Raw genomic sequence first — 72089 nt, 5'->3', positions numbered from 1 at the left:
GAGGGAAATGGATGTCAAATTGGGATGGACCTTATGTTGTAAAGAAGGTCTTTTCTAGAGGAGCATTGATTTTGAGTGTGATAGATGGTAAAAACTTGCCTAATCCTGTAAACTTAGATTCAGTCAAGAGGTATTTCACCTAAAGAAGGAGAAGGGACCAAGGTGAAAACCCGCAAAGGGCGCTTTGAGTCCTAAAAAAAAAGGAGAGGCCAAGGTGAAAACTTGCAAAGGGCCCCTTGAGACCAAAGGGAATTTGAGTTGAAAACCCGAAAAGGGAGGCTCAAATTTGGATCAAATGGGGCATGAAGTGATCTTGCTATACCTAAATCAACAGAAAAGGGTATGCGACATCTGGGGCATCAACAAAGTACTGCAGATCTCCTAAACACATGTTAAATTCAAAATAATTTTTAGAAAATTTGTACAAAGAGGTTTAAGCTGCGATATCTGGGGCACCTGGTCTTCATATTACTTATATTGAATTTGATATTCTTAGAATACTTTATTCTTTTCAAGATACATATTCCCAATCAATTCCTTTTTTTATTTTTTACCATCTTTGATATTTAATTCATTCGAGCTATGCTCCAAATCAATTCTATTCTTATCTAGTGTTATTATCTTTTGCAAGCATGTTGCATTGGAATAATGATTAATGGATTAATAATACTTTCACAAAGGAAGTTCTGCATATTATTTTAGAAGTTGCTAAATAATACAAGTACCTAAAACAGGACAATTTTTTAGAACGCATCAGGTTTAAAGGTTGGAAATATTTTGTTGTCAAAATATTGATTGAACAAAATGACAAGATATTGTGTCGGTGATAAAACTTCAATAAACAGACAAGCAATGACTGCCAAGCAATAATACGAAGTTATTCTTGGAGAAGAAAATTCTACATTTGTGCATAAACATCTGGTCACGACACCCTAAGAGTGATGTTAATGACTAAAGTGATGGAAGAGAATTCACATCCTATACTCTTGAATTGCAGTAGGAGAGGATGGAAAAACTGTCAGATTTTATACCCCGGGTCTCAATAGCACAAGACCCAAAAGTACGGTTGAACCTTGATGTTACAATAGGGGAAACTGATTGAGTGTTTCTTTGGGTCTTTTGTCGAAGGTACCAACCGAACAAGAACACATCAATGATGGAGCCTCAATAAACAACGAGCAATAACAACTCAAACATTAAGGGATCATTTTCATGACATTTTGCATTCATTCATACACATATAGTTAGGAGATTTTTATTCATTCTGATCATAACATCCTAATCACTAGGCATAAATAGGCCCATGAAATGGATTCTACAGGTCATGTTCCCCAGAGAACATATCGGTGAAACCACAAATCCTATACCGCTGAAGTTGCAATGGGATGGATTAAAGTCATTATGCCAAATCTTATCTCCCTGAAGTTGCAGTCAAACAGATTAAAGCCAATAATCCTATCTCCCTAAAGTTGCAATGGAGCGGATTGAAGTGAAGTTTTATCTCCCTGAAGTTGTAGTGGAGCAAACTGAAGACATCGAATCTTATTTCCTTGGTGTTACAGTGGAACAGATTAAAGCTGCAAATTATGGCGGATCTTATCTTCCAAAAGTAGCAGTGGAGCAGATTGAAGCCACCAGCCTTATCTCCCTGAAGTTGCAGCAGAGCAGACTGAAGACAGCGAATCTTATTTCCCTAGCATTGTAGTGGAAAAGATTAAAGCTACAAATTATGACGAATCTTATCTTCCTGAAGTTGCAGTGGAGCAGACTGAAGCCACCAGTCTTATCTCCCTGAAGTTGTAGCGGATGGAATAGATTAAAGCTACAAATTATGGCGACTCTTATCTTCCTGAAGTTGCAGTGGAGTAGATTGAAGCCACTAGCCTTATCTCCCTGAAGTTACAGCGAAGCAGACTGAAGAAAGCGAATCTTATTTCCCTGGCATTGCAGTGGAACAGATTAAAGCCACAAGTTATGGCGAATTTTATCTTCCTGAAGTTGCAGTGGAGCAGATCGAAGCCACCAGCCTTATCTCCCTGAAGTTGCAGTGGAGTAGATTGAAAGTAGTAAATCTTATATCCCTGAAATTACAGTGGGTTAGAAAGAGGTTAATTGAAGAAGACAAGTACTGAAAAGTCAAGACTCGGCAAGACCGGGCAAAATTTATCTTTCTTAAAAGTCTTTGCTTCATTCCTGTTGCACGACAATTAGCAAAGAGGGGCAGCTGTAAAACCCAAATTTATGTCCGGGCCCATGCAGATTAAATAAAAAAAACAAAATAAAAACCAAATAAAAAAAACAAACATTAACAGTCCAGTTACAATACCCCAATTACCAGGCCCAACTACAACAAACCTAAACCTAAATAACCAAAAAACCCTAGTAGCCCAATATGGCCCCAAAACTAAACATTTTCAACAACAAAAAAGGAGGGAAAACTTTAGCCGCCGTCCTAATCGCCGCCTCCCCCTTGCGCCGCTCAGACACCACCGGCTAACTACCTTGTACCCAAAAAAACAAGCTAGAAGAATCTAATAACAGAGTAAAAAATAAGAGAAAAATAGAAAAATAAGTGGCATTTTCGAGCTATAAAAAGGTCCCCGATTTTATGTTTTTTTACTTACGAATGAATAAAAAACAGAGAAAATCAGTTCAAATACAGGCCATTTTCGAAGGCAGTTCTTTACTTTTACTCCATTAGATTCATTTTTATTTATTTTTTGTTTTTTTAAAGACATAAAGAAAATAAAATAAAGGCGAAAGCATACCTTTTTGCTTCGCCATGGTAGCGAGGTTCGTCATTTCCGATGAAAAACGACGTTTTTTAGGCCAAGGATATCGAAAGGCCTTAAAATGGCCTTCTTTCGATTTTCTCCCATCATGAACAATGGTGCTTGTCATGATAACCGATTTGTCACACGGTGGCCGACAAATTGAGTGGCCGGATTCTGGAAAATATTTAGGGAGGGGAAAGAGTTTAAAAGAAAGTTTTTTTTTTTGTTTTTTTATAAATGAAGGAATAATAAGGATTTTTAAAAAAATTGGTATTTATAGCTTACCCGAAACGGCGCCATTTTGGGCCAAAGGGTAAGCACAAAAATGTCGTCGTTTCAGACATACGACCCGCGCGCGACCTGACCCGGGGGAGATCCACGTGTTTCTGGTAAATGGGCTATTTGTGCGGATAACCCTTCCGCGCTTTGCGTCTGTTTTGATTTAGTCCTTTGGTGCACTCTTTTATTTATTTTAAATTTAACCATGGAATTTGTTTAACTTCTCAAGTTTGTCATTGGCACGCGAATCTCTTGGGGAAATGACACGTGTCCAAGGAATGTGTTTATTCTCATTCGGCCCTCCCATCTTTTTTGCGCATTACAATTTGGTCCCCGATGTATTTTCAAGCGCGATTTTAACTCAAATTTTAGTTTCAACTTCAATTTAGTCCCTGATTTAATTTAATTTATTTATTTATCCATTCAATTCCACTTAATTTACCTTATTTATTTAAACATCAATTTCCATATCCTTGTTATATTTATATATTACATTTATATATATATTATTATGTATTATATTTATGTATTGCATTCATGCATTATCATGTATTATTATTTTATGTTTTTATCAAATTATATCCCACATATTTTTTATTTTAATATTTGGTCCTCCATTTTAAACATTTTATAACTTATTTTCCTTAATATTATTTTATGTATTTATTCATGTTTTTCTTCGTGTTCGAGTTGATATTTTTTATGTCATTGTTATTATTAGTATTCCTTTTGATTGTTGCTCATCTTATTATTTATTTTGATTGCAAATATCGGTATTAGGGTGATGTGTATCTCGTGATTATTGTCATCATCTGTACCATAATTTATTTATTCCCATTTTCATATTATTGTCGTTCATTACTTCAATAATTTATTCATAAATCATTGTTTTAAGGAAAATACATCGTGCTTAATTAAAACACTTGTTATCATCCAAAATTTCTCAAAATGAGGCAATGTTTCAATTTTTAGAGATTCGAGAAAGTCGTAACCTAACTTACGGGGTTTCTATTTTCTCGTTAAATCCAAACGACCAAACATCCTTCAAGGTTTAAAATACCGAAGATTTAAATCAAAATTCAAGGCAAGATTATTCTCGAGGGTTCAAATGTCGCATCCTAACTTACGAGATGTGTCATTTTGTTATCGCAGGACGAGTGGGCCTTTGATGCTCGTTTCAATTTAATTCAAGCGTTTTTACAATTAACACCAATAAAAAGGGATCGTATTTTAAAATCTTTTTCAAAATTTCAACTTTCAACCTTAAGACGTTAAGTAATCAACTAGGTGTCAATTTTGGGCGTATCGAGGGTGCTAATCCTTCCTTGAGCGTAACCGACTCCAGCACCCATTTTTTGGATTTTGTAGACCAAAAATTATCATTTTAGTAAATTTAAATTTTTATTAAAATGATTAAATTATGAGGTGATCTGATCACACCTAAGTAAAAAGGATTGGTGGCGACTCCCATTTTCGCTTTTTTTAAAAAAAATAAAAGTCGACTGATTTCAAAAATGGTTTCGAAAAATGTAGGTTTCCAAAAATGGAAATGGAAATAAAAAAAATGGAAACTTGTAATGCTATACAGGATTACTTAATTTTAAATCATTTGAGCCCTAATCGCATATGTCTAATCGGTCCCTCCGCTAACTTGTTGAAATCATAAATGAATTGCATGTTGAATCAAATGAACAGAAATGGATAGAAATGGGAAACGTTTGAAAATAAATGTGGTTTTCTATAAAGGAAAATGACCTGAAAAATAAATTTATGGTTTTTTGAATTATTATTTAATTAATTATCTAGAATGCCACATCCCAAAAATCGAGTTGGTCTAATCGGGTTAGTAAATCAAGGGTTAGTGAATCAGAAATCGAAATTAGGCTAGATTGTTAAAATAAATAGGAATAAATAAAATAAAATATTAAAATATTAAAATTAAAATTATAAGTTTAGAAATTAAAATTAAGTGTCCGAGAATTAATTTGGTTAAAACGAATTTTTAAAACGAGATCGAAAAATAATTTTGAAAATGGCTTCAATTGAAAATCAATGACCAATTTGGAAAAGGGAGGAAACTGTAAGTGGTCAAAGGGGCAAATTCAATTTTTAAAACCTGGTTGGTTATTTAAACCACCTACACCAAATTAATATTTCTCTCCCGAAATTAGTTCATCCATTGTGAATTTCAAGCTCTCCAAATACAAAATTATTTTTCAATTTTAAAAATACTCATGTTTTCATATCCAATTTCTCTAAAGTTCTTCACATATTCAAACTCAAATTAGCTCTATAGATCGTCGATCTCGTCAAATTGAGGTAACATTTTGAATTTTATGACTAAACTAAGTATGTTATTGTTTCAAATTGAGTTTTAATCGATTAAATCAATATTTCAATAGATCACTTGATTTTAAGTTGATTTTTGCTTGAAAATGGTATATTTGTATTACTAAGGTAAAATTCTATTTTAAAGTTATATCTAACTCATTTTGAGCTAATTAAAAGGTATTTGATCTTAATTTAACAAATCTTTAAGAAAATTTAACCAATTAAACTTTTTCCCTTTCTATTGATCACATAAACTTGATTTTTATAAAAAAAATGGAATGCATGTAATTGGAAAAAATTAAGGGTTTGAATATGTAATTAGATGATATTTAGGAGGATTGGAATTGAAATTAAGGTTTAGAAAAGAGATTTGATTGATGAGATTGCTATTTCGGTAAAACTAGTTAAGTTCTCGGTATTGAGGTTGAGAGGCTTTGATCTGTGATTTTAGAGTGATTTAATTTTGTTTGTTGTTGTTTGTAATGCCTTTTTATTGTATTTGATGTATATGTAAAGTGTCAACCCATTTGGGAGCCTCTAAAAGCAAGGACAAAGGCAAACAAAAGCTTACTTGAGCTTTTGTCATTGAAGCAAAGGTTGCAAGGTGAGTGGTCTTGTGTGCTATAAGTAATGCATAATTCAGTGTGTTAAATGGGAGCTTAGGTAGCCTAATCTCCGACATTAAGTACCAAGAGTAAGTGTTCCTACCTATATTTATGTTAACTTGCAAATGTTGCTTCAATGTGGTAAGGTATATATGTGGTGTGTTAAGTGAATATATGTGATGTGAATATGTTAAAATATAACTTGTGATATGTTGGTTTTATGCACACAACTGAGACTATTGTGTATGTGGCTCAATGAGCAATGTGAAAGCACTTGAGAGTGCATGAATTGTGAATGTGGTAAGTGGTATGAACATGATATGTGAAAGTTTGCATAAACCAGAAAATAAGTGTGCGATAAACTATAAAAGTAACATATTTTAATCTCATTATTAATGCATTTTTGGATGATTAATTATGCAAATTAGTGAATTTGATGCTCCTAATCCTTTAAATTCATATTTCTATACTTAGGAGAGCATTTGGGAGTGAAAGGAGCAAAAAACGAGCCAAAATCAGACAAAAAGACTTGTTTTTAGGATCCACACGGGCTGAGCATTTCCACACGAGCTGGCCATATGACCAAGTGTCAACCTGTGTCGATTTCGTAACTTGCTTCCCAAATACGCAGAAAAACTCAATTTTTAGGCTTTTTGAGCATTCTAAAGTCTATAAATACCTATTAGAAGAAGACCTAAAAGGGCAATTAGAGAAGATCGAAGAAAACATTCGAAGATCGCCATTGGAATCAACTCAGAAACGGTTTTCCCTCAAGATCGAAGATCTCCATTTAATTTCTTTCGAAGTTTTATTGAGTTTCTTTATGTCTTGTGGTTATCCTAACTTTGAGATATTTCTATTCAGGATCACGAACTAAATTCCCTAGATACTTAGGGAGGATAAAGCCTATGATGAATCTTATTATTTAATTTTTTTTTACATGATAAATACTTGATTCTTGTTCACAATTATGTATGCTTATTTTGTGTTTTAATATTTTTGGGATATTAATTCATGTTTAATGTGCTTATTTAAGTGGAGCAAAAGTCCCTGTTTAAGAGTAGATCTAACATAATTTAGTGGACTTGCATGCAATCCTAGAAATAGGATAACATAAATCTACCGGATTAGAGTCAAATCTAATAGGGGAATTCATAGATCGAGTTAATGCGACGATAGGGTTTTCAATTAGAAAGAGATTTCAATTAATCAACCTAGAGTTAGTTGTTCTTACTCTCGAAAAAGATATTAACATAATTTAGGAATTTCTACAAATCAAGACATAAGTGAATAAATCGTTTAATTTAGATTCATAATAATAGGTGAAGTCTAGGTGGATTCTTTCCGGTATTGTCTATTTCATTGGTTATCTTCGATTATTTTCTTATTTCATTTTCTCATTGTGTTCTTAGTTAGATTAGTTTAGTAATTTTAGATTAAAACAATTCTCTGTTGTGTTCTTAGTTAGATTAGTTTAGTAATTTTAGATTAAAAAAAATCACTCCAATTTGTCAGGTAAATAATAAAAAATAGTAATTACTAGTACTTTTAGTCCTCGTGGATACGATATTCCCTACTCAACATAGCTATACTATTGTTCAATAGGTACGCTTTCCTTAATCGTATTTTTAGTTAGTTTAGTGACTATCAGTGTGTGTATAAGGGAATATACTGACATTGTGACCTCTTGGAACCATTGGATATCATTGGCATGTCATAGGTTGTGAGTACTCACCATTATTGTGCTTATGTGTGAGGGCATTGAGGCCCCGAGATTGATTTGGAGAGATAAGGGAATGTTTACATTCAACGGGACTGGTTGGTGTGTTTGGAGAGTGTTTAGCTTCATGCTACACTTTTATGGGACTTTTATGGACTTTATGAGTCATGAGGTGTGTTGGGAGATTCGTTTATCCAATGCTTATATGTTCTATACATGTTTCCTAGTCACATTATGCCAATATATTAACATGATATGCTATGATACATGTTTGATGTAATACTATGAGCAAATGATCTAGTATGCTTTCATTTAACCTTGATATTGTGGATACTTTTGTGGCAATATTTGAACACTCACTGAGCTTGAAAAAGCTTACACTCTTATCTATATATATATATATATATATATATATATATCTTGCAAAAAAATAGTTTGAGAGGTGGAGGAAAAAGGTAAAAACTTAAGTATGTTTGATGTGTTTCCAACTCAATAAGGAAGGCAATGTAGGACTAATTTAGAGGGTTTTGACTTTGAATTGTTAATGGTTTATAAATGGATATTATGGATTGTTTAAATGGTTTTTGGAACTTTTAACGTTGGGTTGGATGAATGCTTTTAATGGATAATTTATGAATGCATGTTGTGAATTGAATTAGGAAGGTGTTGTGTACTTTTTATTGACTAACATGTAAAATGCAAGTGGTTTGGCTTGCTGAGCATTGAGGTAAGTTCAAAATGACCATTTGGTATGTTTTGTGCCATTTATGCACTTTAAATGTCCTTATATGCAAATTTGGTATGTTGAGTAAATTGGTTTGAGACTATAGAAAAGTGTGTTAGCATAGATGATTGATTTGGATGCCAAAGCATGTTAATGTATGGTCTTGTGTGTTTGAACATGATTTACATGATTTAAGTATTCTATATGATATGTTAGAATAGGGAAAATGACATGAAATCACAAAATGGTATGTGTATTTGAGTGTCAGAGTGTCATTAGTAAGTGCTGCAATTTTTCCGCAATAAACTGCAATGTGTCGTGGTGACGAGGCCTAGTTATGTTACGATGTGGAACTAACATTAGGACATCATTTATCGCATCATCAAGATAAGGGCACATCTCCAGGAAACGCCGAGACATGACAAACGTGCCGTCTCGACGTGGCTAATAAGTGAACTGGGCATGTTTTGAAACATTTGCAAATAAGTCTTGATTTTTGTACAATAAAATTGGAGGGCTTAAACAACTCGAAATGCTTTGAAAATTTACATGACATGGTTTTATACATTGAATTTCAAAATGTTAACTTTAATTTCTTAAAAAAGTTTTCCTGGATATTTTGTAAAATTTATGTTTTAGTCCTTAAACTTCGTTTTGAAATTAAATGAGTTTTAAATGTCGTTTTGAGCTGAATTTTTCACAAATGGCTTAAAATATAATGCCTAGGACACTAGTTGGACTAAATTTACAATTTACGTGTTTTAGGCTTACACTATGCAAAATGATTATTTTACTCCTGTTTATAATTTATTGTATTATGGTAGGTAAAACATGTTTTAGGCTTGTATGTTTAAAATTACTTAATTAAGCATGTTTTGTTTGGTGTGATGGTTGGTTTGCAGTGTGTTTGGTGGTTGGTAAGGAGAGTCATGTAAGTGGCTTATTGTGCTATGAACGACGTTTTTTGGGAACCCCATTGCTCTACTATAAATATAAGGAACCCCATTGCTCTACTATAAATATAAGGCTTTGGGAAGGCTTAGGTTGGGAAAAGCATCAAGCACAATCACAAATGAGTTTCACCAAGAGAGAGAGAGAGAGATTCTCCATTGTGTGAGAATTGTAAACCATCCTAACTGGATGATGTTGGAAAAACGGGTTTTGAAAACGTAGTGGAAAATAAATTTAAGGAAAAACAAGAGTTTTAATTTTTTTTCCAAAACCAATATCTTGGTTGTGATATCTAAATTAATAAACACTTAATCAAAATTGTACCTTTTCGATTCGTCTAGGATAAGCGCGTTGACCAAGTAGTCTTCTCCGTTATCCTTAAGCTCGCGTCTGCCGAGTATGGGCTCAATTCAAATTAGAAAATTTTTCACATGGGGTAATTTTATAATTTTTCCAAACTTTTAGGTCAAGTTGTAAATTAAAAAAATATCTCTAGAAATTTTCTAAAATAACCTCTTCTGATAATTTTCTCTCTATAACTTTCTCTTGAATTCAAGTGTGTGTAAATAATGACCCAAGGTTCTCTTTATATAGGGAGAGTTTAGAGAGTTCAACTATGATTAAACTTAATCACTTTAATATTAAATTAATAAAACACTATTAAGATAAATATTTAATTTAATTTAATATTAAACTATTAAAATAATATTATTTTTGGAATAATTAATCTGAAATCAAATTCCCTAGTAAAGTCCCAATAGGAGTGTAACTCTTTCACTGCTTAACCACCGACGACCAACCACTACCGGCCACCGGGACGCCGTTGTCGTGGCCACCGGCATCTCCATCTCCGGTGATGCAAGTGCGACACCCTTACGGCACCCCGAGCCAGTTCGACTGCGGTCGGTTCGATTCAGGTAAATGCCGACCCGATTAATCCGGTCTAGCTACTGGTTGCACCATTAGCCCCGTTTCACATGCCGGGCCTGATTCAACCAGTTTTTGGTCTTGGTCTCTGTTTTGGGCTCCTACACCCAATTTACGATATCAGGTCCACTTTTCAAGTTAAATTACCCATTGGACTAATTGTCTAACTTGAAAATTAACTTCCAAAAATATAATATTAATATTAATTGATTTGATTAATTTAATTTTACTTGATCAAAATTATTTTTCAAAAATCATTTAGATTTTAAAAAATTAATTTTTCAAGAAAATTCTTTAATCAAATCTTTTAGTTGAGCAATTTTCACGACCACCTAATTTAATTCTACATCGAATAAATTATTCCCAAAGTCGTAGAATATTCTTCTGATTCAAATGCAATCCGATCGAGTTTTTATTGAGCTAATGGAGGGACCAATCAGACATATACAATTAGGCTCTAGTGATTGCAATTATGTCCAGAAGCATCGTTCCGATAATTCGTAATTACTTAATCATGGAGTTAGTCCACAAGAAGTAGCATGATTGAAAACTCTTTAATGTATACTCTTTACGAAAACAGTTCATCCAACTACTTTGTCCAATAACCTCGTCATGTGTGTGTTACTCTCATATGATATCATTGACTCCTTTGAGTTAAATCCGTTCACTCAATACAATCTTATTTTATCTCATTGTCACAATTGTGTCTTCTTAATGATTAATATGATCACTGTCAACAAATGACTGTTATAAATTGCTCGTTCGAGAACGAGCAACCCGTGACCACGTTCCATATTTATCAATCCACACAATGTCAATGAGAGGATATCATTAACTCTTTAATTTAGTTATGAATTCCACTATTGCTAGTATAGTCATGCCATACACAAGTCATGTACCCAACATACCGGCTATAGGCTCGATCATCTTTAGAGTATAAACCTCCACTTATATTAAAGCACATGAGTTGTATATGCATGGTCAGTGACTAACTCAGGATTTAGGTAGATCACACCATGAACATTGCAAGTGAATTAGTTCACAAACGAATTCAAAATTAATTCATCTTGGGTACAGTCCAATGTGTCATTCTGCCAATGAATACATCTATGTCTCTACTCGTGGAGTCAACTGCTCCGATAGCCAAGACTAACCATCACCTCAATTGGAATTGTAGACGACATAATAATTCGTCTCAGTATTTGAATCAAATGCTCACTTTGATTCTTTACGAAATTACGGGCTCATTTAGATTATCTACTGAAGTAAGTTGTCTTTCTTGCAATGTAAATGTTCTTTACAACGCCACTTATCTTCAGTTTGAACTTTAGACAATCAATGAGCTATAATTGCTTGTCACAAACTCGCTATACATGCAAAATATAAAAGACAGAAAATACAAAATGCACAATAGTGAAATGTGAAATTAACTTTATTTATTTATTTATTTATCGTTCAAATAAATAGAAAACAATTACATGTTTACTACAATATGGGCACATTTCTCAACAGATAAGATATTGAATGTAATCCTACTCATATAGTAGTAGAAGGCAAGTTTGCACTCAACTAGAGTCCCGTGATTTTTCCCATTTGGATTTTTCACGTCAACAAAATTTTGTGTGTTCTTATTGTTTTTAATTTTTACCTATTATTACCTATTTCAATTGGAAAGAAATATTCTCTTACATACTCAATTTTTCCAACGTCAACCACCCCACTACACTCAAAAAATTCCATTGCTAAGTTGTGTTAAAATTGAAGCCATCAAAATCCTAATTCTTGTTTCTCACTGCATGGGATAACTTTAATTTTAATACCTTATATTAGTAGATTACGCAATAAAACTTTATTTGTACAAATAAATAATACGTACTAATCTACTATTTAACTTCAATACATGATTTATTGATAGGGGTAGCTTCATTTTTGCGTATCATCCAGCCACTTTGTTCGGGAGCTGCAGGTGAGTAGGGATTTCAATGACGGCCTTGCTAAGTTAGCAGTAACAACTCATCCAAGTTTAATTATTTTGCAAAAGGCTCCGCCAGTCGTCATGTTTTAGATGCTTGTTTCGTCTCTTTACTATCAAATTAACAAATAAAAATTCATAGATTGGAAATTTAAAAGCTATGGTTAATCTTTTTTAAAATGCATTTTTTTTTCTGTTCTATTATATGATATATAGTGTTAAGCATAATAATATTACTTTTAGAAATTTTGAAATTTAATTCATGTATTTTATTTTAAAAATTTAGTCTCTTTACTTTTCAAATTTCAAAATCAAGTTCAACTTAAGTGTTTTTGTTAAATTTATTGGTGTGACCTTTTGAAATAATAAAAAACCTCACTTAATAGCAATGTAAGTTTAACAAAAGATATTAACAGTGTTAATAATTGAACTTAAATTTTAAAGTTTGAAAAATAAAAGACTAAATTCTTGAAAATAAAAGTACAAGGACTATATTTTAAATTTTCAAAAAGTACAGAACTTACGACATATTTTAACCTTATATTTACTATAAACTTTATATATTATTATATACTACATAGTTATATTTACACTTTTATATATGCATATGTAATATTAGGCTAAATTATCCAAAAAAAAAGCCTATTTTAAAAAAAATTGAGAGAATAGGCCAATTTTGGAGAGAGAGGGTAAAAACTTGCCCAGCTAGTTGCGTTTTTCCCCAACGATAATATCCCCTAACGGTCAAATTCTCCAACAATCCAATTCCCAACGACCATAAAACAACAAGTTTTATTTGTATATAAACCCAATCATTTTCCGCATTTTTTTTCATTCAAATCCAATTCTATCAATTCTCTCAAGTCTCTCAAGATTTTAGTTCTAAAATTTTAATTAAAATTCTCTCAAGTTCGTCTTGATTTAATTCTGTGTTTCGATTCTTATTCATTTTAATAATGTCAAATACTCTTATTGTTTTGGATGACAACCACATTTCCACGTTCCAATTACAAATGGTAAAAACATATTTTTAATTTTTATAATTTTATTTAAATTCATTATTAAGTTGTTAAAAGGATTTAAAAAATTAAAATCCGGCCAAAGATCGAATTTTGGAGACATATATATACAATCTATCTTTGAAGCCATTGCCTATGATTGAACCCTATTTGAAAGATGTGAGATTTTTGCATGTGTCCCATATGCTCAGGGGTATAAATTGGACCCCACACTTATTAGCACGTTGGTCGAAAGATGGAAGCCTAAGACAACACACATTCCATGCAGTGAGTGTACAATCACACTCGAGGACGTTCAATTAAAGCTTGATTTACCAGTGGATAGGCCAATTGTTACGGGATTAGTGGTCGTTGGCGATTGAATCAGCATTTTCGAGCTACTATTAGGCAAGGTGTCAGACAGGTTTTTCGGTGCTTGATAGAGATGAAACAATTGCAAGAAAATTTTGATTCTCTCCACGAGAGTTCGAGCCCCCTTGAAAGAGAACGACACACCCAAACGTGCATTTAAGGTGGCTATTACAACTCGTTGACTTGAAAGAAGTGGGTCGACCCAGTTGGGATCAACCGTGTTGGCGATATTGTACCGAGAAATGTGTCAGACGACGCAACCACAAAAAATAAAAATTGATGGTTGCGTACTCCTTCTACAATCATTGGCATGGTTCTGGCTACCATTTTTACGTTACCGAGTGGACTACCCTTATACTTTCTCACTCGTAACAAGTTAAGATTAATTCGGTGTCAACCGTAGCTGCATTTCCAATGTTAGATGTCCCTTCACCGATGCAAGTTGTAGAGAGTACATCATCCCGCCTTGTATACCTTTCGCTACAACCAAAATCACTTACGAGTTGTCAACCGGTGTAACATGATGACATACTCGTATAAGTGTTTCTAGCATAGAACATTGGCGTTTAGAAGTTGAAATCAAAAGCACTAACAGAATGTCGTGCCAAGGTGTCGAAGTTTCGATTACCGACAAACCTCGACTAGCGGATGAACTGTGTGCCAAAGTTGAAATCTTTGGCTGAAACCGATGAATGTTTTCTCATTGGTGATTAAGAGATTTCATAATGGGATCTTTCTAACAAAGCTGAGAACCTACCACACAAACGTGTAGTTGGACTTCCAGATTCCTGTTCCATTCTGACATGAACCAAAACAACTATCGACCTCTGACCACTTTCATCGACTTTGACAAACTCGACATATAACTGAAGTATAGGTGATCTAGTAGCATGATGTGTTTGGACCATCACATTGATCGCCATTGGGCCTCTAACATTAAATATTTCATATTTCATGGGGTCCTCTGACACTAAATATCTATACTTCAACGACGATATTCTGCAGCTAAGATTGCCCACTTTCCGCCTAATTCTTGATCGGAGCTCCGAAAATTGAATGTTCGGGTTGAAAGCCAATTGCGTTGCTTAGGCTAATGAAAAAATGACCCCGATCTCAGTGTCACGAATTTCATCGTTGTAATAAACAATAACATTAAGTTGTCCACTCATTTTCAACCAAATAACTTGTTTAGAACATCTCTAGTAGAATGTCCACTTGCATTATAGAAAATACTACCCCAAATATCAAATATAACTTGACATCAGTAGAACAATTTAGACATTATAGTTCTGAGAGATTTTTTTAAAAATACGTGTTGTTAGAAGCGTTTTAAAGATAAAAACAACAGATGTAGCTTGGGATGTTTGAAAATAATACCTCGAGATTCTCAAGATACCTAAAAAATGAGGATTAGGATTCCCGAGTTTTAGGAACCTTTTAAGGGGCTGAAAATGAGAGGGAAAACGCCCCGTTAGGTGCGCGCTTTTAGTGATGTGGCAGAAAGATACACTAAAAGCACGCCTTGTTGGACTAGTTTTCAGCTGATGTGCCTGGGCAGCATGTTTTCCATCTCCCATTTTCAACCCCTTAAAAAGTTTCCAGAACTCGAGAATCTCAGTCCTCATTTTTCAGATATCCTAGGAATCCCGAGATATTTTCAGATTAACCCAGGCACAATGTTGTTTTCTTTTTCACTCGTTACCCACCCGGTTGCCTATATAAAGGGGGTTTGCTCCCCTTACTCCATCAACTTTCTCGGCCACCTCCCCTCGCCCCTAAAATCTTCTCTACACCATTATTTATATTTTACTTTCAAGTTTTTAACTTTTTCGACGGATATATTTTTTTCTATTTAAGGGAAAGAGTGTGCTAATTTTAAGGTGTATTTGAGTTCACGATGATGCAGTTGCGCTCCGAGATCCACATTTCATATGTCGTGTCGAGACGGAAGCATTGCATTAGATGCTTATCGTATTGCAACTCTAAAACCTACAAACACAAACACAAATAAATTGGCCTCACATTATTTCCAATGTCTACCTTAGACACAAACACAAATAAATCGACCTCCCATTATTTCCAACCTTAAAACCTACAACCCAAAAATAAATCCTAAACCTTTAAAAACCCTAACAAGCCCTAAAATACATTTACTACCCTAAAACCCTCAAACAAAACCTTAAACAAACAAAACCCTAAACCAACCTTAAGGCCCTTAAAAACCCTAAGCCCTATCGAGGAAAAAAAGAGTGAAAACGAGTCCTCCAAAATCAGCCTATTCCAGTAAATATTCCACAAATTGACCTATTCACTTAAATATTTGTTAAAAAATGGTTGTTTTTAAAGCTAATTTAGCCATAATATTAAGATAGAATATCACTGTGTAATTAAACAAAATAATATATCATTGTGAAACAATACAAGGAGATATTAGAGTTCACAATTCGTATTTTCTCATATTTTTTATTTTATATTTAAATAATTACAACAAGTTAATAATTAGTTTATATAAATTTTGTCCCCTCTATTAAACAAATGGGTAAATTAACCCCTATACATTAGAAAAAAAGTACAAATTGATACTTCTGTTATAAGATCCATCTATGTGTCGTTAAGTGATGACTTAACTTTTTTTAAAAATAATTATACAAGTGACTTAGAAACAAATGATGGGTAGGATTAGGTAAAAGTACCATGTAAGCCCTTGTATTAGAAGTTAAATTGCAATTTTGCCCCCTCTACTCAAACAAATGGGCAAGTTAGTCCATACACATTAAATTAAAGAACAAAGTAGTCCTATTAAAGATTCATCCATTTCTATCGTTAAGCACTGGTGGCTGAAAGACCAATCAGACACTGACATGTAACATGTCACGTGTACCTCATGCTGACATGGCAAAACTCAAAAATTAAAAAATCCTAAATAAATTATAATTATTTTAAAAAAATCACATTTAGGATAAACCTGGACAAATGATTTTTTGAATAATTATAAAAATCTAAAAATATATAGAAAATTATTTTAAAATGTAAAAATTATATATACACCTAACATGTTTAAAGAATTTATATATACATATGTATATATATTCTTAATTAAGTTAATGTTTTAGTTAATCAAGTTGATGAGTACTATTTTATTATTTTTTTATAATTAAATACACATATAATAGTAACATTGCATAATAATTTTTAATTAAATTTTAAAAGTTTAATAATTTATAATTTATTATAATTCTTAAATAATTTTCTATAATTTTGTTTAATTATTTTGTCTAAGTTCATTATGGACGTTTTAATAATTTCAATATATTTTTATAATTTTAATAATATTTTAATAATTTTCTATAATTTTGAACGTGATTTTTAAAATAATTATTTTTTGGGAGATTTTAAATTTTTTAAATATTTATTGACATAACAAAACACCATATCAGCATAATAAGTGGCACATCTTATGTTTTCTGATTGCTCCACCATCCATGTCATCACTTAACATTAGAAATTAATAAATTTTTTAACAAAAGAACCATTTTGCTCTTTAATCTAACCTATAAAGATTAATTTACCTCTTTTTTTAGTAGAGGGGATAAAAAGCAACCCTACTCCTAATACTGGGCCTCCATGATACTTTTGACTAATCCTACCCATCCTTTAATTCCACACCACTTACAAAAAAAAAAACAAATCATCACTTAACAGCTGATATAGATAAAAATTTTAACCCGGGGTCAATTTACACTTTTTTTTTTAACATATAAGGACTAATTTATCTATTTTTTTATTAAAATGTAATCTTCTCTTAAATACAAGAGCATTCATAGTCCTGGAATTTAGACCAGGAATTAAAACTAAGTTTTTTTTTCTTAGACCCACGACAATCCAATACAACAAATCTTTAAAGAGAATCAATGGGATGGATACTACGTAAATTTCTGAAGAAAGATGTATATCCCCATTTAAAGATGTATCCTTCAATGTCTAAATTTAAGCAATTTATTTTAGACTTGAGTAGGGTGTTAATAAAACGGACCAGGCTTGAACAGGATTTTCTGCACATACTTTAACCAGTCTCGTGCATGAGATTTAGTGAATAAACATCTATACTCATCAAGTGAACCCCATGTATCCCTATAACATTAAATCAAGCTTTGGGTTTAAATCTCTGTTCAGGTACAATGTATTTTTAAGCACAATTTTTGTCTCATTTCATTGGATTACAATTTATATATATTTTAACTTTGGTTTCAGTAGTTTCCTCGATCAACTCAAATTTCTGCTAGACTAAGTCCCCCCCCCCAAATAGAAGACTAAAATTGAATCATATTTATTAGAAACCGACTAATCGAAAAAGAAACCTTTCAAACCATGTCTGCCCAAATCCCCATTGTTGACAGACTTGCTATAGTACAATAACCAGTTCATAACAAGACATATAATCCAGCGGAGTCCTCATCTAACTTATCCACTGAAGAGATAGATTGAAGCATCCATTTCGGTTCTCAGCATTTTCCAGTGAAGTCCTTAAGTAAAACAGGTAAATCAGAATTAAGTATGGACCTCTTAATATGAAACACAAAATTTCGAGAACCTAAACTATCTGCTGCTACTAACTTTGCAAATCAAATCTGCCATATGGTGAGCCAACTAGAACAAAAGCCTCCATTCGTAGATGCCGCGCATGATGCATACTGTTTAACATATAAATAAGAGTAGTTCTGCACTACATAAAAATTTACTAGACATACCTTACTGACTAGACATTCCAGATTCATTTGGAACACATTCTGGAGTACCTGCTGAAACCTTTCGGTTGCAAAGCTCTTTGAGAAGTTTAACTTCATTCTCTGCGTTAGTCAATTTGTCACTCAGAAGAGAAACTGCATCCTTGTGTGCATCGAATTTCCTTATCCACCCAGCTTCAAAATCCTTTATCTTATTCTCAATTAACAGTCTATTAAGCCTGTCTTCTTCTTCTTGTTTCAGACGCAGCTTTTCTATTTCCCTGGTGCTCAGAACTAAGCCCCCAGAACCAGTGACATCTTTGTAAAGTGGTTCATCAGGCAGGGGACAACGTGCTCTATACTCAGCAAAAGTTCTGTTTGTTTCCTTCAAAGCCTTTCTGTATCCATCTAAAAGGTTTTCCATCAAATAGAGCTCGCGCTCAAGCCTATAAACCTCCATCTGTCTCTTCTGCTGCTCTTCAAATTTGGCCTTCTGCAAATGCTCGATAAGGGTATCCCTCCGTTGCAACTCATGGAGCAACACTTGTTGGTGCATACTCGAATCTCCACAAGCCTGGTCTTTCGCAGCATACAACATTCTTGCTTTGTCCATCCAATGCTGCATTTGTTCCATGCACGTATCAAAATCAGATGACTTATCCCATTGCTCATCAGTTCTCAACCTCTTATTGCTAAGATTCAAGGAATTATGAGATATATCATTCTCATGACCAATCTCTCTCTTGTTACCATTACTCAGAAATGATGAGACAGCAGGAACTGTCCGAGCATCGACCCTGGAGACAAGGAATTCCCCTGATGAGTTATCGCGAATGTGCAAGCCAGTTGTAAAAGGGACATCGGCAGTTTCCATTCCTTCAAGAAGATTTGCCGAGTGCACAGCCTCCAAATTGTCACCTTTTGGGGAAATAGTAAAGCCTTCTTCATGCTGCTCCTCTTGTTCATCTTGTACATCCTGTTCCTCGTGATCCTCTTGTTCCTCTACATTTCCTCCTCCTCCCTCTTCCATCTCTCCTTCCTCTCCTTTTTCTTGTTTCCTTTCTTCCACCATATCAACATCACCAAGATTACACGGTCTTAAGAAATTCTCCCCACCCACATCCATATAGCTGTCTCCATCCAAATTCCACTGTACGTCTTGAGGCCCATCCCCCTTACTTTCCTCACAATCCATAGCATCCTCATCCCCCACAGCAGCCTCCTTTTCAGCATCATCTTTATTCATCAAATTATCCTGCCCACCAAGACTCAACTCAATATTATGCTCCTCCAACTGTGATCCCCCGTGAGATTCATCAACCAAATCAGCAGACGTCTTGAAATCCTCAGGAACGTTATGCTCTTCCTCTTCCTCCTTGGCCTCATAAGCATCCTTTTCTGGTTTCTCCAGCAGCAACTCTTCTTTCTGGTATTTTATCAAACACTGCATGTGCGAGGCATAGTAACAATTCCCTAATTTAGGGGCAGACGTGAGCTCTTTCTCCACCATAAACCAAATCAAACCAGCCCAATCTATCTTCTCGAAATGGCCTTCTTTAATCATTTTAGTCCAGTTCAACACCTCCGCTGGCATCATCCACGTATCCTCGTGCAAAAGCACCCAATTTGACACAAATTCCTCAAGAAAGCCTACCGATTCCTTTGACTCTTCAATATCAAGGATGCTATCCTTATCCTTATCCTTCTTCACAGATAAATTCAAAGCACGGGCTAAGTCGGCCCGGTTGACCCCAATGCGATAGCCATTAACGTAGCTACCGCGCGATTGCGGGTTGTACGTAGCGATTAACTGCGCGATCAGATCGGCTCGAAGGTTTCCATCGAAATCCAAATGAACAAAATCCCACAAACCAAGTCGCTTGAGGAGGCTTTCGTGCGAAGAAAAATCTAGGGTTTTGTTGGGGAGAAAGGGAATGGGGTTGAAGACTTCAGTCAGCATCTCGAGCTTCTTCTGGGCCTTCTTCTCTTGAGCGCGTCTCTTGGTTGCGGCCTTCTTCCGTTTAGGACCCCCGCCACGGCGAGAGCCAGTGGGGGTGGTGACATGGAGGTCGGTGTTGGGTGGAGAAGAAGGAACAGACAGATCCGGGTAGTCAGCGTTGGGTTCATCTTCGAGTAGATCTTCTTGATCATCGAGCTTGTCTTGGGATGGAAGGGTTTCAGGGAGCGATTCCTGGGGAGGGTTAGGGTTTTCGATGGGGTCTGGTTGGGATTGATCTGGACAGTCACTGGGGGAGGCCATGGGGATGAAGGTGAACTTGGGGTTGAATCAAAGATGAGATCAGAGACACAAGGTTAGGTTGGGTTGGGACTTGGGGGAATAGGAACTGGCATTACACGAGACGGAAGCGACGATTTACGACTTCTTCCCTAAACCTTTCACGCCCCTACCTTGATACAAACAAATATTATCATGTGTTAGTTAAGAAGCAATAAATAAAACTGCAGTCATTTGAAACCCATCATTTATTCCCATTTTCCAAAACCTTTTTTTAGAATAAAAAAATAGAAAAATATTTGCTCTAATATTCCTATACCAAATTCTAATATTTTCTATTTTATTTTTTTTATTTTTCACTTTTATATTAAACATTTTAATATTGTTTAGGAATATTGTTTACTTAAGGCTAGTTTGGATGGGCGGTGTGTTTACCTTCGATGAGGTTAAAAACAGCGGTGGTGGTGAGATTAGTTACTGTAGCGGTGAGATTGGATACTGTAGCGGTGAGATTAGAAACAATGGTGGAGTGTGTGTTTGGATTCAAACGCAATTGTAATTGATGAGTGAGAATAAAAATGATTATTAAGGACATCGATTAGAATTGATATATAATAGAAGTTATTTAAATTATTTAACTTTTTAAAATTATTAAAATATGTGAATTTATAAATTCATTTAATAAAATATTAAAATGTATCTTCTAATATTATAATGAATTATATAATTAATTTAAATTATTTATTAGATAATATGATAATTATTTTAATTTTTTATAGTTAAATATTTTTATAACAATGATAAATATTATTTTCACAAATAGTAACATTATACTTGGATCAAATTTTGAAGTATCTAAACGGATGATTTTTAATAATAAAAATATAGTGACATAAGACATAACAAGTTTCATTATTACTAGAAATTAGGTTATGATACAAAATGTTTTTACAAATATGGATTCATTAACCTAGTTGCAATGGTTTCCCTTAACATCGTGATTTCAACGTCACTTTCTCTGTTAGAATAACTCAATTCACCTCTGTCAAACTGGCTTAAAGAGACTGGCATGTCGGGTATATTCTCAAATTCTCGAAAATCCTCATCATTTGACCAAGCATATCTTTGAATGTAATTATGCAAAACCATTGTTGCAATAACTATTAAAACATACTTGTCGAATGAATAACTTAGAATATCTCTTAATATTGGCCATTTTTTTTCCACACTCCAAATGTTCGTTCAATCACAGAGCGTAATGAAAAATGAACATGATTAAAGATTTCTTTTTTTCCAAATACTTGATGATTACCTCGACGAAAATCAGGTAAATGATATCGTTCCCCCTATATGGACCTAGAAAACCTGCCATTTGTGGATATCCTGAATCCACAAGATAATATTTTTCTACAAAAAAGTAAAACATAATATAACGTTTAAAAATAAATTAAAAATTTTAATATTTTTTATGTAAAAAGTAATTAAAAAATTAAAGTTCAACCTAGTGGAGGGTGTGGAAACTTCAACTCTTGCTTTCTAAGTGCTTGCAAAAAAATTCTACTATCATGTGTTGTTCCTTCCCAACCAGGAAATGCAAAAATAAAGCACATGTTGAAGTCACAAAACTGCCATAATATTTTGAGTTGGTTCACCTTTCCGTCCGATATAAGGTATTTGAGAAGAAGGCGAAATGCATTCTTTTATGTGTGTTCCATCTATGGCCCCAATACAATGCTTTAAAATAAATACAAGTAATGAGATAAAAGTTAGAAATAATTTATGTTTTAAAAATATAAAGATTGTGTAAATTTTACCTTAAAGTGAGGCCAATATCTTGTATCATGTCGAATATGGTTCGGTACTTCCTCGAATTGACCTTCAATGGGTTTAATCGTGTCTATTCCCATTCGAGCAAATATATGCACATATCAGTAAAAATTCAACTAACAGTTTCCCCAGATCGTTGAAATCACTCTGTTGCATTTGAATTTGATTCTCTATTTCCAAGAATGTACAATGATAATGCTAACTTCTCCATCGCCGATACTTTCTCATTCTTTAAGCCATAATTTGTTTGCAAATCATGCAACAATCTGTGAAATATATATTTTGGCATCCTAAAACTAATCATGCAACGATCATCATGCCCATTTAATACTTCGTCCACCCACATTTGACCTGTATAATTTGAATCCATATGCTGTTGCATAGTGAAATAAGTTTCATGGTGTACCAATACACTGCTTAACACATATTCTTCCTCTTCATGATAATTGTTGTGCTCAACTTGGGTAACAATTGTGGCTATTCTTCGTTGAGCTTCTTCACTTAATTCAGAGGTATCATAATTCATATCAAAACTATTATACATATTGTTAAATTCATCCATAACCTGAAAAAGTAATCAAATGAAAATAAATTAACATTTCGTGACATTCTATACAACACAGAAACTTGATTAAAAGCATAGCATAAAAATACCAAACATAAAAAGTATCATACATTAGTTTTACATATAAAAAAGTAGTATAGTTATATTACAATAATAATTCTAAGGAGCTTATGGTGGAGGTGGTTGATGGTATGGTTGGAAGGGAAATGAGGATGTTGCTACCAAGGACGAAAATGATGCAATTGGATTTTGTTCAAGATACTCACGTCAAGCCACCAAACCCTATCATCTAGATCTAAGTTCAAAAACACTTCTCGTTTCAATTTAGATTTGGAATATTTTGGTGGCAAAATAGTACAATTCATCTTTTTTTGGAATTTCATCTCCCAAAGCACGCAAAGCATCCATTGCATTTGAAATAGTATATTGAGAGTGAGGAAAAATAATTTCATTCACTGACTTCCTTGGACTAGCCATACTCTCACACAATTTCTCACTCTGAGTAGTTAATGTATTTCTTGATGATTTTCTACTTAAACTTGATTTTTTTCCTTTACCGTGTACAGCCCCAAGTGTTTGCTTTCTTCGATTAGGAATTTCATGAGAAGGGTTTGATGGTACCTCATCAGGAGGAATACCTTCATTCTCATTACTATGTTCATCTGAATCACCAAAATCCTCATTAGGTGCATCATCTCCCATAGGAACCCCACTTGGAAGAACACCAGACGACGGTGCCCATGCGTTCTCTCTAGTGGCTACAATGCCAGCAAACATTTGCCACATTAACTCATTCAATCGTGGTTCAATTCATTTCTTCTTAAATCCTTTAAAATCAGGATTTTCCTACATAACGTGTTAAATGTTAAATGTCATACTAAGATTTTTATAATTGTAAATTATTAATTTCAATAAACTTTATGCATTAAAATAATGATAAAGTTAACACTAACTCTGTATTTTTGCATTTCACCATTCTTCAAGAGCATCAACCGCCTTTTAGATGAGCACCATCCAATACCAGAGATTCCTTAAGCAATTCCCTCCATAACCTCCATTCTTTTTTTAATGTATCCCACTTATTTTTCAATTGAGGTTTTCCATAATTTTTTTTATGTTTTTGCTCGAAAAAGAGCAATGACATTTTCCCATCCTTTTGAGTTTAGATGAGTTGTCGGTCTATTACCAAAGATTGACTTCATTCACACAAAGCTCACAAAATATCGTCGTCACTCATCATCCCAAACAGCTTTTGTTGCTAAGGTACTATCTCCCTCCACAAAATTTCGTGTCTTTACCATCTATTATTATTTTGATTTTAAATGTCAACCGACATAAAACCATAAATATATAATTAGATATAATAATATATTTTCATAAAAAATAAGAATAATACATCGCGAATGGATGAAAGCCATAAGATGAACACTAAATAAAAAATTCTCAAAGATCTATGGTAAACAATAACGAGGATATAAAAGGATAATTGATTATGACTATCTTTTCAAAATGAATAAAGACATTTTCGTTTTTTTATTGGGTTTTAGTTTTCTTGTTTGCCTTATCTTTGAAGAGCTCTAAACAGCTAAATATTTCACTATTTTTGTTCGGTTATTGAAAAAAACTTAAAAGTCGTTTTTTTAAGCAAGAAGATTATGCAATCGATTTGTTTTAAAATACATTACATATATTTTTTATTTTTAAAATACACTACATATATTTTTTATTTTTAAAATACACTACATATATTTTTATTTTAAAATACACAACATATATATTTTTTATTTTTAAAATACACTACATATATTTTTATTTTTAAAATACACAACATATATATTTTTATTTTAAAATACACTACATATATTTTTTATTTTTAAAATACACTACATATATTTTTATTTTTAAAATACACTACATATATTTTTTATTTTTAAAATACACTACATATATTTTTATTTTAAAATACACTACATATATTTTTTATTTTTAAAATACACTATATATATTTTTTATTTTAAAATACACTACATATATTTTTATTTTTAAAATACACTACATATATTTTTTATTTTTAAAAGACACTACATATATTATTTTATTTTTAAAATACACTACATATATCTTTTATTTTTAAAATACACTAAATATATATTTTTATTTTAAAATACACTACATATATATTTTATTTTAAAATACACTACATATATATTTTTATTTTTAAAATACACTACATATTTTTATTTTTAAAATACACTACATATATTTTTTATTTTTAAAATACACTACATATATATTTTTATTTTTAAAATACACTACATATATTTTTTTATTTTTAAAATACACTACATATATTTTTTATTTTTAAAATACACTACATATATTTTTTTATTTTTAAAATACACTACATATATTTTTTATTTTTAAAATACACTACATATATTTTTTTATTTTTAAAATACACTACATATATTTCTTTATTTTTAAAATACATTACATATATATATTTATTTTTAAAATACAAAATACAATGCAATTTCCCCATTCCCATCTCCCCTCTTCCATCGATTCCCCCCTTCCACCGTGCCCTCCTCCCATTTCCCATTCCCATTTCCCCTATTCCACCGTGCCCTCCTCCCATTTCCCATTCCCATTTTCCCTCTTCCATCGATTCCCCTCCTCCCATTTCCCATTCCCATTCCCATTTCCCATTCCCATTTACGGTTGCTTCTTCAAATTGAGGCAGTAGGATTGTTGACTGTTGAGTTTCTGGTTTTGCTCTGGATCAGGTGTCTTAGGTAGCTTTGTTGTGGAGTGGGAATCGAGTAAAGAAGGTTGCACAATGCATGTCTCTCCTGATCAACTTTGGCCTCATACCAAGGTTCGTTTTTTTTCTTGTTTTGTTTTTTTCCTTTTTCTTTTAAAATAATTTCCTCATACCAAGCTCTAGTTCATTGATATTTTGCTTTAGGTTAAATTGAATGCTGAGAAAGGAACTATGTTGTTAAACTAAAGTAATTAGGCCCAATGTTTTCTCCCTGTTGTTTCACGACAAAGATACTTGCATCTTTTGTTTGCTTATTATTATTCTTATAGTTTTTTTCCTTCTAATCTTTCTTACGTGTGATCTATCTCACTTTTTTTTTACCCAGATCATATGGAGATTTCTTTGTTAAAAGCACTTCTCGGTAACATTTCCTCATTTTTAAATTTGTGTTCTTTTGAGAACATTAACTCAGAACCAGTTCAGAAGTTTTACTAGAGAGCAGAAGAGATACTAAAGTTGTTGAAGCCAATTCTTAGCGCAGTTATTGATTCAGAAATTACTTCTGATAAAGTGCTTGGTAAGGCATTTGAAGGATTGCGTCTCTCTAAAGAAGAATTGAGAGAGCAATTCGAGAGCTGGCAACCCCTTTTGAGTAAAGTTTACTTTGTAAGTTACTAGTTACTTGAGTTCACATCTTCACTTAGCAATTTTAGTCCACTTATGACTGGAAAAGAAGTACCTAAGTTAAACATTTAGGCATTGACATTCACCTAATATCATGAAGCTTTGATCAATTACCCGTCTAAACGTTAATATTTTCATATGAGATGCATGTTGTAGATTATTGCTGTCATTTTACAGTTAATTCTTGTGGATGTTTTCTGCACTATGGTCTATGAACACATTTTCTTCTAATTTCTTATGGTTATTAGAACATCATCATGTTTGTCCTAAGAGATTGTTGGAATGTATAGCTTTTGGAATAAGTTTAGCCCCTAAGTGCTGATTCTTGAATGTTAGTGGAAATTATACCTAAAGCAAAATATCAATGAACTCGATTTGTTAGTGGAAATTATAGGTTGTAATGACTTTTTGGAGTCCTTTTACTTGATTTATTTTCCATTCATCTTTCTAAAGGACTTCATAATGCAGGTATTTTCAGCTTTTGGATTTGTGCATAAGATTATTACCTTTGAGAAGACAGTTGGATTTCAGGTGAATGAATTAAATCTCCTTCTTCCTAGATTGATTGGTTTGCAATTTTTATCATTTATAGCATGTTTGTAGTTTTTGATCTGTTTAATTACTTGACTAGTGTTCTTTGTTTATATATAGTCAGGGATATATAAATTGAACGGGGACTGATGCTATTGAAGTAGGGGAGACTCCAATTGACTCCTATCCTAGTTCCTTTGAGGTACTATTTTCGAGTTCCTTTCACTTTTTTTCTGTTCTAACTTTGAATCTACTGTATAATTTGATCGTTATCGGGAATAATTACATGCATTTGTTTGTGTTTTTTCTTTGCTTAAGCAAGTGTTAAAAGCCTTGGAAATTTGGTTTCTGTCCTACAAGCTTTAAGTTATAATGTTTTTGAGTTTAGATGTTTAGGTAATTTCATTGTGTATGACTTTAAATTATAGTTAGTAATAATATTACTAAATAGTGTGTAAAGCATGCTAAATTATAGGTCCAAAGATCAAAAGATAAAATGTTGCTGCCTATGGGATAAGGTCAGTATATCATTCAGAGCCAGACTACTCAAAAGAAAAGCAATAACAATAACAACAATAATAACAGTGAGTAACAGCAAACCATCTCACCTTGAAGGAAGAACAACACTTTTTAACCAACCGTCCAAATGTAGACTTCCCCTGTTAATTGAGAAAAAGGGTAAATGTTGAGCATGAGAAAATAGAAGGAAAAAACACATGATATCTCTAACTTGTTAGTTTGATTGAAGAAACAGAATATCCTAAGCTCCCACAACCAAGAACAAAGCAAAAAAGAGGGGAGAAACCAGTAAAAACGAGGGACAAACCAGTAAGAACAAGGGAGAAACCAGCAGGAACGAGGGGAGAAACTGTTGTTTTGTTCCCAAATCTGAAAACAAATAAGATTGGGAAAGAAATTAGTTGAACATCTAAGGATAAAATGGTAAATTAATAAATTAAAGTAAGGGTATTATTGTATTCTAAAATGTCTACTGCCCTACTGGAGCTTTTACCACCAATCAGCTTAAAGCTGTCTAGTGCAATAGAAACTCCTCACTGTGCTGGAAGCCAACACATCCAAAGGTTGTCCATAGTCCAGTCCAGTGCAATGAGATTGATAATAAAGGGGAAAAAATTCAACGCACTGTAGTGCGTTGGCATCCAAAGGAGCTCTTAATTTATTCTTTATTCTTTTTAAGTTAAATTTGACTAAATATTAATATTTATTAACGCATGTCAATCCACATATACTTCATGTTAATATGACACAATTTATGTTATATATCATGCGTGAATTTTCATTTAAACTGTCATGTTTAAAAATTCACCACTTTAGTTAGTATTTCTGTTAAAAATGCATAAAAACTTATTTGGCCCTCCAACTTTACAAAAAAAAATTATTTTAGTCATTCATTTAATTTTGTCTCTTTTACCTCTTAAACTAGCACTATTTGTCAAATCACCAAAAAACGAATGAAAATTTTAATATAAACTTTGCTAATGTGACATACACGTGGATGCCACATCAACAATTAATTATTTTTAAAAATTTTAAAAAATCATAACAAAATTAATAAATATAAAAATATTTTTATTTTTTATTTTTTAAAATTAAATACATGGACTACCACATGAATGTCTCTACATGTATGCCATGTCAGCAAAGTTAACAGACATTAACTTTTCCAGTCATATTGGAGTGATTTAACAAACAATACAAATTAAATGAAGACCTAAAATGTCTTTTTTTTTTGTAAAGTTAGAGGCCAAATAAGTTATTATGCTTTAAAAGCAACATTTCAACTCCTTTTGAAAGTTTGATAGTTAAACCTAACACTTTTTAAAAAGTTTAGAGTTAAATTTAGTTTAAAAAAAGAGTAATGGTCAAATTGACAAAAGGTGTAAATGTTACGGGCTAAATTTATCTATATTTATATTATTTATCAATATATGTTATTTTTGAGGATGCAGTTTTTTTAACTACCTTGACATTCATAAGTCTTGAATTCATGATGATATTAAATCATTAAGCTAATATGTGACATGCATGTTAAGAAAAAAATCCTGCAAAATATATGAAGAATATAAGTGTGGAGTTAAAAGATTAAGGCCTCCTTTGGTTTGGCTTTTAATGCTAGTGAGGTGCAATTGGGGTAAATAACTGCTACCAACCTCACTGTTATGTTGTTTGGTTTAGCATGACAATTCAGTGAAAATGCATTTCCAACACGTTGATGTGCTGAAAATCAGCTGGAGATTTCAGTAGCAATTAAAATTCACTAGGGCAGTTGGTATTTTTAACAGGCAAAAATACTCATACTTTTATTTATTATTTTACCATTTTATCTTTGAAAGTTAAACTAATTTTTTTCTCAATCTTATCTTTTTTATTTTATAATAAAATATTAAAAGATACATTTTAATATTTTATTAAATTAATTTATAAATTCACATATTTTAATAATTTTATAAAAGTAAAATAATTTAAAAACTTCATTATATATCAATTCTAATCTGATGTCTTTAATAGTCATTTTTCATTCTCACATCGCTGCTACAGCTGCGTTTGAATCCAAACACACACTCCACCATTGTTTCTAATCTCATTGCTACAGTATTCAATCTTATCGCTATAGTAACTAATCTCACCGTCACCGCTGTTTTTAACCTCACCGGAGGTAAACACACCGCCCATCCAAACTAAGCCTAAATTTAACTTAAGTATTTATTTACCCGTTAATCCAACAGGAGAATTAAAAAAAAAAACCATTTGTTCCTCCCTTCTTCCCATCCAAAATTTTCTCAAATCTTGCGAGAGAAAAGTCGGTTGGGATTAGGTTCATTGAGAAGAGGTTAACACTAAATACAAATTATAAAGAGAGAGAATTTTTCAAGTGCCCAAAACCCAACCTCATAGATTTTGTTTCTACACTCTATAATAATAGAATGGTTACGTTTGTTGTAATATTTACTATTTTTTTATGAAATAATATTTTAGTATTTCTTTGAGTTAATTGATATTACAAGTTAATTCAATCCAGAGTAACGCTTTGTGTAAATAAAACCTTAATAGACACTAAATTATGACACATTGGACTCCTAATAATTATTTGGTGGTAAAAAATGTTCACTCAGAAAATTTTCTCTGGGGTTCAAGTCGCCAACCTAATGTAAGGGTGGCTCCCTATTCAACATGATATGTGTGCAGGACTGATGTGAGATTCTAAAAAATTTAGAAGTTTTTATAGTTAGATAGTGGTTTTTCTTCCTTTTTTATTTAAAAGAAATTACAAGGTTTAAATAATTTTTTAAACAATAAACTATTTAAGTATCCATAAATTCATCTAAATATTATATACTAAAAACAAATTTTAATATCTTTATTATAAATATTTGATTAAGCTTGATGTCAGGAGTTAAGTAATATTAATTTGATAATTAATTTTATAAAACATTCATCTCTTAAAAACTGAGTCAAATAATAGTAAAATACAAAGGTAATTATGTAATTTAATTTAAACATAAAAAATTATCCATTTTCTATAAAAGAAATCACTCTTTTAAAAAGGATATTCTTGAAAAGTTTTTTCTTAAATACCATGATCATGAAAATATATTTTTTAAAAATAATATATTATATTTTATAAAAGAATTTGTCCGCTTTATAAAAAATCCTATTCTTTTAGAAAATTACCACCCTCGAAAAAATAGCTCTTTTTTTTTTTTTAAATTTCATTACTCTCTCCTTTTTAGGTTACGATAAATATATCTATACCTCCAATTAAATTAAATCACTAGAAGTTGTGAATCGATTAAATTTTAGTTATTTTCAATAGAGAGTGTTTTTGCCCTTTTCATATTTTTATATAAAAACAACGCGATAAATTTTATATATAAAAAATCGAAAATGATAAGCAAATAAGAATTATTTATCACTTAATTGAGAATACTTTCAATTAATTTAGTTTTATTTTAACATTATAATATCATATAAAGATTTTACATTTAAAATTTAATTTTATTTATAATACAGTGAAATATTTTAAAATTAAAGATAATATGAAGAATAACCTTTTTTTATAATTTAAATTTTATATTTTCAAACAATTTAATTATATTTCTTATTTCATTGTAAGTAATATATCAAATATTTTACCTCGTATGATGGCCTGATGGTCAAGGGTGTTCATTGCCTCATATGTGACCTGGATTCGAGTTGCGCTAATCACGTTTGTTATTCGGACTTTATCCTGTCATTGGCAACTAAAACAAGACGTGGAGTACGGTAAAATGGGTTAGAAATTGGAACCAATATTCCATTATTAATTTCAGGTCTAATTCAATTAATTAAATGAAATTAGATTAGATTACATGTCATCCACTATGTGGGCGTAAACTTCTTAGATATATATTATTAATTAATTTTTTTACCTGTCCAACGCATAGGCTGATTATATGTTTTAATGAAAATAATAATAATTTTGTGTAATTATTTTCAACATGTATACCATTATTAAAGATAAATGTTAATTTTTTTCAATTGAGTTTGAGTCATGTTATCTTTGTGTAATAATAATTTTGTGTAATTATTTTCAACACAAACCAACATGACTCAAACTCTATAATTAATACCTATACTATAGATTTGTTACTTTGTAAAGGAATACATTTTAATTATTTTTCAATTGAATTTGAATGATCCGTGCCATCAACTCAATATGACACTTAAATATAGTATAGATATTAACTATAGAAATAAAATCAACTCAAGTTTGTTTCACTCCCACTGTGTCGATAATTTAATTGATGGTTAAATTACATTATTAGTCTTTATACTATCTCGTAAGTTTTAAATTAATCCGTATACTTTACTTTGTTCATTTTATCCCTTGCATTTTTGAAATTTGAAATTTCAATATTGACCAAGCAATAGCCATTAAGGTCTAGTTTTTCCAAATTTTTATGTGTAAATATATTATCATATGAATAATGCCATGTTATTTTTCTATTTTCATATATTACTAAAAAATAACTAATGGATTTATTGATTTTGTTTGCATCAACATTGAAATTTCAAAATTAGAAAAATATAGAAACTAAGATTAATTAAATTAGAGAACATGGAATAAATCTATAACTTTATATATAGTATAGGGCTAATAGTATAATTTAACCAAATGAATTTATTTACTACCATTAAAGTTAGGATTAAAATTTTAAATTCAAAAGCACATATTAAAATTGATCAATTTGAAAAATACAGAGACTAAAAATAATTAAATTAAAATATATAAATTAATTTTTATTGATAATAAATCAAATAATTTCATAAAAATATAATACTAGAAATTCTATTACGATGTATGTATGTATGTGAAAATCATGTATTTAGAATACAGATTTACAAATAACATTTAATTAAAAATGAAACATATGATTTAAAACTAATAATAAAAATATTTACAAAATAAAATAAAATAAAATAATTTAAATTGTGAACAAAAATAAACTTAAATAGGTAAATAATTATGATTAAGAATATTAAGTGCATTCTTATTGCTTTTTTTTTTGACTATTATTGATATTTTTCTATAGCATGAAGAGGTGGATGGTAATTGAGGCTCAAGAGCCTTTCTCCTCTCAAAATTTTTAAAATTTTCATTATATACTTATTTTTATTTTGAAAATTTTAATTAAATCCTCTCAAAATAAACTTAAATAGGTAAATAATTATGATTAAGAATACTTATTTTTTATTTTGAAAATTTTAATTAAATCCTTCAAATTTGTTTGAAATTTCTTATTAACTTATCAAAATTTTTAAAAATTTCAATTAGATACTTTAATTTTTTCTGAAAATTTTGATTAAAACCCTTGAAATTTCAAAAAATTTAGTTAGCCTTCCAAGAAAAAAACTTAATGCTAAGATTCACTAGTGATAACACATTAAAATGTCATAATCTCATATAGATAGTACTATTGATAGAATGGCGAAAGGTAACAGCAACCGCTAGCTGAGAAACGACAAGGCGCGGAAGGGTTCCTCCTGCCTTAAAAACTTTACTCTTTTCGTATCCCCAGCCCAGATCTTTCCTCTCTGCTTTGCCTTTGCCTTTTGTTTTTAGATCTCCCAACTACTTATACCCTTAAAGTGTCCCAACGGTCGCTTTTCCATCGATCTTCCCACACTTTCCCTTTTTAATTAGTATTCAATCCCCCGCACATTCCAAATCATCAACCGCCTCTCTCCCTCCTGCCATGTCCCAAAATCACTTCCTTCCTCTCTTTCTCTATCTCATTTTCGTGTCGCTGCCGCGTTCTTTGGCCCAGCATGGCGGCGAAACGGTGGTCACGGAGCTTTGGTGTGTCGCAAAGAACAACGCCGACGACGCGGCGCTTCAGGGAGCGCTGGACTGGGCTTGCGGTCCTGGCGGAACGGACTGCAGCCGGATCCAGCAAGGCGGACCCTGTTACGACCCCTCCGATGTCCAGAAAACGGCGTCTTATGCCTTCAATGACTACTACTTGAAGCACGGCATGACTGACGATGCTTGCTCCTTCTCCAACAATGCCGCTCTCACTTCTTTAGACCCTAGTGAGTTCAGACTTCAGAGTTCCCAATAAACTCTTTCATTTCATTTGATGATGCAATGCTCATTCTATATATATATTTTTGTTTCAGGCTATGGAAATTGCAAGTTTCCTTCCAGGTAATGCTTTTGTATTAATAATTTGAATTTCGAAACTCTCAATCAATGATTGAAAGTTTAAAACAGCAATACCTACTAATTCAATTGAGTGGATGCATGTTTTTGTAATCCAGCAAGACAGTGAACAATGCAAGCATTTCTCAGTCGACAGGAACACTGGGGATGGGACCAGATACTGCAGATCTGAGTGCTTCTCATCGCAGTGCTCACTCCTGGCTAAGGCAACCGCTGATTGTTGCTTCTTTCTTTCTTAGTATTGTAAGGATCCTCTCATAAGATTAGATCGAATCGCAAGTTTTAGTCGAATTTTTTCCTTTCTGAAGCAGAAAAGGCAAATGCTTTTTCGAAGGCAAGATGTGTTTATTTGAACTTTTGAGTTGGATTGCATATATATGTTTAATTTCGTCGACTTATTAATGCATCTTTCTGCAAGTGTTTTCCAGCTGCCTTGGTTTGTTATTTTCACTAAGAAAACCACACCAAGGCAAATTACAACAAGCTTTATGATAACTTCAGACACAAAAAGAGGAATAGGAAACAAATAAAACAAGTTTGTTATTTTTGGTTTAATTCATCAATTAGTACCTGAATTATACCTTTTCCCCGTCTTGTATTTAAACTTTCTTTTTCTCGAGGTGATACATTCGTTAGTCCAATTGTTAATTTTATTTAAAACAGAAGTTTAACCCATAATTGGTATCTAAATTATGTATTTTTTTTTTCATTTTGACCCAAACATTATTTTTTTGGTTACAAGTGACACTTAAACTATTTTTTCCCCAAGTTGATACTTTTTTAGTTCAATTGTTAGTTAAACTTTTAAATTTATTTTTAAAAATGGTAACCAATTAAAAAATAACATGTGGCAAAAAAAGAGAGAAGAAAGTATTAAATTTTCTCTTTTATTTTATTTCTTTAGAACTGGACTTATGGCCAAAGCAATCAAATCACTAGTTCTTGGTTTGGTTAAATTATTATTATTAGTTTGGTTCAACCTACCTGTATTGATTTGCAGGTTAATTGGTTCAACCCTATCTTTGAACCGGTACCCCCAATCGATTTCAGGTCCAATTGGTCGTTTCAATTCAATTTAAAAAACATTGGTTTTGGACAATGAAATAACTTTTTCGATCTCGTCAAGTTGAGCGTGTAGGCGATGAAGTACGAAAATAGGATTAATCATCACCATCTCAATTTCAAGAGGGCAAATTTTGAGCATCACCATACATTATAAAAGAAGAAAGAAAAAAAAGGATAAAAAATAAAAAAAGAATAAAAAATTGCTTATACAGTTTGTATAATGTGGCAAATTATTATTGGTGGGTTTTTTTGTACAGATATAACATTTTGTATAAAATAAACAACAAAAGAATAGTTTAGATGCCAAAATGAGAAAAAATACATAGTTTTAGGTATCAATGTATAGGTTAAGCCTTTTTAAAAAATAGATTTAATGGTTTAACTAACGGAGATACCAAGTTGGGAAAAGAATAGTTTAAATTCCATTTATGATTTAAAAAAAGTTTAGATACTAAAATAGAGAAAAACAATATAATTTAGTATCAATTTATGAATTAAGCTGTTATTTTAAAAAAATAATGAATGAAAATAAAAATTATTAAAAGTCATGCATGAAAATGAAAATTTGAAGATGATAAATGTAAATTTAAAGATAATGTATGGAAATGGAATATTAACAAAATTATGAATGGTTAATGTAACCTCAAAGATCATTAATGAAAATGAAATATTGAATAAAAATTACGTATCATTGATGCTTTTTTTGTCCCTTTGAAAGGAAGTTAATTAATTTATTGTATGATTATATAATTCGAGGAAAAAAATAATAAACATTCTTCATAAGTGGTGAAAGAGAAGTTCTATTAACACAACAAAAGTTTTAGCTTCAACATTAATAAAACATTATGATACGTTGACAATTGACTCTGTTACAACTTAAGCATGAAATATCTGGAGTGATTGCAAACACTTAATATGATAAGGAAATAACCTCAAATATTCTAAAGTGGCGAGTAAAAATCAACAAAAAAACTGAGTATCCCTTAAACTGGAGAGGATGACAAAATTATCCCTAAAATCATTTGCATAAGCAAGACTACATGCATAAGCAAAACTAAAAAACGTGTTACAAGAGCATACAAACCTTCTAAAAATGAAAACTTATTAAAGAATGAAAAACAAAAGAAAAACATATAAAACATAATACAACATAGGTCCAAATTGACTCGTGAAATAATTTATTATTTTGAAATACTCTCAAAATAGAAATATATTAAGAAGTTGACGAAGAGTCACCCACTTTCTAAAAGAAGTGATGGATGGAGTTTTAGCAATAACATACAAATTTGAATAGATTTGCAAATTGTAAAAAGAGAACACGTGGATGAAAGAGTTGATTAGTGAAAGGGTGGAAAAAATGGGTAGTGCCAATTTTCGAGGTGAGCAAAATAAAAAAAAGAGAGAAACAAACCACTTAAAAGAAAATGTTCTCGATTTAATTGTCAAGATCCGAGTCATTCAACAAATTAATAAAAACAATACCATAAAAAGATAATGGCACCAGTGGCCCATGTATTTTAAGGTATGTTCTAAAATGTCTAATTTGATTTTTGAAGTTTAATTTTGTTAATTAACCTGGAATTTAACACTATTATTTTATTGTGACCCTAGCAAAATAGTGATATGTGGCATTTTTCATTAAAGGTTAAAAATTAAATTGTACAATTTTTTATTAACTAAAATAGAAGAAAAGGATAAAAATTTAAAAATATTTTCCCGAAAAATTTTCTCAAAAATCTTAAAAAACCCAATTTCTCATAAAATCCCTATACTTAAGTAGAAGAAAAACCCCGAAATTAAAAACTTTCAAGAAATTTAAATTCTCCACGTTCATATCCCTCTTGTCCTCTATTGGAAGAAAAAATGTAGAAAATGAAAAGAAAAAACCCAAACCTCTATTTTCATTATCATCTTGTATTTGTTCAACCATAAAAACCCATAAAACATAAAATGAAAAATCAAAAGCCCTAATTCCATTCGGCAACAACAAATCCACCGAAGAAAACAATGGTGTCCATAAGCAAGGCCACCATCAATGATGCAAACTTGCAACTTGCAACTTGCTTTTCCTTCTCCAGAATTACCAAATGAAGTAGTATTTTTACCACACCCACTCATGGCCTTAGCTTCTTTTCGTGGCCAAGGACTACAATTACGTCCTTGCCAAGATGGAAGACGGAACCAACGAGTGCCACGGCCACATCATCTCTCTCGCCGTCAAGCTTGGCCTTGTCATTAAGCTTATGAATGTGCTACATCAGCAAAGAAAAGTGACGGTGTTTTGAAACTTTAAGTACCACATTAAAACAAACCCCAAAATGCAGGGGTCATTGATGTCATTATCCATATAAATTATCAAGGAAGAAAGAACAAATATTATAGGGGAAACAAAGCAAGCAGATAAACTTTGATGTCTTATCATCCACGTGGAGTTATGCAATAGGCTGAGAAGATTCAGGCTAAGAAAAGAAAATGCAAAACTGCTTCTGGTCTCAAATCTCACTCACATTGAAACAGAATCCTGATAGATTACAGATTTGTAACCTTCATTCCAAGTGTTTGCTGATCATCTACAAATGGCGCTGTGGGCAACTTCTTGTTCGTCTTCTGAGAAGCTTTTCCTCGCATCTTCAGCTGCAACAAGAAGAAAGATGGGAAGCAGAAGAAGAGATTTAGTTCATGTTGGGATGACAGACCAGGCTGAGACGGAGACTATATCAATAGCCTACAAGGAGGGAGATCGTGAAAGGCCTAAATGGGCAGATGAGACCCCTTTCTCTCGCCTTGTTGAAGCTCTCATTTCATTTAAGCCCTTTTACTCCCTGCTTAAGCTTGGTGCCCGACAAGTCCTTATCAGGTTCCTTCCTTTCTTTCTTTTTTCGTGTCTGTGTGTTTTTGATGTATATGTCTATACGAAATAATGGAATACAATATTCCGACAGTACAGCGGAGAGGAACAACATTCCATGGAGGGAGATGACGAAGGAGATTCTGGAATCGGATGTCTATAAGGAGCTCAACACCATTCAGAACACCTCTCTTCAATACCCTGATTGTATGATCTTCTTTTAATGATTTATGAAACCTTGGGATTTATTGGTTTATTTTTAAGGTATTCAGTCCAAATTAAAAGCTATATAATTGTGTACAGATTATCTGAGTCCTTTTCATGCATATGACGAGGGCAATCTTTCATGGCTGGTAAGTATCCAATTTAGCTTTCCCCTGTTTTTATTTTTAATGCTTTCACCCTGTATTTAATTTGCAATCACCAAATTCCAAAAACTATAATCTAATATTTAAACAAATTAGTCTCGAATTATTAAATGTATCAATTTAGTCCCTATATCATTAAAAAGAATATAATAAGACCAAATTACAATAGACTTAACATTTACGGTTTAAAAGAGTTAATATTTTTAAGGCTTTTATCGCTTTGTAATAAAATATTTTGTTTCAATTGAGTTGCAATAACTTTCAAGACATTTTTATATAATAAATGTTACATATGTTACAACTTGGACTTATTTAAACTTTTTATTAGTATAGGGACTAAATTGATCTATTTAATAGTGAAGGGATTAATTTAATTCAGTCCCTATAATACAAGGATCTATCAGGTAATTTAACCCATACAGAAGTTTATGAATACTTGTTTATAGGATTTAGGGTTAAGTTCTTGGACTATCAATCCAGAAATGGCCCAAGATTGTTCAATCTCCAAATGGGTTAAAACACGGGTTAACTATGGGTCAAGTATGGCTGATTACTGGAGTTAATTCCAGCATACATCCCCAAACTATGCCCGGATTCTAAATCAGTCCCCATACTTCAAAAGTTTTAATTGAGTCCCCAAAGAATAAGTGAATCAAATCTTTCTATCAATCTCGTTATTAGCTTGGGCGTTAAATACCAGCTCAAATATGACATGAAACATATTTAAAACATATGGATCAAATTACAAATAGAAAAACACTAGTGTAAAGATTGACAAACAGTCTTATTGAATCATTGATATAATTTGTCCATGAAAAATACATAATTATGATAGCCGATTCATTTCTTAGGAGCTTAATCTTTCAATATAGTTTGGCCGTACAAATTAAAAATAGTGTATGGCAGGCAGCAGCTGAAGCGGAGGTGGCAACCATGTCTATGACAAGACGAGCTATTCCATATGCTCCATCAAATGAGGAAGCAACTCAAGAAATGCGTGGGAATTGGGTTCAAGCAATCAAACAACATCACATGAAGCATTCGGGAAATGTCACGATTCAAAATATTGTAGACATTGGATGTTCTGTTGGTGTGAGTACAAGATTTCTTGCCGACGAGTTTCCTTCGGCTAAAGTCACTGTAAGTGCTATATGACACATCTTCCTTCACCACCATGGATTTGATGCAAGTATATAAATCACCACAACACAACACGTTTTTACAATCCCTAACATATATAATATATATGCTGATCGGATCTACTGCATGCAGGGACTGGATTTGTCACCCTACTTCCTTTCAGTAGCTCAATATAAGGAAAAGAAAAGACCCCCTCGAAAGAACCCCATCAGATGGATACATGCAGCCGGGGAAAACACTGGCTTGCCATCCAAATCCTTCGATCTTGTTTCTTTTTCTTATGTGGTATGGCCTTTTCTTCAGCCTGCTTAAGTCATTCCTTTTAAACAGCTTGTTAAAAGCTTGTTGGGGATGTTTGTCTGCAGTTCCATGAATGTCCTGAAAGAGCAATAATAGCTTTAGTGAATGAAGCATTCCGATTGCTTAGACCTGGAGGCACACTTGCTATAACCGACCAGGCGGTAACATACTACAACCTAACTTGTTTACAAATAAATACCTTCATTTCTGCTTCTATACGTACAACTCATTCTCATTTGAACTTTGTTGCTTTTGCAGCCCAAGTCTAAGATCCTTCAGGAACTGTCTCCAGCTCTTTTCACATTAATGAAGAGTACGGAACCATTCTTGAACGAATACTACCTCACTGATCTGGAAGAAAGATTGAGAGAAGCTGGCTTTGTCAATATGAAAACATTGCTTACTGATCCCAGGCACATGACCATGACTGCAACCGTGCCTCATCAGAATGTTTGAGTATTTTCCATTGAGAAGGAAAGCATTTATGAGTTCAAACTTCGAACCGAAAACCTTTGAAGACCTTTCTAGTGTCATCATGAATTTTAGTCTCATTGGGAGACTCTACTGTGAAGAAATTGAGGGTGTGGTGAAGACCAAATGATGTTCAGGTTTCTTTTTTTTCTGATGTTCAGTACTGGGTAACCACACAAAGAATGATAGCTAACTAGTTACACCATAAGAAATCCATTGTTTTAGCTGTATAACTTGCTTAAAATATGAAATGCTTTAAAATGGTTGGAGATTTACTCTGACCTTGTTTTGACTTTTTGACTTGATTACAAACCTGCATATATCTCATTGGCTCTGCAAACTGAGAAGACTGGAAAGGTGCCATTGAACAAAGAGTCATGCCTGATAAATTAAAGCAAACTTACTGTCCATAGGGTTAGTCTTTTTTTTTTTTTCAAAGAATTTAGTTGAGTGAATTCAATAATTAATTTTTCGTATTTTATAGGTTCATTAAGGGATAAACGTTGACCATGAATTTTAAATTGCTCTATACTCGAAAGAGAATCAAACCTTCGACTATTTATTAAGGTAGGAGAGATTCTTATCATCTCATTTAACTCAGTAGTTAAAATTCTTTAATTTTACAAACTTGTTAAAATATTTTTTTGGTATTTCTTATTTCTTTTTTACTATGCACTAAATTATGTGTTACCTTTTTAATTTTGTTTTTGCAGTTTGAAAATTTTACTTATTGAGAATTAAAATGTCACTTGATTTAGTGATACCAATAAAATCACGAAAAAGTCAAAATATTATTATAATATACTTGTATATAACTAGGATAAATGTCATTTACTTTGGAAAAAAGTACCCACTAAAATATTTTTTTATAACAACAAATAGCTATCACTAGGGATTTAAATTGCGGTCATGATCCGCGTTTCGATCGTTATGCGTTTATCATGATTCTTGAACATAACGGATGCTATTGCGGTCATTATGGTATCGCGGTCGTGAATTTTTTAAAATTCGCACAACTTATTGTAAAACATAATAATTATAATTATAATTATAAAAGTCATTTTAATGATTTTAGAGTGTTTTCTAACACTTATGAACTTTTATTAATATGATATGAGAACACAACTTTTATAATCATTAATTATTCTTACATTTATTTACGAATTTTTAAGAATGTTATATTAACTAATAACAAAGTAAAAAGAAAAGAAATATTAAACATTTATCATATTTAATAAGTTTGAAAGTTTTATAGATAAAATAATTGAAAATTTATACGAGAGATGTCTTCAATATTTCTTGTGACTTTGAAGATGGTGAAGATATAAACATTCTATGTTGCAAAAGGAAAAAAGGAATAGATAAATGTATAGATTCTCATTAATTATTCCTATTTCCTACCACTTATTCTCACTCTCATTCTACTTTCATATATAGTTCAACATGCTTGATTCTTAATTATCTTTTCATAAAATATGCTCCATTCATTTATCTAAAGATATATTTTAAATGCTTTAATATCATCAAAATTAAGAACATTAACAAAAGTTTTCTTTAAAAAAAAACATACCTTACAAATAATGGTAGTGGTACGATTTAGTTTTCACCAATTAGTAGAATGATGAGGAAGATCAGATCCTTCACCTTCACTTTGAGAGCGTTCTTAACTTGATTCTCTTGGCCTTTGTCCAAAAATATATCCAAAAAAAGTAACATTTTCACATTGGTTTTCATATGATTGATATGGAGGATGTATTTGAGGAGGAGGATACATGAGAGGTGAAGGTGGGTGATACATTGGTGGTGGAGGATGCATATGAGGCTGGTATGACACACCATAATTAGGAATTGGTGGATAATAACCATATGGTTGTGGATAACCATGTGAAGGTTGAAAATATGAAGGTTGTTCTGGTGGATAAAAATCTTGAGTGCTAGTAGATGAATCACTATACCCAAGGTTACTAGAACTCGATCTCCTACCAGATGAAGAGCCTATAGAAGTATGCTTCTTGCCTTTTCCATTTGATGGAGCTCTAGGTTCACTTTTATCTCTCCTAGGTTCAGGAAACATATTTCCATCAAACTCTGATTTATCACGGAAATGTCCACTAGTGGTATAAACCCCATATTCTCCTCCATACTGACTAGAAGACCTAATTTCACCTCTATCACCACTATATCCATAATCCTCATCAATTGGACTTAAACCACCACCATCGAGTCCATCGCCACTCTGACTTGGCGTTGAACTAGAACTTGAATGAGACAAATTTTGTTGTTGAGATTGATCAACATCTATTTCATCATCAGAGGTATCCACAGGCAACACACCGACATTTTCACCATCTAACAATGGATTCTCTTTCTCATGAAGCCATTCTGATAGTGGATCAACATCTTCAAAGATATGATCAAGGCTGATAGGATTAGAACTAGCGTTTATATCATCAGTGCTCATTCTTTTTTGATGCCTTATCTGAAGCCTCATATTATAATAGGTAAACACTAGTTTCTCAAGTTTTTTATACTTTAACCTATTTCTTGCCTTGGTGTGAATATAACTAAATGTGCTCCAATTTCGTTCGCAATTTGATGCTGAAGTTGTTTGACTAAGCACTTTAATTGCTAATTTTTTTAATTTGGGAACACATGTGATGTATATTATCCACCACTCAGCTACATAATATTATTTAAATTTCAAAATAACTTCAAAATGTACAATATAATTAAATTGGAGTACCAAATGTCTTTGTGCTTATGGAGTACCGAATGTCTCATGTTTATCTCTAAATAGTAACAACTGCATAAATAAAAGATAGAGTAAAAAAATTCTATTTCAAATTATGTAACTAAGTTACAAACAATAGTACTTGAATCTAACCTGATTAACCATTCTGACTTGAGTATCAAGAGAAGGTTCTAATATTTCAATTACTGATCGTGTACCTTCTAATGTTTCTATTAGTACATTCTCAGAATGCTCCACCCCAAATTGAAATTGAGGATTGAGAAAATAACCTAAGTATAATTTATAAGAATATCATCAAATAATAATCTAAAGCTTAAAATAATAAAATATAAAAATAGTTCTTAATTATATGAAACATTTTATCTTACCAGCTGAATGCAAGTCGGAATGCATAAAATTTCATCTATTTTTGGAAACACGAAAATTTATGTGTTTTTACATGCCCTTTTTAACTTAAAATCATGTTATTTCGGTTCGATTCTTGTCGAAAAATAATTAAATGTTATAAAATAATTAAATTATGTTAAAAATATGAACATGATGAATTTTTAATTAATTTTATAGTTAATTTTGATTAATTTTGACTATTTATGACAGATTCGCACAAAGGGCAAAAATTGACTCGGCAAACAATGCTCGAAGAATAAAAACGAGAATCAATTTGAAGCATTGAGGCAAATTCATTTCCAGCCTAACATGGTCCAAAAATGTGTGTTAATTCATAATATAATTAATTTTAATTTATTCCCAATTTAATTTGGGCTAAATAAATTATTATTAATTAATTATGGAAAAAAAAGGTCCAGTTGAACCGCATTGGTTGAACCGAATCTAGTGAACCGAACCAGCCACCAATTGAGCTGCCTTGAACCGTCCATATGCTGACCCAAATCAGCATTTTAGCTGACTAAATAAGCTTGCAAAGAAGCCCTTGAAGAACTTTCAACCTTGCATTCAAACCCCTCCAAAAAAATATGGCTTTATGGATTTGCCCCAAGCTATTTTTAGCAAAGTTGAATCTCTCAACTTTGCCATGTGTGTGGCCAGCTAAGGGGGGTCTCTTTGGCTAATGGAATTTGCTATTTTTAGCAGCCACAATCAGCTATAAAAGTCACCCCTTGTTGATCATTCAACTTATCCCTCACCCTCTCATTCTCTCTTCTGCTCTCTTACTTTCTCTAAACTTTTCCTTCCCATTTTCTCTTTTTTTCAAGTGCCAATTTCTTCTCTTGGGAAAGAGGTCCTCATCAGCCATTGTTGAGCAGCAATTAAAGTGTTCATAAGCCACCTTGATGGCCGAGGACAACGGAGAACGAAGAACGGAGAAATCAGTCAAGCTAGGAGAAACACCGGATTTGTTTCTTGTTCCCTATCTCTTTAAAATTCGTTGTTGTTTTGACAAACATGTTTATGAATATTTATGCTATTGAAATGGTTATTTTAATCAATCTAGCTTGAATTTAATTCGTGTTGGGTTGATTATATTTTGCCTGCTTGAATTATTGAAATTGTGTTTGTGCTGTTATAAGCCTTGGTAAGATGCTTGATTAAGTAAAATCATGCCGAAGTTATTCTTGCAATATTAATTGTTAGATAACTAATGAATTAATTATTAAATCTTATTGAAATTGTAATTAATCGACACAATGTAATGGCCTAAATTCAAAGTTATCGGAATAGTGGTTTCGTAACCATAAATCCGATTTAAAGAGAAATTTATTTTAATATTTTTGCATGAATATTGATATGATAGGAAAATCGTATGAAAATATCGATAAATTTTTTACCGATTTAGTGATTAGTTAGAAAAGAAATTATTGAAGAAATTGGGTAAAAATAAGGTATCGAGACATCGATCTTGTAAAATCGAGTTGAAAATATTTTTATAAATATTTATGAAATGTTAGTAATATGGTATTAAAATTTCGTTAGAAAATTTTAATGTTTAGGTAGTCAATTAAGTGAAAAGAACTAAATTGAAAAAGGTGTAAAAGTTACTAGAAGGATTAAATAGCTCAATTGTTAAATGAGGAGGGACATAAATTGCAAATAAGCCCAAAAGGAGATATTTTGGGCGGCATAAGCTGAGAAAAATCAGGACAATTGGTGAAATAAGGGTAAAATGGGAAAATAACAAATTTTACTAACATAAAAATAGGACCAAATTGGAATATCTAGAATTCTCTTTATTTTTCTGCATTCTCATCAGCCAAAAATGTCCTTAGGGTTTATTCAATCTAGGTTTTCATAATTTTTGCACCAAGTGAGTTAATCCTTTCCTTTTTCTTGTAATTTTTGTGTTTCTAAGACTTTTACAACTAGGTTCTATTACTAAATTCATTAGTTTTTGATTTTATGAATGAAATTAAAAGTTGCTATGAATATGTGCTGGAAGTTTATGATGAAATAACATGAAATTGAAGCTTTAATTTGTTTATGAGATGATTTTATTAGGTAATTTCAATAGAAATTGATTTGTAGGACTTAATTGTGAAAAAGTTTGGAATTAAAGTCTAGTGCTAAAATTCTGATTTCCAAAGGTTATAAAATATTTTAAAGTGATATAATAAAGTCTTAATTGAGAAAAATCAGCTCAATTGAGAGGTTAATTGAGCAGGGATGAAATTATCATTTATTGAAAGCCTAGGGGAAAAATGGTAATTAACATCATGCACTAAAATAGTTTTGGACAGCAGCAGTAGTCTAACTTTGAAAAATCACCAAAAATTATATATATCGAATTAGAGGATGAATAAAATATTAAATTAAAGCTTATTGAGTCTAGTTTCTTATAAAAGAAAAGTGTAAGCAATGGAATTGTAAATCATGAGATATAATAGATTTTGTGAGACAAGGTCAGAATGAATTTGGGTTCCCCTGTTATGACTTTGGAAAATCATAAAAAATTGGAGAAAAATAATTACGGGCTTAAATTCATATGTTTAAAATTCTTGATGAGTCTATTTTCAAAATAAACAAACAAGAACATCATCTGAATTCTGTACAATGAGATAATTAATTTTTAGTGAAGAGGGGTCGGAACTATCAAACAGTGAAATAGGGGAAAATTTAAAGAATAAACTGTAATTATTGGATAAACCAAAAATTTTGAAAGTTTTATGGTAAGAATATATGTGAGTCTAGTTTTGAGTAAAATTAGTGGATCTTAATTTGGAGTTCCGTAGCTTAAGATATAAACAATGTAGTGACTATGACGTAGTGAGACAGCTTTAAATGCACTATAAATAATAATTAAATTATTGAGAATGTTACATATGAACATGAAATGTATTAGATTAATGATTAAATTTATTTATTTAGATCCATAAAATTAAAATACGAAGCTAGATCGAGGAAAATAAAAAGTTCGGGATTAGTAGATTTTTGTTTACGAACAAGTATCGAGGTAAGTTCGTGTAACTTGAATTATATTCTTAAATGCCTGAAATGTTTATTATTATTGTGAATATGATTTGAATGTTCATTGTATGAAAATTGATGAAACACTGATATATTTGGTAAAAGGGGAAGAAATCCCGGTTGAATGGAAGGAAAATTCGATGGATCTCTGAAAAGGAATTGACGGTAAAAAGGATCTAGCCCGGACGGGTGATCCTATCCTGATATAGCCTTCCCGAAGAATATGTGGAAAATGGATTTAGCGCAGACGGGTAATCCGAATTAGGGTCTGAATTTAGCCTGAACTGATAATTCAGATCCAAGCTCATTAGAGTAATTGTCGTTGAGGATTTAGCTTTGGTGTAATCCCGACAATACTCTATGAGTTTATATTACTGAGATTTAGCTCGACCGGTAATCCCATTGTAAGGATGAGGTTCATGAGTGTGCTCTCGAAATGGAAATGTGCGCACATGAATATGTATTGACGGACTCGAATTTGTACACTAAAGTGTACCCCTAAAAATCCATCGAAATTCCGAGAAATTCAACGGAATAAATATGGAAAAAAATAACAAGGAAATGGAAATCATGGTATTGATGAGCTGATCAATCATGGTATATATTATTGATACATGGAAATTATTGGACTAATTTGAATGTTGAGTTTGTGCATGATAGGGGAATAATGTATTGAATGGGTGTATGAATGTTTATTGCATTGTATTGAAAATATTAGGTAAGTATAATTCTTTTTACATGAACTTACTAAGCACAAAGTGCTTACCCTGTTTCTTTTTCCCCTATTTTGTAGTGTTAAGAGCTCGGAGGTCGAATTCGGTCAGAGACGTATCACACTATCAACCTCAAGATCTCGGTATATAAAGAAACTTTATTTTGGAAATCAATGGCATGTATAAGCTAGTAAAGTAAATGTTAATGTGAAATGAATGTATGGTTAGCCATTGGTATGGCTAACAAATTTTGGTTTTGGTATGTGATGAGGTTATCTTATGAATACGTTAAATCTATCTTGAAAATATGTTGAAATGGATTGGTTTTGTTGGATTGGTCTCGGTTTAAAATTGCAGGGAAGATTAGATATTTATAAAGGGGTTATATTGAGTTCAAAAAAAAAAACTTTGGGATTTTGCGAAAAATTTATTCGGTAAAATTTGGTAATGCCTCATACCCTATTTTAGCGACGAATATGGGTAGGGGGTATTACACACAATACTTAATCAATGCATGTTTATTCTTCTAAGGTAGCTGAAGTTAATTTAGCATTGTATTTGGCGATACATATGCCTTGCATAGCTTGCAAGATTATTGTGATTAAATTGTTTCAAGGTAGAAATACTCTGTTACCTCACTTGATCTTTTATATGCTTGTAAAGATTGATTAATCGCTTGGATTGACATTGAAAAATGTTCAAGAGATTGATTAATTTAATAAGTATGTATGAGCACAATAGTTAGCAAATTACCGAGTTAAGTGAATTTGTTCGTAGCAGTATAAACATAAGTTTAATAATTCTAAGTTAAAGGAATGTAATTAATTCAACACAATTATATCATCTTGATTAAACCTTATTTGAAATCGTGCATTAAAACCTTTTTATTTTTAAATTTTTTTACTTAGTTTTTAACCCTTAGTTTTTAATCATCTTTAAACCAAAATATTTTCCATCACCAAAGTGTTTTAACATTAATTTCATAAATATTCCTTTTTACAGTCCCTGTGGGTACGATAACTCGACATTTACTTGTCACTTTATTACTTGTTGCGATTGTGTACACTTGCACATTTTCGTCGTTCTAATTGTCAATAATCTTTTCGTACTAGGTGAAATATCGACAATCTTGTTGAATTGCTCGTTTAGCTCTATCAACAACCTCATAAATAAAGCCTATTGTTGGTTTTTCATCGTTATCTACAAATCTCAATACTTTTACTAGGGGCTTGTAAACTTTTATGAGGTCATTAGCTTTTTTCCAAAAATCTTTTCCCAAAACAATTTTTTTGGCTTCATAAGCAGGCCGTGACTTTTGCTGTCCCCATTTTGATTCTTTAAATTCCTATATATTCATAAGAAAAATTTTAAAATAATATAATTTAAATTATTTCAAACTAATAAAATCATTAAAGGTTGCTATATTTAAGTAATTATATTAACTAATTATAAAATACTGACCTTTGAATTAAACATTTCTTTCAGAACTTGCTTTTGTCTTGTTATCTCTTCAAGTTGAATGAAATGAATTGCAAATCGAGTAAGAGGGGGTCGAAGTATTTGTTTCCCTTGTGTATACTTCTTCATCAAATCAACAGTCCAAATGTGATTGTATATAAAGCAAGTCACTTTCTTTGCCTCATCTAACACTTTAGCTACATTGGACTTTTTCTCAATATCTTCTAGGCATAAATCTAAACAGTGAGCTGCACATGAGGTCCAATATAGATGTTTTCTTTTCAACATTAATTGTTTTCCAATGACTTTCATTCTTTGCCTCATTATCAGTCACTATTTGGACAATGTAATTTTCTCCAATTTCTTCTACAGCTGAATCTAACAAACAGTAGTAGAATTCAACATCTCTACTATGGACACTTGAGACATCTACCGATTTCTAAAAAATGGTTCCTTTACTGCAATAAACAAGAAAATTAATGATGTGCATTTGATTCAAACTGTTGGTCCAACCATCACACATTAGAGTCGCACCCAATTCTTTCCAATGAGTCTTTAGTCCATTTACTCAATCACGAACTCGTTGATACTCTGACTCGAAATACACATCTGAAACCTCATAAGGTGTTGGGAGCTTTACACCTTGTCCAACTTCTGTTGACACTTGAATTAAGTTATACGACCATGGAGAGCTTGCTAATTGAAAAAGAAGTTTTTCTTATATTAAAAATTTAGATACCGCTTCACCTATCTTCTTTTGAAAACTCTTTAAAAAAGAGTCATTGACCTTTGGTTGCTTTGAACTTTTGCTTCTAACCAATTCAGGTATAGCTCCCCTTAAGGTAAACTCAGACACACTTGGGATGGATTTACTTGTTCTTTCTCTATGATATTCTCTAGCTGATCCATGAGAAGATCGCCCTTCTTCATAAATGTTATCCCAACCACCAATATTTCGTCTGAATTCTTCCCTTCTATGCCACTCGTGTTGTGATTGGATACTTTCTCGAGTTGCTTGCCTTATAGCAGAAACCTCATCAATGAATTCCTCGTGTTCATCCTCCTCTTCTATTAATTGAGATAAGAATTCATCTTTTCTCCTCTTTTGGTCTATTTTCTTTGTGTTGCTTTCTTTCAGTATATTCATCATACTTTCTCTAATGACACCTGTTAATAAAATAAAAATAATTCACACTTTATATTATTATCAATTATATATAATCTTTATTAATAAATTTACAATAACATTTAAAAATAATAATAAAATATCACATACTAGTAACATTAGGGCATGGTGCAACATTGCCGATTTTATGAGCAATGTGCTCTTTAAATCGTGTTATTCCTCCTTTCACAACTTTACCACAAAGCTTACATACGATATTTTCTTTCGCATTTGGCACTAGAGTTCCAAAGTGCCAACCTATATCATTACTTGGTGCACCCTCCAATCCTTTAGTCGGGAACTCTCACGCGGTGGCATGCTTTATTTTTATTTATATATAAGAAACATAAAATTATATTTAGAAATATAAGCAACTCATTACTTGTATTATCAACAATATAATACAAAAAAAGTAAATATCATTAACATGGAAAATTTAAATTTATTGCATAATTCATACATAATTTTTTAAAACAACAATACACCATAACCCATTATTACTTGGTTCGAAAGTTTTGGTTTAAATAGTTTGTTTTGTTCCATCTTAATAAAATTTAAATTCAAATTGGATCAAATTTAAAATTCAAGTTTTCATATTATGCAAACTAAAATCAATAGAGATTTATCTAATGTTGAATTGAAGTCATCTATCGAATTTGATAAAGGAAAACACAATTGTAAATGGCCCAATTAGCCTGGGCCCACATACACAAAGAAAATAATAAACCAAATACAAAAAAATATAAAAAACCAAAGCCCAGAATTATAACCCAATAATAAACAAATGACCCAAATGTTATTAGCCCAATACCCAGTGAAACCCTAGCCCAAAATAACCTAAACCCAACAAAGAACAAAATCGGCAACCTCCAAAGACATCCATCCACCACCACACGACTCGACCCCCTCCGCCACGTCACTGCAAAATGACTAAGAGAGTCCAATACCAACACAAACACAGTGTAAAAGTAGAGAAAATAGGAAAATTTTTGGCTATAAAAGGCATTGATTCTATGTATTATTTTTTACGGAGAAATAAAAAGAAAACAAAAAAAAACAAGTCAAATACCGGTCTTATAAAGGAGAGAAAAGAGAGTTTTTTTAAAGCGGGCTACAAGTGATTTTTAGGGTTTTTTTACTTATATAGACACCCCAAAACGACGTCGTTTTGGGCTTGGCTTCTGATCCCCAAAACGACATCGTTTCACCCTTGACCCGTGTGTTGACCCGACCCGCTCCGGAGGATCCGCGTGTTTTCAATAAAGGGTTTATTTGCGCTTCAAGCCCTTCCGCATTTTCGGTCTGTTTCAATTTAGTCATTTTCATACTTTTCCTTTTATTTTTAAATTGGACCTCATGTTTTTTCCGATTTTTTAATTTAATCCCTGGCGCGCTTATCCCCTGGGGAAGTGACACGTGTCCAGGAAATGGGTTTATTTCCTATTAGGCCCCCTTTTCTTCATGCGCTTTTCATTTCAGTCCTATTTCGATTTTATTTTTAAATTTATTATGAATTTTCCTCAAATTTTATTCTGATTTCAATATAGTCTTTTAATTAGTTTATTCTTATGCTGACTTAATTAATTCCATAAATTATTTTCCTCAACACTCATTTGTATATTTATTTATTTATTCTCTTGTACTTTTCAATTTAATATTGTCTTGTTAGGGGTTGTGTTTTATGTTTTTTATTTACTCTTTTATTTTATTATTTCACCATGATTTTTATGTTGAATCTTGTTTTATTTTGTTTTATTTTATTTTTATTCTTAAACTTCGTTACTATTATTATTATTACTATTATTATTATTATTATTTTATAGTTTTCATTATTTTATTTATTTATATATTTTATGCCAAATTGTGTATTTAAATCTTGTTGTGTTCTAATTTGATTCTCTATTTTAATATGTTCACAAACTGTTTTCCTTTTCATTATTTATGAATTTTATTTATTTATTTATTTGTTTTGTTTTTTGGTATAGTTATTTTATGTGCATGCTTTGATCTATTACCTTTTTTATCAATGTTAAAATAGTGCGTTATATGATTTTCGTAAATTGATGTTATCATATTTATTATATAACATTTTATTCATGTGGTGTTTCGAATATTGCATTTTTTGCCTAAATTTGTAAAAAATAAAATTTAAAATTGAGGATAATATTTCGTATTTTTGGAATTCGAGAAGTCGTTCCCTAACTTACGGGGTTCCAATTTTTCGATAAATCTGAATATGCGAACCACTTTTCAAAAGAATATATTTTTAAAATTATCCCAGAAATTAAAAAAGGATCGTGTTCTAACTTTCGAAATATGATTTTTTTTCTAAAACCGAGATAATTAAAATTTCAAAAAAAATTTAGGTGAATATTTCCGTTTCGGGATTCAAGATTATATCCTAACTAACGGGGTATAATTATTTTTCTCGGTGGACATGAAATACGTTTTTATTTTTAAGTGATTTTAACAAAATGGATCATATTTTTTATTTTTTTTCGAATTTTCAATTTTTCGACAGTAAGACATTAATTAATCAATTAGGTACCAATTTTGGGCGTTACGAGGGTGCTAATCCTTCATTGTACGTAACCGACTCCCGAACCCGTTTTTTCTGGATTGTGCAGACCAAAAAATTTATCGTTTTAGTAAATTTAAACTTTTATTAAAATGATTGAATTATGAGGTGATCCGGTCACACCTAAATAAAAAGGATTGGTGGCGACTCCATTTTCGTTTTAAAAGTCGACCTCGTTTTTTTCAAAATAAAAAAATAGTTTCGACAGCATGACGTTGAGAGTCGAGCCATAAATTGGTTATTTTTTGTCTTTTTGTCGAAAAATCAAATTTGTTTTAAATCACGATTTTCCCTTTGCATTCATTGGTTTTTATCATGATATTCTTGCTTGGTTGGTCCGTATCTGTTAATGTGTATCTGCATTTTGCATTGCATAAGTTGATCAATTTTACCCTTCTAAGTGAGAGTGAGAAACTAGTCCTTCGTGAGGTTTTCACCTTCGTATAGGATAGTGGATCGCTTTCGGGATACATCTGTACTTATGCCTTCGTGAGATTTTCATCTCCGTATAGTCATAAGGAAATGTATTCCCCTGAACCGAACTTGGTCCATATGAGCCTATAACGGGTGAGGATCGAGGAATCTGCTGGTTCAAGTACCTTTGCTCTAGAAGCCAAACCTCATATAGTGAATCTTAGGAACTCACCCTAGGTAGAGTTACTCTTGACCTTAGTAGATACCTGACTAGGAGTTTTTATTTTTTCTTAGTTGTATTGTATGTTTATACATGATACTGACTTTTTGTGTTTTACTCTGATTGTATGACATTACAATTACATGGCATTTCACTATAAAAGGCGTTGGTTCGTATTCAGTTACTAGATAGAAAACTTATTATGGAAAAATGGTTTCTTGATAAAATGGAAGATAATGCGGCTGTTCGAACTTGGTGTGAGATGACACAGCGAGGAAAAGGTGATAGTTTGGGCGAGGGTTATGTATCGGAATTATGGGACTTCACCCGTATTAGCGTAACTCAGAACAACTTGCAAGAGTTGAAAGAAATTTGGAATCAGTGGAATGATGATGTTAGATAATCATTCTATTCTAATTATGGGGATTTGTCCTATTTGCTTGATATGAAAGTAGACAAGCATCTGTTTCGAGCTCTTGCCCAGTTTTGGAATCCTACCTACAGGTGCTTCACATTCGGGAAAGTTGATTTGGTGCCTACAATAGAGGAATACATGGCTCTACTTCGATTTTTGAAGATTCAAGTGGACAGAGTCTACTCAAAAGCTATAAATGTTCCGACCTTTTTGAAGAAGCTAATGAATATAATTGGGATGAGTGAGCAGTGGGTTAGGGCTCGGATCAAGCAAAAGAGGGATAGCAAGTGCATTCTTTGAAAGAATTTGAAGGACCTAATTTTAGCGTACCCAAATACGAAGAAGAAGGTGGATGTCTTTGCTTTGAGTATATATAGTTTGGTTGTCTTCCCTAAAGTTTTGGGTCACGTCGACGAAGCAGTTACTGATCTATTCGACCGATTGGATAGAAGAGTTACACCAGTCCCGACTATTCTGGAAGAAACCTTCAGGTCACTGAATGCATGCCGAAAGGCGGGTGAGGGTAGGTTCATTGGATGTGCATAGCTCCTACTTGCATGGTTCCACAGTCACTTTTGGAATGTTGATAAGGTTTCATATCGGGTCTTCTCTGAAAATTATTCGCCATTGAAGGAGTTAGCAGTTACACCAAGGAGGGACGACATTTTGAAAGAAAAATGGATGACAATTCTTTAGAATCTGCAAGAGGAGGACATCGAGTGGAGAGCTCCATGGCTGCTTCCGGATAAAATCCTGTATCGTTGCAGAGATTTTGATTGGGTTCCTCTACTGGGAATTTGGGGAGCTGTTGGTTATGCCCCATTGCTGGTGCTCAGGCAATATAGGTCAAGGTAATTCGTGCCTGCAACTCAGGGACTAGATGAATGTGGTTCTTATATAAGGGTGATGGTTATAAAAAGAAGGTTCGTGAGATGTCTAGTGCATGGAATCTGAATCACCGGATGAAGAGTTTAGCTATGGGTCCGATGAAAACTCATGAGTATAACGAATGGTGGGTCAAGAGGATCAATGATAACGTTCCTAGGCCAAGTTCAGAAAATAGTCAGTTGATAGAGGAACATTTGCGGGTTGTCCCTTCTGAGCTGGAGATCATAAAGCAGGATTTTGAAAGAAGAAATGTAGAGTTAGAAAAGAAGATAGAACAAATAGAGGAAGAAAAAATGAATTTGAAATTGGACATAGATGTTCAGAAACTCGAGGTCGAGAAATTAATGAAAGGGAAAAATAAGGCCGAAGAAGATCTAGATGACTTGAAGACGGATTATAAGAAGCTGCGTCTGTCAATAAGAACTGATGGGCTTGGAAAGACTTCGGAGCAGTGGCGTGAAGAGATTCGAGAAGAAAAAAGCAAGTCAGACAGATGGGAAAGGAAACTCCAAGAGGTTCAAGCACGAAATAAAGTGTTAGAAGAAAGCTTGTTAGAGAACCAAAGAGAAAAAGGTGAACTAAAAAACAGAGTGGGTTAGTTGGAAAGATCTCTTCGTCAATATAGAAGTCGGAATTTTCTAAGAGTTGAAAGCAAGTTTGCATTACGAAATTTTGAGGCCCGAATGGAGTACCTGGAAGCAAATGAGAGTCGTCAGACTAAGCAACTTCATTACTTTTAAAATCAAGTTAGAAACAGGGACCATATTATGGGAGAAGTTGTGGTTCAGATTCGAGAGATAGCGGATTACCTGCAAACTTTGGTAATACAGGCTGATACGTTGAGTGTGAAGTATGAGTTGGAATCAGATCGGGGATCAAATTCGAGAGATAGCGGATTACCTGCAAACTTTGGTAATACAGGCTGATACGTTGAGTGTGAAGTATGAGTTGGAATCAGATCGGGGACAGAAGTTGGCCTCGTTACTTAGGAGGATTAAGGTCTTGAGTATTAGGGCAAAGCCTTATTTGTAGTTCATTTTATGTAAAGATTCTGTTGGCCTCGTTACTTAGGAGGATTAAGGTCTTGAGTATTAGGGCAAAGCCCTATTTGTAGTTCATTTTATGTAAAGAAATTTATTTTCTAATAAAGTTTTCTGAATAATATTGAATTAGAATTGATGTCTTTTTACATTCATTTCATGCATTGCATTTTATGTATTAAAAACTATTAAAAGGTTCTAATTGATTAAAATCATTCCTCAGTTAACCTGGAAACCAACCAGTCAATTAAACACCGTTAAGGTACACGGGCAAAATCGAAAAATATAGACCAAAGATTGGAAAGGCTCGAACAGTTCCAAAAAGAAATGCAAGATCAACTTTAGCAGTAAATGCAGGAGCAGCTCGAGAGGATTCAGTAGAATATGATGGACAAGATGATGGAATCTCAAGGGAACATAATGACTCAGTTAACGCAACTGTTGGCTAAGGGAAAAGATAAAGGAAAGGGCCATATGGCTAATGTTGAGGAGGTAGAAGATGATGGACCTCTCTATCCTCCAGGCTTTACTCCTCCACATGTGCAGGCTCAAGCTGAGGTATACCCGTGCAAGCTCTCTATCACAATTGGGCCTCAGCAGTTTCAGGTTGGTGCTGCGAGGGTAATGAATTTCCAAATCGGATTAGGCTCTAATCTCGAGAATAACCCTGTTAATCTTATTATCCCCGATTTTGATGAGGCGGTCGAAAAAGAAAAACAAAAGAAGAATTACCAAAGCAATTAAAGGGAAAATAGAAGTGGATTGAAGAGAAATTTAAGGCAATAGAAAGCACTGAGAGATATCGTAGGATTGATGCTAAGGATTTAAGTTTGGTCCCAGATCTGGTGCTCCCTTACAAGTTCAAGATGCCAGAATTCGAGAAGTATAATGGGACCAGTTTTCCTGAAGCCCACATCACCATGTTTTGTAGGCGAATGACTGGATATGTCAATAACGACCAATTATTAATACATTGCTTCTAGGATAGCGTCATAGGGGCAGCGTCTAAATGGTACAATCAATTGAGCTGTACCAGGATTGGTTCCTAGAGAGATTTGGCACAGGCTTTTATGAAGTAGTACAGTCATGTAGCAGAAATGGTTCCTAATAAAATCACCTTGAAAAACATGGAAAAGAAGTCAAATGAAAGTTTTAGGCAGCACGCGCAAAGGTGGAGGGAGGTTGTTGTCCAGGTCCAACCACCGCTCTTGGAAAGAGAAATGACAATGCTCTTTATAAATACACTGAAAGCCCCGTTCATCACACATATGTTAGGAAGTGTAACAAAAAGCTTTGCTGACATAGTCATGAATGGTGAAATGATTGAAAGTGCTATTAGGAGCGGAAAGATTGATGCTGGAGAAAGTAACAGAAGGTCAGCCTTGAGGAAAAAGGAAAATGAAGTGAACAACGTGAAGACATACAACAAAGTGGTTACGGTAAATCAGCCAAAAAAGGTGGTTGCTAATCAGCAGGGTTCATCAAGACAAGAATCTGGTGTGAGACAAAGTACTGTGAAGCCCCAGTTCACACCAATTCCAATGTCATATAAGGAGCTGTATCAGAGTTTATTCAATATACACGTTGTTTCCCCTTTTTACTTAAACCCTTTACAACCTTCGTATCCTAAAGGGTATGATGCGAATGTAGAGTGTGACTACCGTGCAGGAATTACAGGGCATTCCATAGAAAATTGTACTGCTTTTAAGAAGCTTGTTGAAAGGCTTATTAATATGAGCGTTGTTAAGGTAGATGATGCATCTGGTGCAGAAAATTCGTTACCCAATCATATTGATAATGGGGTAAACATGATAAGTGAAAATATGGGGAAAAGAGTCAAGACAAATATTACTGAAGTGAAAACCCCTTTGAAATGAGTTTGGAAAAAGATGGCCAGAAGAGGGTTAATCATCTCGAATTCTGAGGAAAAAGGTGAGATTAAAAATTATTATGAGTTCCATCATGAGGTGGGGCATGAAATCCAAAGATGTGAAGAGTTTAAAGTTCTGGTCCAGAGCATGATGGATAATAAAGAAATAGAGTTTTATGAAGAAGCGGCAGAAAAAGAAGCATATGCACGTCGGAGTCAATGACAAGGATTCGGAAAGTAGATCATCCTGTATTATCATCTCACGCCCTAAGATTAACGAGGCGAAAAATCGTGATTCAGAAACCAATAAATTTCTCATATAAAGACAGTAAAAAGGTCCATTGGAATTATGAGTGTAATACAACAATCTCAGGAGGGGAAGCTTCGGTCAGTTTTACCAAAGGAAATCAAGAGGCGAGTTCTTATACGCGTAGTAGGAAGCGCTACAATTTGACAAATGCCCGAGCAGAACCGGTAGAAGGAAAAATTTTGACGGAAGAGCAAAAGAAGGAGAAGGCAGTTGAATCTAAGCCATTGATTAATGAGCTAATAAATGAAGAAGAAGCCAAAGAGTTTTTGAAATTTTTGAAACACAGTGAGTACAGTGTTATGGAACAGCTGCATAAACAACCGGCTCGCATATCTGTGTTAGCTTTGCTTTTGAGTTCAGAGGTTCACCGAAGTGCGTTAATGAAGGTGTTGAACGAAACATTTATGGCTAATGATATTTCTATTAACAAGTTGGATCGGTTGGTCAACAATATAAGTGCCGACAATTTTATTTTTTTCAATGAAGACGAAATGCCGTATGGGGGTATGGGGTCCACTAAGGCTTTGCACATTACTACTCGGTGCAAAGGGTATACATTACCGGGAGTTGTGATTGATAATTGATTCGCATTGAATGTATTGCCCTTATCCACTCTTAATAGACTGCCTGTGGATAGCTCACATATGAAGACATATCAGAATATAGTGAGGGCATTTGATGGAAAAGAAAGAAAGGTTGTGGGAAGGATTGAGATACCATTACTGATTGGCCCAACTATTTATGAGGTGGACTTCCTTGTAATGGATATCAAACCTTCCTATGACCGTCTGTTGGGAAGGCCTTGGATACACTCGGCAAGGGTTGTACCTTCATCACTACATCTGAAGTTGAAATTAGTATCAGATGGACGGTTGGTGACAATAAATGCCGAAGAGGGTATTATCGCGTTAATAACTTGTGATGCACCATATTTGGAGACCAATGATGAGGCAGCAGAATGTTCAATTCGATCCTTAGAGTTCGTGAATGCAACATTTATTACTGAGGGTAGCAGAATCCCAGTGCCAAAAATATTCAAGATTACAAAGATGAGTCTTCAATTGATGGTGGGAAGAGGGGCTTTACCAGGAAAAAGGTTAGGAAGATATCTTCAAGGAGGAGTTGAGGCACCAATGCTGAAAGAAAAGTTTGATTATTTTGGCTTAGGCTATAGACCAGACATAAAACAAAAGAGAAAGGAAATGGAAAGAAGGCAGGAGAGAAGAAGGGTACGCCTGGGTGGAGATGAAGTTAAGTGGGAGCCTATGACTTTTCCCTACATATCTAAGATCTTTGTATTAGGGAGGTTCATTCATCCCGGGCGAAGGAGGCCCAAAAAGGAAAGTATTGAAGAAATGTTGGGAAATGTCCACATCAATGCCATAGACTCAGCTGAAGAAGGGACCTTGTTAGGGATTCACCCTTATGAACCTGGGAGCGAGCTAAACAATTGGACTGCAGATGAAATCCCTATAGTTTTTAGAGGTTATTTAGAGTAATGTTCAGAACATTCTTGTTATTTTTAGCCTAAAAATGATAGGAATTTCTTAGTGAAATGGGCTTGTGTCTAAACGTCATTATTCTAATAAAATACATTTTTGTTTGAGCCAATATTCTTTTATTCTTTTGGATTTTCTTCCACATCATTCTTTTATTTATTCATAATCATATTTTACAAAAAAGTATTCATAAATTCATACATTCTTTATATATTCTTTGGCATCTATCATAGGTCCCTGGGTATTAATGATCTGAGTGACACTGCTTCAGGCTCAGAATCTCCTTTTGAGCAAAACAGGTGTTTAGAGCGATCTCAGGATTTTGAAGATGGCATAGACTGTGGTGTATCTCCAGACTTGTTGAGAATGATAGAATAAGAGGATAAGCAAATCCTACCTCACAAAGAATCATTGGAAATGGTGAGCCTAGAGGAGGGAAATAAGGTAAAGATCGAAACTGACATTATCGCAAAGACGAAACAATACCTCATTGAATTACTTTGTGAATTCAAAGAGGTCTTTGTATGGTCATACCAGGATATGCCCGTGTTAAGCACTGATATTGTGGTTCATCATCTTCCTATAAAAGAAGATCGTAAGCCAGTTCAACAAAAGAAGAAGTCAAAAAGCAATTCGATGTCGGGTTCTTGCAAGAGGTCAAATATTTGGAATGGGTAGCCAACATTGTCCCTGTCCCTAAAAAAGATGGGAAAGTGCGAATGTGTGTGGATTACAATGACTTGAACAAGGCCAGTCCAAAAAACAATTTCCCGTTGCCTCACATTGATACTCTAGTGGATAATACGGTAGGCTATTCACTGTTTTCTTTCATGGATGGCTTTTCTGGATACAATCAAATAAGGATGCATCCGGAAGATATGGGAAAGACCACATTCATCACTTTGTGGGGAACGTTTTGTTATAAAGTGATGCCCTTTGGATTAAAGAATGCAGGAGCAACTTATCAAAGAGCCATAGAGACCTTGTTTCATGACATGATGCACAAGGAAATTGAGTTTATGTCGATGATATGATTGCAAAATCCAAAACTGAAGAGGAGCATGTTCAAGTTCTGAGAAAATTGTTTTTGAGACTGAGAAAGTTCCAGCTCAAGCTTAATCTAACAAAATGCACCTTTGGAGCCAGATCAGGAAAATTGCTAGGTTTGATAGTCAGTGAAAAAGGAATTGAGGTCGACCCAGACAAAGTCAAGGCAATACGAGATTTGCCTCCACCATGCACTCAGAAGGAAGTTCGAGGTTTTCTAGGAAGAATGAATTACATTACCCGGTTCATTTCACAACTAACTGAGAAATGTGACCCCATATTCTGTCTTCTGAAGAAACATAATACGGGTGTATGGGATGAGGAATGTCGGAGGGCTTTTGACAAAATCAAACAGTATTTGTCCAATACTCCAGTGCTATCACCACCTAGTCCAGATAGGCCATTAATACTGTATTTAACGGTGTTGGACAATTCCATGGGGTGCGTGTTAGGCCAACATTATGAAGTAAGAAGGAAAGAAAGGGCAATATACTATCTCAGCAAGAAATTCACTGATTGTGAAACGAGGTACTCGTTTATTGAGAAATTATGTTGTGCTTTGGTTTGGACAACACGGAGATTATGACAATACATGTTGTATCACACGACTTGGTTAATTTCAAAGTTAAATCCTTTAAAGTATATGATGGAGTCGACTATTTTGAACGGGAGAATGGCTAGATGGCAGAATTTGCTTTCTGAATTTGACATAGTGTATGCGAGTCAAAAGACCGTGAAAGGAAGTGCAATAGCTGACTTTCTAGCTAGCAGAGCCTTGGAGGATTATGAGCCTTTGAACTTTGATTTTCCAAGCAAGGACTTGATGTATGTGGCAACCACTAAAGGAAATTCCCGAATAGATCATATCTGAAAACTAAACTTTGATGGAGCCTCAAATGCTATGGGTAACGAAATTGGGCAGTCTTGGTATCTCCGAGCGGAGATCATTATCCTATTGCTAGCAAATTGGATTTTGATTGCACGAACAATATGGCAGAATATGAATCATGCAATTCAAAGGAGAATGGGAAACAAGAGACCCTAAACTGATCAATTATCGAAAGATGATTCTTGAATTACTGGATGTGTTTGATGACATCACTTTCTGTTACCTCCCGCGAGACGAAAACTAGATGGCTGACGCGTTGGTCACCCTAGCCTCTATGATCCAAGTGAACAAGTTAAAGGACATGAAGCCTATTCAAATGAGTATTTCTGAAACCCGTCTCATTGTTATAGTATTGAGGAAGAGGAAAAAGATGACCATCCTTGGTACCTGAATATATTGCAATATGTGAAAAATCGTGAGCATCCAGATCAGGCGACAGGGAACGAAAAGAGAGCATTGAGAAGAATAGCCATTGACTATGTCCTAGATGAGGAAATCCTATACAAAAAAGGGATGGATTAGGTTCTGTTAAGATGTGTGGACGTAGTGGAAGCTAGAAAAACTCTAAGAGAGGTCCATGAGGGTATCTGGGGAACACATGCAAATGGTTTCATAAAGGCCAAGCAGGTTATAAGATTCGGGTACTACTGGTCCACTATGGAAAGAGATTGCATCAATTATGCTAAGAAGTGCCATAAATGCCAAATTTATGGTGATAAGATACATGCACCTCCTCCACCTCTTCATGTTATGACTTCTCCATGGCCTTTCTCTATGTGGGGTATGGACGTCATTGGGCCAATATCGCCGAAAGCTTATAATGGCATCGTTTCATATTTGTGGTTATTGACTACTTTACCAGGTGGGTGTAAGCTGCTTCATATGCAAATGTCACGAAGTCAGCAGTTAGCAGATTCTTGAAAAAGGAGATCATATGCCGATATGAAATACCCGAGAGGATCATATCTGATAATGCGCTGAATTTGAACAATAGCACAATAGCAGATGTCTGCAGTCAATTCAAGATCAGACATTATAAATTCCCGCCATATCGCCCAAAGATGAATGGCGCGGTAGAAGCAGCTAATAAAAATATCAAGAAAATCATGGGGAAAATGACTGAGACTTACAAAAACTGGTATGAGAAATTACCGTTTGCTCTCTTTGCTTATAGGACGTCTATCAGGACTTCGACCGGGGTAACACCTTTCTCTCTGGTTTATGGAATGGAAGCAGTTTTACCTATTGAGGTTGAAATCCCTTCCCTCCGGGTATTGGCGAAGTTAAAGTTGGATGAAGCAAAATGGGTCCAATCTCGATACGATCAGTTGAATTTAATAGAGGGAAAAGGCTAAAAGCTATTCAGCACGGTCAGATGTATCAAAAGCGAATGATGCGGGCCTACAACAAAAAGGTTCATCCAAGAGAATTCCACGATGGGGACTTAGTGTTGAAAAAGATCCTTCCTATACAAAAGGATTTTAGAGGAAAATGGATGCCAAATTGGGAAGGCCCATATGTTGTAAATAAGGCCTTTTCCGGAGGAGCTTTAATATTGAGTGAAATGGATGGTAAAAACTTGCCAAACCCTGTAAACTCAGATGCAGTCAAGAGGTACTTTGCCTAAAATGAGGAGGGATTAAGGTGAAAACTCGAAAATGGCTATTTGAATCCTAAAAAGAGACTAAGGTAAATACCCGAAACGGGTGTTTTGAGTCTAAAAAAAAATGAGAGGCCAAGGAAAAATCCCACAAAGAGCGCTTTGAGACATAAGGGGATTTGAGTTGAAAACTCGAAAAGGGTGGCTCAAATTTTGATCAGAATTGGGCATGTGGTGATCTTGCTATACCTGAATCAACAGGAAAGGGTAGGCGACATCTTGGGGCATCAACAAAGTTCTGTAGATCTCCTAAACAAATGTCAAACTCAAAACGGTTCTTAGAAGTTTGTACAGAGAAGTTCAAGCCGCGATATCTGGGGCACCTAGTCTTCATATTACTTATTGTTCTTGAAATACTTTATTCTTTGTCGTTCTTTAAATACTTTGTTCTTTTCAAGATGATTGTTCTCAATCAATTCCTTTTCTATTTTTTTATCACTTTTGATAATTTAATCATTTCGAGCTATACCCAAATCAATTCATTTCTTATTCAGTCTTTTTGCAAGCATGTTGCATTAGAATAATGATTAATGAACTAATAAAACTTTCACAGAGAAGGATTTGCATATTACTCTAGAAGTTTCTAAATAATACAGTAATCTGAAGCAAGACTATTGTTTAGAACGCACCAAGTTCAAAGGTTGGAAATCTAAGAAGGAAAAGTCTAAATTAAGACTATCCCTTCGAATTTTGTTGTCAAGATATTGATTGAACAAAATGACAAGATGTCGTGTTGGTGACAAAGTTTAAATAAACAAACAAGCAATAATCACCGAATAATAGGAGGAGGTTACTCTTGGAGAAGAGAATTCTTCATTTGTGCATAAGCATTCAAATGATGAAAAGGACCAAAGAGCTTTACATTCTTTATCCTTGGACTGCGATAGGGGAGGTTTGAGAAAAGGCCAGATTTTTCTACCATTGGGTTACAGTAGGAGAAAGATGGTACAAATTTTGCATTCTAGTGGATAGAATTTTGAGGTTTTCAGTAGGGGCAATCAGACTAAGTGTTTCTTTGGAGACGCTAGCCGAGCAAGAAAGCGTTGTAGCACATCAGTGACAAAACCTTAATTAAATTCGAGCAATGACAATCTAAGTGATAGAGAAGGATCATTCTCGAAAAATGACATTCTGCATTCATGCAAATATCATTCATACATATCTAGTTAGAAGCATTTGATTAATTCTGATCATGACATCCTAATCATTAGGCATAATTAGGTTCATAAAATGAATTATACAGATCATGTTCCCTAGAGAACAGATCGATGAAACCACAAATCCTATCTTCCTAAAGTTACAGTGGAGCGGATTGAAGATACAAATCCTATCTCCCTGAAGTTGCAGTGGAGCGGACTGAAGATAGTAAATCCTATCTCCCTGAAGTTGCAGTAGAGCGGATTGAAGATAGCCAATCTTATCTCTCTGAAGTTGCAGTGGAGCAGATTAAAGCCAATAATCCTATCTCTCTGAAGTTGTAGTGGAGCAGATTAAAATGACAGATCTTATCTGTCTAAAGTTGCAAAGAGCAGATCGCATCTAGTCTTATCTCCCTAAAGTTGCAGTGGAGCAGACTAAGCAAGCAGATCTTATCCCCCTGAAGTTGCAATGGGGCGGATTGAAGATGACGAATCTTATCCCCCTAAAGTTGCAGTGGAGCAGATTAAAGCCAATAATCCTATCTCCCTAAAATTGTAGCCGAGTGGATTAAAATGACAGATCTTACCTCTCTGAAATTGCAGAGAGCAGATCACATCTAGTCTTATCTCCCTGAAGTTGCAACGGAGTAGACTAAGCAAGCAGATCTTATACCGCTGAAGTTGTAGTGGAGTAGACAGAAGAAAGAAATCCTATCACCCTATCGTCACAGTGGAGTGGATCAAAACACCAGTTTCTATACCGTTGAAGATGTAGTGGGTTAGAACGAGGCTACTTAAAGAAGAGAAGCACCGAAGAAGTCGAGGCTCGGTAAGATCGGGCACAATTGGGCTTTAGTCTTTGCTCCGTTCCCGTTACACAACAACGAACAAAGAGGGGCAGCTGTAAATGGCCCAATTAGTCCGATGGGCTCGCATACACAAAGAAAATAATAAACCAAATACAAAAAAATATAAAAAAACCAAAGCCCAGAATTATAACCCAATAATAAACAAATGGCCCAAATGTCATTAGCCCAATACCCAGTGCAAACCCTAGCCCAAAATAAGCTAAACCCAACAAGAAAAATCGGGCGACCTCCAAAGACGCATCCGATCGCCAGACGACTCGAACCGACCCTCCGCCACGTCACGCCAAAAGCGGATTAGGAGAGTCCAATACCAACACAAACACAGTGTAAAAGTAGAGAAAATAAGAAAATTTCGGGCTATTAAAGGCCCCGATTCTATGTATTATTTCTTACGGAGAAATAAAAAGAAAACAGAAAAAAATAAGTCAAATATCGGTCTTATAAAGGTAGTTTTTTATTTCGGCTTATTTATTTATTTATTTTAAAGAAAATGAAAATAAAAAGGTTAAAAATCGTACTTTTATTGCGAAGGAGGTGCCGATTCCGATGAAAATAGGCGTTCCATGGGTCCGAGGATTGAAAAAACCAAAAAAATGGTGACTTTTCATTTTCTGGCCATCGCCAGCCGCCGCGCTGGTCCGATGACCGGATGTTGGCCACAGAGGGAGGGGCTGAGAGAGAGTTGAGAGAAAAGAGAGTTTTTTTTAAAAGGGGGCTACAAATAGAGGTGTCTATGGGCTGGGCGGCTCGGCTCGGCCCGACGGTCCGCCCGAAATTTGGGAGGGTTTGGGTAAAAATATAGGCTCGAAATATAGGTTTGGGCCCCGCTTTTTAAAATATTTTTAAAATACTTTTTTTATTTTTAATAAATATATATATTATTTTTTAATTTTAAAATATTTTTAAAATACTTTTTTTATTTTTAAACTAAAATTTTGGTGTTTATTAAAAAAATGGGCCGGGCCGGGCTCGGGATTAGGAATTTTTTCTCGGGCCGCGCTTGGATAAAATTTCAGGCCGGGCCGGGCCCGGGCATAGGACGCGAGCTGAAATTTTTTTTCTAGGCCCGGCCTGGCCCGAACCCAACCCTGCCCGACCCATGGACACCTCTAGCTACAAAAGATTTTTAGGGTTTTTTTTACTTATATAGACACCCCAAAACGACGTTGTTTTGGTGATGCCCAAAACGACAACGTTTCACCCTTGACTCGCGCGTTGACCCGACCCGCTCCGGAGGATCCGCTTGTTTTCAATAAAGGGTATATTTGTGCTTCAGGCCCTTCCACATTTTCGGTCTGTTTCAGTTTAGTCCTTTTCGTACTTTTCCTTTTATTTTTAAATTGGACCTCATGTTTTTTTTCTGATTTTTTAATTTAATCCCTAGCGCGCTTATCCCTTGGGGAAGTGACACGTGTCCAGGAAATGGGTTTATTTCCTATTAGGCACCCTTTTCTTCAAGCGCTTTTCATTTCAGTCCTATTTCGATTTTATTTTTAAATTTATTACGAATTTTTCCTCAAATTTTATTCTGATTTCAATATAGTCTTTTAATTAGTTTATTCTTATACTGACTTAATTAATTTCATAAATTATTTTCCTCAACACTCATTTGTATATTTATTTATTTATTCTCTTGTACTTTTCAATTTAATATTGTCTTGTTATGGGTTGTGTTTTATGTTTTTTATTTACTTTTTATTTTTATTATTTCACCATGATTTTTATGTTGATTCTTGTTTTTATTTTGTTTTATTTTATTTTTATTATTGAACTTCGTTACTATTATTATTATTATTATTATTATTTTATAGTTTTCATTATTTTCATTATTTATATATTTTATGCCAAATTGTGTATTTAAATCTTGTTGTGTTCTAATTAGTTCTCTATTTTAATATGTTCACAAACTTTTCCCTTTCATTATTTATGATTTTATTTTATTTATTTATTTGTTTTGTTTTTTGATATAGTTATTTTATGTACATGCTTTGATATTATTACCCTTTTTTATCAATGTTAAAGTAGTGCGTTATATGATTTTCGTAAATTGATGTTATCATATTTATTATATAACATTTTATTCATGTGGTGTTTCGAATATTGCATTTTTTACTTAAATTTGTAAAAAAATAATAATTTAAAATCGAGGATAATATTTCGTATTTTTGGAATTCGAGAAGTCGTTCTCTAACTTATGGGGTTCCGATTTTTCGATAAATCCGAATATGCGAACCACTTTTCAAAAGAATATATTTTTAAAATTATCCCAGAAATTAAAAAAGGATCGTGTTCCAAGTTACGGAATATGATTTCTTTTCTAAAACTGAGATAATCAAAATTTCAAAAAAAAATAAAATTTTAGGTGAATATTTCCGTTTCGGGATTCAAGATTATATCCTAACTAACGGGGTATAATTCTTTTTCTCGGTGGATGTGAAATACGTTTTTATTTTTAAGTGATTTTAACAAAAGGGATCGTATTTTTTATTCTTTTTCGAATTTTCAATTTTTCGACAATGAGACATTAACTAATTAATTAGGTACCAATTTTGGGCGTTACGAGGGTGCTAATCCTTCCTCATACGTAACTGAATCCCGAACCCGTTTTCTCTGGATTGTGCGGACCAAAAAAATTATCGTTTTAGTAAATTTAAACTTTTATTAAAATGATTGAATTATGAGGTGATTCGGTCACACCTAAATAAAAAGGATTGGTGGCGACTCCATTTTCGTTTTAAAAGTCGACCCCGTTTTTTTCAAAATAAAAAAAATGGTTTCGACAACAATGAATTAATTTTTCTTGATTTTTTAGTTTTTATAATACAAGTCATAAGTGATGGAGGCTATGATTGTTTCATTAATTTTGTGTGTAACCTTAAGCAAACCCCAAGCATCAGAGGTTATAATTTTTCATTAATTTTGTGTGTAACCCTAAACAAACCACGAGTAATGAAAGTTATGAAATTTTAAAATAATAATAAATAATAAATAATTATCATTATAAATTATAATTACAATATTAATTAAAAAATAACATATAAAGTAAAATTATGAATTTGATAAGATTGAAGCTTTCATATTAAAAAATATAATAATATGATTGTCGTCAAAGTAATTTTCATTTTCAAGAAAATCTCTCTAAAAAATTCTAACTTATTAATCTATAAATTTTTAGTGATTTTTTTGAAATAAAAATCTAAATGCATTAAAAGAGGATATTTAATAATTAGTACACTAATCAACAAATTGATCCTAACACCTGTCAAGACGGTGCCTCGGTTTTGCCTAAGAGTAAATGAAAATAAAAATGAAAAAATAAAGGAAAAAGGAAATGAAACGGAAGAAACGCCTCTGTTTTTAAATCCCTAAACACACAAAACTTAGAAAGAAGAAAAACTGAAGAGAAACTCTATCATCCTCTCCTCTGAAAACTCATATCCTCTACTTTGCATATCAAATTCTTGGAATATGCTAGTTGTGCCTTCTCCCTTCATCCCTAAAGCCTAAAGAACATATTTGCACTACATATTCAAGACATACAAGCAAGAATCAAGACAAAATTTCAGGTACTTACTTGAAAATTATCAATCTCTGAATGTGCAAGTGATCAGGGCAGGGTTTGCTTTTCAGATTCAAGTTTTCGCTTTTATCTGTTACTGTGTTGTTTGCCAAAATATGAGAAATAGAATTTCATATTTTCTATTGCTTTTGAGTTTTGATTGCTTTTTTCTGTTTATTTGGACTTCTTTTTACTTTTTTTAATTGAAAACTCTCTTATTTTGCAGGTAGGGGAATATATTCCCTTTTGTTTTATTGTGTTTCTGTTGACTTTTGTTTAGAGGAGATGGATTTTTTTTAATTTACTGTAATGAAAAAAACGGGAATAGCGGCCCGTTATTGCCGTAATTGGCTGTTACCCATTAAATTGCGGCCGCGATCCATCGCTATCAGTGTGACTCCGCTTCACACCGTTATTTTCAGCAGTAGTGGTTTCGGACGGCGCCGCTCCCGCTATATAGCGGCCGCTATTCCGATATCAGACTGCTGTTTAAATCCCTGGCTATTACAACAACAAAAAAATCATTACTTAACTTTTTAATTTTTTAACATATAGTTATTTTAAATTTTCATAAAAATGTTTTAAATTATAATTATTATTAAAAGAGATTAGTATCTAACCCTGTGGCTGGTATGAATTCTAGTGAATCTAAAGTAGAAAGAAATAATGACATGCCATTAGAACAAATTGTGCCTCCTCAAATCAATAAGGCCTTAGTTTTAGGACAATTGAATTCATGAGCCAAGCTCTCTTAACCAATTAGGCATGTAAGCTTATCAAGAATGATAATTGGCTCTTGTTTGAAAATTGGGAAATGAAATATTACCAGAGAACATATTCCTCAAAGAAAACCCTAATTCCAGTGATTCATGGGTGTGAAAAAGCATCTTTCATAAAAAAAACCTTTGTGTTGATGGCATTGATTGATAATTTTAGAGAAAAAATAAGGATCTTATTATTGATGGGGGATTCCCAATATCGAGCCAATATTATGGATATAGTTCAATCAACTCTAGCATTATAACACCCCTCACTCAGCCCGATCGTCGGACTTGAGTTACGGAATGCTACTTCTGTTATCGGAGCAAATCATATTAAATTCTCAATAACAATCCATTAAATCATCTATTCAAATTATAAATGCATGCATATTACAATATATAAGCAAAACTGAAACTCAATCGAGCTTACAAAGCTCTTAAGTTAGCCCGAGCATGAATAATGACCAAATTGAAAACTTTTCAAAATGTGAGCATAGGTATCGATACCCAGGTAATGTACCGATACAATCATTAGCTTCAATGTTTCTAAAATCAAGTTAAAATACATAAGTATTGATACTTGGAATAAGGTATCAATACCCCTATTAGGACATATCGATACCAAATCGAGTATCAATACTATTTTGGCATTCTGCCATTTTCAAAATTTTGGACGTAAGTCAATTTGTATCGATACTTTTATAAAGTATTGGTCTTTGCGATTAAGTATCGATGCTTTACTCTGTTATCGATACCAAATTGAAATTTTGTCGTTTTAGAATCCTATTCACTTGGTAAAGTACCAATATTTCAATCTATAGTATTGATACTTTTTTCTAGAAAGTAAAAAATCTTACATTTTGGTAAATTTTTCATGCCTAAACCATAATGCTTACTCGTATTATTTTTCTTATTTCTTGAAGATACATTTTGTGGGTCGGAAGATCGGATCAACTCGAAGAATCACACTATCCGAGGATAATTTGGCTATGTTTGCAAATGTTCATAATTTATTTTTGGTTGTAAGTGTTATGCTTTGATATAATTTGTTTGAACAACTATATCTGGTATGCATGATTGATTCAAAGTTGTGTTTCAATGACCTAATATGAAATGATATAGATGTAAGATTTTGATGTGTTAGTTGTGCTTTGTATATGAAAATATAGAAGTGAATTGTAATGAAATATTGAGGTATCTATGATGACATATTGGTTAGGCTTAGGATTGATTATATTACATGAGTAGATTGATATTGAAGGTGTCAAATGATCTATTTGATTGTATGAGTATGTTTAGGTATATATACATATAGGAGAAGAAAAGAGCATGATTTGGGTTAATTTTGGGTACACACAAGCTGTCACACGACTGTGTGTCACACATAGGCAACCTACATGGGCGTGTGCCCTAAGCGTGTTTAAGTGTAGTATCCACACGGTCTGAGACATGGCAGTGTAAGAGTATTTTGATTGTTATATGGGCTAACACACGGCCTGCGACACGACCGTGTGGATTCATTTCGAATGATACTCTGTTTGGGATACAGTTGGCCACACGACCATGTCCCTGCACCAAACGGCCTGAGTAGTGCCACACAGCCTAGCCACAAGACCGTGTGATCCCTGTTTTAATTTTTTAAAAAATTTTCCCTGAATATTCTAATTTGTTCCGATTTAATCTCTGAATGTTCGTAACTTATTTGTAGGGCTTCAAAGGCTCGATTTAAGGCCCGTAAATATTGATTTATTTCATGTTGAATCTTATTTGAATTTGCGAATTTTTTTTTATGATTGGATGTTAATTGAAATGAAAAGTTCTGATATGTATGGTAATACTTTGTAACCTTATTCTAGTGATGGAAACGAGTTATGGGTGTTATAGTGTACAGGTCCAGTTAATAAGGATTTAATATGTACATTTATAATGATAAATGAAAAAAATTGTAAACTAAATATATAAGTTCGGAAGATTGATATGAAATTGTGACGAATTCAACGATTCAGTTCGGGAAATAGCATGTTAACGTGATATATTCCTAAACTAGTTATTTGTTCATATTTAAGATGATTCGTAAGACACATTTATCATGAGATATTGTGTGTTGATGATGAATTGAATTGTTATTCTGAAATTGAATGTGAATATATATAAATTAGATTGAGTTGTAATCAAATCATTGTCATATGATAATAACATTGCACAGGGCACGAGTATGCAAATACGACCGAATTCAGAGTATGATATGTAATTGAAAATAATTATGGGATGTGATATGTGGAAATATGAATGGTTCCATCGGGTGTGATATTATAATTGGAATTGGAAATTTGAAAATGCAATGAAATTGATTGATAATAAAATATGGTAATGAAATGAGTTATGTGAAATTGGTTTGAGTTTGCGACTTGATAAAAGATATCGAAATGAAATAGTATAATGCTATGGAATCAATTGTGCATATATATATGTGGATCAATATAAATGAAATATATAAAATTCTGTGTGAATAAATTGGAAACGAGCCTTGGGGGAGGCTAAAATGAATATGAATGAGTCGGTAGACTTTAGAAAGAGACTTGAATGATTCTTAAATGGTTTATTGTTGTGGAATGAACATGAAATTGATCGTTATAATGTCAATGATATAAATGTTTGATTCATGATTGGTATTAAGTTTTAAAAAGGCTTTATGATAGGTGTTGACATGTAAATGAAATTGATCACTTCTATTGCAATGTTAAATGAATTGGTTTCCCACTTGATATGAATGACATATTAGTCGGATGTTACAATTTTCTCAACTTACATTTTTTTATTTGAATCATAGAAAAACTACTGAGTTCCATTGCTCAACATACGGTTTGTTTTTTGTGCATAGGTTAGGTATAATTCAAGATATTTGAGCTACGACTTCCACATCAATCCCGAACTCATCAACGTTTGTATATCCTGTTTGTATTCTAAGTTGGCATGTACCTAGTTGAGTCCAATTTGGTTTGTTCTTAAGTGAATGCTCCTGTTGAATTTGGTACATGTGATGGATGTTTGGTTCATATTCAACCTTGGATTAGTTCTTGAAGCTTTTGTGAGCTCGTATACATCCTGTAAATGGTTGATTATTGTGATTAATGCTCATTGCATTGAATTAAATCTTACAACGGTTTAAAGTAAAATAAAATTGATCATAGTTGCTCCAATGACGAATATGACATCTTGTAGCTCGGACCTGGCGATCGGGTTAGGTGTAAGGTGTTACAAATACACTCAGTTACTTGGAGGTTAAGTTAAGTTAAACAATTTAACTTGGCTATCCTCTATTAAACTTCACTAATATGTCGATTTTAGTGTTTTTAGAACCAAGCCTCTACTAATTCATTTATCTATTAAACAAATTGGATTTATTCTACAAAATACTAAGTATACTAGATTTCTATTACCCAAAAAGGGCTAATCAAAATCCATCCTTGTAAATAAACAAGCTATTACTGATTCCCTATAAAGTTCATGTAGGAAATTTCAA

General features: G+C 33.0%; 4 protein-coding genes across 6 annotated transcripts; 3 read left to right on the top strand and 1 right to left on the bottom strand.

The window, feature by feature from the left end:
- Window positions 1-17964: 17964 nt before the first annotated feature.
- On the bottom strand, window positions 17965-20823 carry LOC105776605 (uncharacterized). The gene has a single exon (XM_052621916.1). The coding sequence runs from the start codon at window positions 20635-20637 to the stop codon at window positions 18403-18405; it is 2235 nt and encodes a 744-aa protein (XP_052477876.1). The 5' UTR covers window positions 20638-20823; the 3' UTR covers window positions 17965-18402.
- A 4734-nt stretch (window positions 20824-25557) lies between these two features.
- Window positions 25558-34135, top strand: LOC105777342 (PLASMODESMATA CALLOSE-BINDING PROTEIN 5-like). 2 transcript variants are annotated; one of them, XM_052622931.1, is made up of 8 exons: window positions 25558-25883; window positions 26155-26190; window positions 26311-26435; window positions 26922-26984; window positions 27105-27186; window positions 32970-33578; window positions 33666-33693; window positions 33807-34135. In XM_052622931.1, exons 6-8 carry the CDS (start codon window positions 33242-33244, stop codon window positions 33967-33969), a joined length of 528 nt encoding a protein of 175 aa, XP_052478891.1. In that variant the 5' UTR covers window positions 25558-25883; window positions 26155-26190; window positions 26311-26435; window positions 26922-26984; window positions 27105-27186; window positions 32970-33241; the 3' UTR covers window positions 33970-34135. The 2 variants fall into 2 exon arrangements, with proteins under 2 accessions (XP_052478891.1, XP_052478890.1); XM_052622930.1 differs by having other exon boundaries at window positions 26155-26435.
- Window positions 34136-37230: 3095 nt separating this feature from the next.
- On the top strand, window positions 37231-40192 carry LOC105777338 (uncharacterized). Of its 2 annotated transcripts, none has more exons than XM_012600563.2 (7): window positions 37231-37630; window positions 37716-37828; window positions 37925-37974; window positions 38896-39129; window positions 39262-39414; window positions 39495-39590; window positions 39688-40192. In XM_012600563.2, exons 1-7 carry the CDS (start codon window positions 37350-37352, stop codon window positions 39883-39885), a joined length of 1125 nt encoding a protein of 374 aa, XP_012456017.1. In that variant the 5' UTR covers window positions 37231-37349; the 3' UTR covers window positions 39886-40192. The 2 variants fall into 2 exon arrangements, with proteins under 2 accessions (XP_012456017.1, XP_052478734.1); XM_052622774.1 differs by having other exon boundaries at window positions 37394-37630; window positions 37721-37828.
- A 20170-nt stretch (window positions 40193-60362) lies between these two features.
- On the top strand, window positions 60363-61100 carry LOC128033895 (uncharacterized). Its single transcript, XM_052622389.1, has 2 exons — window positions 60363-60514; window positions 60929-61100. Exons 1-2 carry the CDS (start codon window positions 60363-60365, stop codon window positions 61098-61100), a joined length of 324 nt encoding a protein of 107 aa, XP_052478349.1.
- Window positions 61101-72089: the final 10989 nt, after the last annotated feature.

The sequence above is a fragment of the Gossypium raimondii genome, chromosome 10 (genome assembly GCF_025698545.1).
Source record: "Gossypium raimondii isolate GPD5lz chromosome 10, ASM2569854v1, whole genome shotgun sequence".
Classification (NCBI taxonomy): domain Eukaryota; kingdom Viridiplantae; phylum Streptophyta; class Magnoliopsida; order Malvales; family Malvaceae; genus Gossypium; species Gossypium raimondii.
The sequence above is the reverse complement of the archived record's forward strand: the minus strand, read 5'-3'. Positions and strand labels throughout refer to the sequence as shown.

Coding starts and splice junctions, on each gene's coding strand:
- LOC105777338 (XM_012600563.2), top strand. CDS start 37,350: ATGGCGCTGTGGGCAACTTCTTGTTCGTCTTCTGAGAAGCTTTTCCTC. Junction 37,631..37,715: donor GCCCGACAAGTCCTTATCAG/GTTCCTTCCTTT, acceptor ATATTCCGACAG/TACAGCGGAGAGGAACAACA. Junction 39,591..39,687: donor TTGCTATAACCGACCAGGCG/GTAACATACTAC, acceptor TTGCTTTTGCAG/CCCAAGTCTAAGATCCTTCA.
- LOC128033895 (XM_052622389.1), top strand. CDS start 60,363: ATGGCTAGATGGCAGAATTTGCTTTCTGAATTTGACATAGTGTATGCG. Junction 60,515..60,928: donor TTTCCAAGCAAGGACTTGAT/GTATGTGGCAAC, acceptor TCATTGTTATAG/TATTGAGGAAGAGGAAAAAG.
- LOC105776605 (XM_052621916.1), bottom strand. CDS start 20,637: ATGGCCTCCCCCAGTGACTGTCCAGATCAATCCCAACCAGACCCCATC.
- LOC105777342 (XM_052622931.1), top strand. CDS start 33,242: ATGTCCCAAAATCACTTCCTTCCTCTCTTTCTCTATCTCATTTTCGTG. Junction 33,579..33,665: donor TCTCACTTCTTTAGACCCTA/GTGAGTTCAGAC, acceptor TTTTTGTTTCAG/GCTATGGAAATTGCAAGTTT. Junction 33,694..33,806: donor AATTGCAAGTTTCCTTCCAG/GTAATGCTTTTG, acceptor TTTGTAATCCAG/CAAGACAGTGAACAATGCAA.